Source organism: Elephas maximus, chromosome 7 (assembly GCF_024166365.1).
Source record: "Elephas maximus indicus isolate mEleMax1 chromosome 7, mEleMax1 primary haplotype, whole genome shotgun sequence".
Taxonomy (NCBI): Eukaryota; Metazoa; Chordata; class Mammalia; order Proboscidea; family Elephantidae; genus Elephas; species Elephas maximus.
In genome coordinates, this window is record NC_064825.1 from 118,406,851 (window position 1) to 118,478,939 (window position 72,089).

A 72,089-nucleotide genomic window follows, 5' to 3' on the forward strand; every position below is an offset into this window, starting at 1 on the left:
ATCCCATGGTACCTTTATAAAAGAATAAGTCTCATGTCAAAACAACAAAAGCTGTTATAATGAATTGGCCAGAAAAGCACACTGGTAAGAGCACACCCAGAATTGGGCCAGAGAAAAAGATACATTTTTTCAAATGCAATATCCCACATAAATTCTAAGAAGAGAAAAAATATAATAACTTGAAGTCAATGTAGGATGACCTGAAACTCCCAAGAAAAGACTGCCTTTGTAAGGAAAGAACCACCTATCCCACCCCAGGGCAGGACCAAATATCTTCATGGCCCAGGACCAAGGATCGCTGCTAGAGAGTCATTAGCAAAGTAGACAGAGGATGGTCTGAGGCTCTAGAAGGGAAAATTTGAGATCCAGTTAAGACAAAAGTGATGATGAAGGTGGGAAAGAGAGGAGACAGGAGGGAGGTGTGTGTTGTTACAAAAGAGCAGCATGAGGAATTCTGTGGTTTAGGAATTATTCGGTATCTTGAATGTGGTGATGTTGAGTATCACAGAGATGATGAAATTGTACAGAACTTAACACACACACACACACACACACAAATAAGTACAAGAAAAACTGGTGAATCTAAATAAGATCAGTGGGTTCCATCAAAGTCAATATCCTGGTTGTAATATTATACTATAGTTTTGCAAAGTGTTACCATTGGGAGTGTATTTCTCTTCAATAAAAGGAATTTCTTTTTTGTAAAAGGAACTTGTTGCTGCTGCAACAAATTACCACGAATTTAGTGGCTTAAACAACACAGATTTATCATCTTACAGTTCTGGAGGTCAGAAGTACAAAGTAAGTCTCAGTGTGCTAAAATCAAGTTGTCATCAGGGTGCGTTCCTTCCTAGTGGCTCTAGGAGAGAATCTATTTGCTTGCCTTTTTCAGCCTGTAGAAGTCACCTGCATTCCTGCCTCATAACCCCCTTCTCTATCTTCACAGCTAACATCATAACATCTTTAAATGTCTCTCTGACTTTGGCTCTTCTGCCTCTCTTTCTCCTTACAAGGACCGTTGTAATTGCATTGGGCCCACTTGGGTAATCTAGAATAGTCTATTCCTCTCAAGGTCGGCAGATTAGTAAACTTCATTCCATCTGCAACCTTAATTTCCCTTTGCCGTGGGACCTAGCATACTCACAGTTTCCAGGGATTGGGTGGACATTGTTGGGGGGGATGGGTGGAGAGACATTATTCTGCCTACCACAGAAGGAAACTGGGCAAAGCATAAAAGGAATATTTCCATATTTCTTAAAATTGCATGTGAATGTACAATTATCTCTATGAAAATATCAAAAATACATTTAATAGAGGGGCTTGGGCAGACATGGTTCTAGTACCATGCTTGTCCTTTTTTCCACTCTTTTCTATTCTGTAATATCCCTTGGATTAGGACAGACATGGCTGTGGCAGCACGGTTGTCTGCTTCCCACTTTTGCCTCTTTGAATATATGCCAAATAAAAATTTTCTTTTTGCTTTACTAAATTTGGGATATTTTTATCCTACAATAGTTAATGGCACAGTCATCAAGGATTTCTGAAGCTATGAATCCAGTTGAACTCGAGGATACCTGGACTGCGGAACAGAAGCTGGCAAAGAGCAGTCCTGTCTTCTAGACCTATGTGTTTGTACTCAATGTCTCTTTGACACTGATGGTGTAAGTCCTCTCAGAAAATGAGCCTTTGCTTATTCTTCTTTGTTCCCTTTCTCATGTTTTCTTAAGCTTTGTTTGGCATATTTGTTTGAAAACTGGTTGTTTCATTAAGAAGAGTCTTTCTTAGATTTTTGCTTGATCTTTTGATATCTAGTAACTGTTTTGGGGAACTGAAGTTTAGGTCCAGATTCTGGTGTTTGCAACATCAAAGAGGGAATTCTATTTTCAAACAGCTCTGAGTCACTATAAGTTGCAAAATTTGGGCACTGGTCAACCAGTAAAAGCCATTAGGGCAGTTACCAGAGCTCATCATGAGCATTGAAGACTCCTGGGACAGGACACATTTGTCTAAGCAAAACACTGTCCAAACCTCATGGCTTTCCACATTAGGGTTCTTTTTGTGATTCAGAGAAAACCTGGTAGATAGTGCTCTGTTTTGCCACATTTGCAGGGGCAGGTGGCAGCTTCTGACTGTTTTATGATTTCACAGGGAGAAGTGACAGCTCCTGACCTGTTTTATGAAATTTAAGGCAGAAATGGTAGCTCCGTACCTGTTTTATAATATAGTTTCTCAATCATGAATCACAATGCTAAAATTAAAATCGTCACTAGCTATTTTAAAGTACTTTCCAAATCAGAGAAACTAGTATATTTAGGGCCTAAAAAAGGAGACTAAGTCTCGAGCCAGCAGAATGAATTAAGTTCAAAAGGAAGGAAACCAAAAGCTTGAACCTTAGAGCTTAACATCTTTAATAAATGAGGCTAGATTTTCCCCCCTGCTACCGAGACGCTTGTTTGGGGTTCATATTTAAAAACACTATAAAGTGAATATACTAGAAGTAATTTGGAAGATGAGTGACCACCATGGGAAAATGAGCTTCATTTGTGTTGTCTTTTCCTTTCGGGGGAACTTTTACTTGATGCTCAAGTTTTGTCAAAAGGTTTAATATTCCTCCGTTTGAGGTTCTGACAAGTTAATGAGTTTTATCTAGAACCTGTTTTTTCCATTGAATTGAGTCGATCTTATCAAAAATTGGTATATACACTTTAAGAAACTGGGATCCTTGTTTTGTGTGGTATTGTTCAGTGAGTATGTGGTCTTTCTGTCTCCTTTTGGTAATTGGATGGAAACACAACAGTGATCTCTGCCCTCATTAGCCAAGGTGACATGAGATAACAGAATAGCCTTGCATTTTTTATTAGCCCAAGAAAGTGTAGTCTGTGCTGCAGCAGATACCTCTTGTTGCATTTGGATAAATAACACAGGAGAAGTAGCACAGGATATACACAGAATTAGGCAGGAAGCTATTGCTTACACACTGTAACACCCTTACAAGCACCAGATTCATTTGGTTGGTTACCATCAAGAATAAGCACACAGGCTAGATCACTATTGCAAGGAAAAGTCAAGTTCTTAGTCTCCATCTTGACAGTATTAAGCATAATAAAACTTACCTTCTACTATCTTGTTGTTGTTATAGTTAAGTGCCATTGAGTCGGTTCCAACTCATAGCAACCCTAGGGGGCAGAGTAGAGCTGCCCCCATAGGGTTTCCAAGGATCAGCTGATGGATTTGAACTGCTGACCTTTTGGTTAGCAGCTGAGCTCTTAACCACTACTCCACCAGGGCTCCTATTGTCTCATACACTTAAAAGGCAAAAGAAAACCTCGGGCTAAAATGTTGATATACATTGAGTTTGTGCATTCCTGCAATGTGATTGATGAGAATGTCACTCTTACTTGAGATCCTGGTGAATAACCAGATGGTGTTCAGTGGAAAACCAACATCGTGAGTTTAAAAAGCCTGCTATGGCCACTATCTAGGAGCCCAACTAAGTCCAAGTATCGATCATCCATGTGTTACCTCCAATCTCCAATCAAAAGAAGGGAATGATTTAGGAGGTAATGTTGGAGCCATTATCCCTTGTCCCAGAAGGTGGCCCAGTTGGACCTGGACCCACAAGGACTCACAAGAACGCATCAACTGAGCCCTGAGGTACAAAGAGAATAGCTAGGACAATCTTGGAAAATATCTTTTTAGGGAACCTTTCACAGAGACTAATAAAACAGAGCACACAAGACTTTCCAGTCTTTTCGGCATTAGTGAATAGAAGATTTGTTGGACCAACAAAGACCCTCCTGACTGTCATTCCTGAAAGCTGTACCAATGATTGTTAAGAAAAACAATTGAAAATGTAGAATCACGGAGATTGGTAGTTTCTTGCCAATCTGTGAAAAGGTGAAGCTTTCAGTGGTTTTGCCCATTAGTGATGTTAATATATATTGATGATTCTGTAGCATTCCTTGGTCTCGGGCAGACATGGCTCTAGCAGCATGGTTGAGTGCTTCCTACTTTTTCCTCTTTGGGTATATGCTGAATAAAATTTTTCTTTTTGCTTTAAAAAAAAAATACATTTAACAGGAATGTTTGTTAATCTATGCTGGGGTTAACGTCATTTTCTCTGTATTGGTCATCATTCCCATACACTAAAGCCTCCACCATCCTCAGCTAACCCTCTGCTGTAGGGAAAGAAAAGGCTTTCCTCCCCATCTACTTTCCCCCTGACAGCTGTAAAACCAAAACCCAATCGAATATGCTTTTCCGAACCTGAACTGAAAACAAAAACTTTCTTTTTCTTGCTCTGCTATTTTTGGTTCACCGATATTTTTTAAGTTGTAAGAAAGACCATTGGGCCATTTACATTTGACCTTCATCTGGCGTTGGTCTATGCCAAATCCTTCCATGACACATGGCTGGAAGAGACACAGTTCATTGCTTCGGCAAGCAAGACTGCACAGCCACAGCTATTGGCGATGACTGCTGTTAGGTAAGATCATCCAGAGGCCACTCAGAGTTCACTATTTCCACTCCGTGCTTGACCTCTCTCACAGGAGTGAGGGCTGTGCCTACCAAGGATGTGAGAAACACTCAGCGATTCAGAACACTCAGGTCAGAAATCCGCAAGAGCTGGCTAAACGACATCGTGCTCTGAACAGAGTTTCATGTGAATGGAAATTTGTCAGGTGAGCGTAAATATTTTAAAAGCACATTATTCACATTTTGAAGTGTGATATTTACATTCAAAAAATAGAAAATTGTGTATAATTTTTGATGATCCCATTCTTGTATTCGGTCTCTATTTAAATATGCTGTCATACATTGTCTGTACTTATATGTTTAAATTTGATATTTATCTCGAAAATTGAAATGTTAGCGAACATCAGCAACTAGCCGAAAGGAAATTAATGTTTCAGTTGTGATACACCACTGTTTCACTGAAAACAACTTGATGGCATCACTATGAAGTGAGATTTTTCTTCCAAAAGTACTGAATAAATGTACGAGAATGTTGTGAACTGAGACTTCAACTGAAAGAAATCAGCAAACCGTGCGAATGTAAAATCAAAGTTCTTCCAGTTTTTTTAATATGCTGGTGATAAGTGGCTAGAAGCATTTTACTACATATTAGCTCTAACTGACTTCTAAAATGCATTTATGCATTCTATTCTCTTTATGTTATCAAAGTCGAAGACTTGTTTTTACTGCAAAGTAATATTAAAAAAAAAAAAACATTGCCATCAAGGCCATTCCAACTCATAGTGACCCTATAGGACACAGCAGAACTGCCCCATAAGGTTTCCAAGGAGCAGCTGGTGGATTCAAACTGCCAACCTTTTGGTTAGCAGCCAAACACAACCACTGCACTGCCAGGGCTCTGTAATGTAAAATAATGACTATAAAATATGACCTAATGTTACTATTAATTGTTAATATTATACTTAATATGGAACAAACCAGAGAAAATCCATGTCAAGAATTTTTCAAGTATGAAAAGATTGGAAAAAAAAGCACTTGTAAAATTTGCAACATAGATATTGTTGAATACCATGCAGGAAATTTAGACAGGCACCTGAAGCATCACCATCTGGATGAACACGGTGCAATGCAAAGCAAGAAGACCAAGAGGACTGAAGAAAGTGTCAACAGTGTTCTGAATAAGCAACAAAAAACATTTGGATGAGTTTGCCATTCCAGAATGTCTTAAGGTGAAATTAGATAAACAATTGTCAAGGCATATGCCGAATTATTGTTAATTGTAGTTCTGCGTTAATTGAATGTTCAGGATTTTGTAAAATTTCAAATCCAATTATTACTTGAATTCATCAAAATTTTCAATCAAATCAGAGAATATTAGGCAAATGATACCTCATTTCTCCTTAAAACTTAGAGCCAAAATTAGTAGTAATCTAAAAAAATAAATATTCTCTTTGAAAGTGGATGTTGCCAGTAGATTGACTCAGTCAATTCTAGGAGTTAACACTCAGTTCCCACAACACAGTAAGATACACGTGTTGACACTGGCAATGAAAGAATTAAAAGAAAGACACACAGGTTTGTACATAAAAAACACTGCGTATCGAATTTTAGAGAAAGACGTTGATTTACAGCAGATTTATTCTGTAACCATGAATAATGGCTCTAATATGATTAAATTTGTTGATTTGCTCAGAAATGATAGTGAACTCTAATGGCAAATGCCTAAGCAAAATGATACTTTTGAAGACTGGCTCAGTGCACCCTGACTCACAGACATTAACCGTCACGGAATGTGGTGAAAGCGACAAGGCTTATAAGAAAAAAATTGACTGGTGTAAAGCGTGGTCCGTACACACTTCAATTAGTTATTAAAGGTGCAATAAAAAATGCTGAACTGGAAGAACTTATTAGAGAATGTCATGAACTCATTCTAATACTTCATATTCTGACGTTGTCAACCAAATTTTCTGAAAATAATTTAAGGAAACCTGTCCTGGATTGCCCAACAAGATGGAACAGTATGTATACCATGTCAGAAACTTTACTAAGCTGCAAAATATTCTCTGTGATGTATTAGCTGAGATTAATATGAAATATTACTTTTTTAATAACAAATGGGCATATGTCAAATTAATTTTGGAAACTTTAAAACCTTTTAAAAAAAAAAAGTTACAGCAAGATTGCAAAGTGAACAATTAACCAGGAGTGATGTTTTTGGTATGTGGGTGGAAACTAAGCTAAAATTAAAAACTCTTAATACATTTGGAAACACATTGATTGAGAAATTTAATGTCAGGGAGAGAGTTAACATTGAAAATGACAGCATCTTAGGAGCAGTTTATCTAGGTCTTTGTTATCAATTTTTGGTTAGTTGTCAAGTGAAGGTGAAGACCATATAACATTTAAAAAGCATTTGGGAAATGATAGAAAATCTGAAAAGGAGCAATATTGAAAGGGCGACAAGAAAAAGCCATTCTAGAAATACTCTCATTTCAAATGATGATGTCGATGAGATGGAATTATTTCTCAAAATGAAAGAAAAAAACCTTAATTGAGATCAAACAAATGCAGTGTTAATACTGACTCCATTAACAAGCTTTGATGGTGTACAAAGGGTTGAGAAGAAAAATATCCCCAATTAAATACGAAATTGTAGTTTTGGGTGCACCAGCTACTTAGGTCAGTGTGAGAGAGCTTTCTCAGATTTGAAATTCATCTTGTAAGACAACAGGGATAGCTTAAATTAAAAAATGTTAGAGGACATTGTTTAAGTTAGGTGCAATTACGGTTTATTGCAATGATGTTTCCTGAGTGAACTGTATAATTGTTTCTGAATTAAATCTATGTTTGCAATAAAATGTTTACTTTAAATAATGTTATGGCAATTCTTCAGCTTAGAACTGGGGTGAATATTAAAGTATTTATTCTATTGCATTTTGCCTTTATGTGTTGATGTATTACGTATGATAGAATACTTGGTATTTCTAGTATTTTGTGAATAAATTCTTATCAATTTTACATGACTATTAAGTGTTTTTTTATTAAGTGTTAGCAATGAAATGTAGCCTACATCAAAATTAACTTGGGGTTCAGTGTACCTTATAATATTAAATTGAAAATTTCCTACCAAAATTTCTTATAAAAAAGTATTTCAAATCAATTTGATAATTATACAATATCTTAGACGTGTTTTTATCACAATACTATTTTTAAACCAACTCAACATTGCAGTGAATTCTAGTGTATTTTAAAAAATAGAATTTTTTAGAAAAATAATATATTTACATCATGTTTTTCTTCCTATTGAAATGCTTTGAGACAGTGATTAAAGTTGAACATCACTGTCACTTTAGATTTAATTATTAATGAATGTGTAGAAAGAAATGGTTTAATATAGCGATTTTCAAAACTAATTACAAAATCTTGAACAAAATTTGAGTTAATATAGAAACACAATATTATTTCTAATATAAGAAACAATTTGGTAGCCATATTTCATCAAAGAAATTGCTCCAGATTATCCATTTGCAAAATATAAATTTAAGATCAGAGAGTAAAAAACAGGTTCAAACCAGTTTGGTCATGGTTGAAAAGTGAAACCAGAACAGAACCAAATTTTTGCAACTTTGGTGAACCAGAATAGAAAAAATTATGATTCAAAGTCCTGAAAGAAAATCACACATTTTATGGATTAATCATTTATACTGACGTAATTTTTATGCAGTAACTGACTAATGAGGTTAAGAAAAATGTCATCAGATTACTGCCAAAGATACTCGTGCTAGCGGGCAAAAGCTAATGACTTCCCATCACCATAGTGAAAGGGGATGTGGATTGTTGAGGAATAAACATGATAATATCTCAGAAATATTCCAGGTGGAATAGAAGAGAGTACAAAGACACCACTTTCTAAGACTTAACATTACACCAAGGTTGTATTCCTCATCATATGCTATTATGAAATGCCATCTAGTCGGCTCCAACTCACAGCGACCCCATATACAACAGAACAAAACACTGCTTGGTCCTGGGCCATCCTCACAATCATTGCTATGTTAGAGCCCATTGTTGCAGCCACTGTGTCAATCCATCTCATTGAGAGTCGTTGTCTTTTTCGCTGATCCTCTACATTACCAAGCACGATGTCCTTCGCCAGTGACTGTCCAAAGTATGTGAGACAAAGTCTCACCATCTTCGCTTCCAAGGAGCACTCTTGCTGTACTTCTTCTAAGACAGACTTGTTGATTCTTCCAGCAATCCATGGTATATACAATATTCTTCACAAACACCGTAATTCAAAGGCATCCATTCCTCTTTGGTCTTCCTTATTCGTTGTCCGGCTTTTGCATGCTTTCACCAGTCTAATGGGAATTATACATGATGAACAAAGCTGATGACCACTAAAATGTTCAGTATGGATTCTCCTTCTAGTAGAATCAGCATTTGGTCAATAGAAGTGCAATAATAATGATGCCTTGCACTTGAAAGATATACAGGCAACAAATGCCAATGTATTGAGCATATTGGTAAACACTGATTAAATAAATGAATGAAAGATACAATCCTTAAACCTATGAGACATGAAATACAAAGAAGCTCAATAACTTTCCCTTGTTCAAATAGTTAATAAAATCTGGGCTGAGGATTTGAACCCAGTCAGCCTGACTCCAAGAGTTCATGCTTTATACCCCTATGCCATATATCAACTTGCCCATCCTCCTAGAGAGAAAATCAAGGAAATGGCCATTTAATAATTCATTATAGCCACTGGGACATCACCAAATACAAGAGGAGGAAGCCAAAATGTTGGTTTTAAGACAATGTTTTGGTGCTCAGCAAGACTCCCTACCAGGGCATCTACTGCCTGGGGGAGAAAGGATTTCAATCCTGTAGAATCTCTTAGCAGTTGAGTTCAAGCAGGAACCATAGAGAACTCTCTGAACTGATGGTCCAGAACTCAGGATAAAGCCTGTGGACTTCTCTCTGCTAATGACCACCTTAGAGTTAATAAAGTGAGGCATGGAGTTAACCAAGATAGAAAGGCATGTGAGCGACGTTGGGACAGAGCTTCAGTTGTGAGTCATGGCTGTGTCAGGCCCCAGATAGTATGTGCCAGTGATGACAGCCACAGGAGTGAAACTATAATAATGATAATACCTTTCCTGGCAAACCCTTTTCCAGTTCAAAGGTATCTGCATGTTTTTCCCCCACTTGCTCTTTCAACACCACCGAGGCAGCCATCCATGTCTGCTGCCATTAGCCCGATTTTACATAGAAGGAGACTAAGGTTTAGAGTAAGTGGAAGACCAAGCATTCAAAAGTAAGTTTTCAGAATCCAAGACCTTCCCCATGCAGGGACACACAGTCCCTGAGCTCATGTAAGTCAACAAGATGCCAAGTCCTTAAAGTTCAGAAACTTAAAGAAAAAAAAAAAAGGTCTCAACTGGGAGTCTCAACTCCACATATTTAACTCAAGCCCCCGAGTGTGAGATTCTCAAGAGAACAGGTCCTAATCTCACAGCCCTCAAAATAAACCCCCTTATGTACAAATATAAGAATATCACCTTGGGAGTCATCAGCCTGTAGCAGATGCAGAAAGGGATATTCTAACATAAATACGATTTCAGAGAAGTAACTTCTCTTGTGTTTGTTTCTAAGCAGACAGAAAATGCTGTAGTGTCTGGAAGAAAAACCCAAGTCTTGACATCAGAGAAATACACCAGGCATTTTATCTTTGCCTCTTTGCAGCACTTCACCTCCAGAAAACCCAAGTGAAACCAGAGTAGCAGGATCAGTTTGCTGATGGGGTGAGTTGGGAGTACTTTGGTCACTCAGCGCTTAAAATAATACCTTGAATATTGTTGATGGTCAATAAAAGCCTTTTTAGTCTTGTTTACCAGCCAACATTTTGGGAAAGAGAGAAGTCAGGTCTAGACCCAAAGTTTGCTTTAGTTAAGAATATCTCTGAAAGGGCTGCAGGAAAAGTCAGTAATGCTTGAATTTAGAACCTTTTTTTTTTTCATTTAGAGCAACACTGACCCTCACCCCTACCTTATGGGCCACCGTCACCATGCTTTTGCTCAAGTTACTTCCTCTGCTTGGAGTTGCCTGCCCTGGCAGTACTGATCTCCACCTGGTCCATACAATCCCGAACATATTTCGAATATCAAATGTGAAACCACTTATTTCAGGAAGGGTTTATAAATGCCCTAACCAGGTGAGATCTTTCCCTAAATTAAAATCAAACACCATTTGATATACATTTCCCTTTGGATAGTACCAAATACCACCCTTAGGGTTCTAGGTGAGGCAAACGTACTCAGCTACTTCCTTAAAAGTTGGCCTTGAGCCCACCCAGTGGTGCCTGCAGAAGAAAAGCCTCCATGAAAACCCTGGCAATCAGCTTCCATTAAGATCAAGAAAACCCTATGGATTGCTGTACTACTCTGTAACACATGAAAATAACAACACGTGGGGTTACCATGAGTCGGAATCAACTCAATGGCTATGGGTTTGGTTTTGGGGCGGTTTTGACATATTAACTGACTTTTAGCACAGACAACCAGGCTAAATGTCTTCAGGATGTAATTTACCGTTACAGACCAATTTCAACATTTGCTACGCTCGATTTTTCTTTTGAACTGAGTTGACACTCCTTAATCTCATACTCTATTTTCCTAATGGCTTATAAAACAGATATAGATTTAATTTAATAAAACTGCTTTATTTTGTTGAGGTTTGTTGAATTTTGGGACTATTTTCACCTTTGAAGACACCAGAACTCTTGGATTCAAGTGACTGTAGTCCTTCAATGTAGACTCCTTGAGGTAGGCACATTTGTTTCATTATCGCTGATAAAAACGTTTCAGACTATTTCAGTGAACTGACTGCCTCCTCACCTTTGTGAACAAATCAATCTCATTGACTCTTTTCGTCAGTTGAAATGCTACAGGTCTAAAAACAAGGAAATAAATATGAATCTTGAATTTCAAGATAAAGATTTTTCATGAAACATGACTTCTAAGTGCAAACAACTTAATCTAGGACTCAGCCAAAAAATGGCAATATGTTCCAATGTTAGAATTGACAGTGTCAGCGTTTCCACCTGTAAAGGGATGTTGCTGTTAGTTGCCGCCGAGTGCCCTAACATACCGACTCCCCACATATGTCAATTCCATCCCCAAGGGAATGAAACGCTGCCTGGTCCTATGCCATCCCCATGACTGATTGCAGATCAGACTGCTGAAAGATAGTATGTCTGTAAACTGCTTTAAAGGCTGTTTAAGGGATTAAAATACATTCTATAAATATTTAATAATTACCAAAAGTCATATGGAATGTGCAGTGAACACTAGGAACTGCCAAATCATTGCAGATATAGACTATGAATACTTTTGAAGCCTCAGTATTATATCACACTGTAATTAGTCAATTAGCTCTTTTCCCCACATTATGTTTTTTCAGATTTGGATTGAGAAATGTAACTCTAGTGAGTTTATTTTCACTACTACATATTGTTCTATTATTTTATATGTCATAATCTTTTTAATCATTAATTATTTAATTTCTCTATAAATTTTTTGTATTATATAAAATGGTTTGATTTCTATTTTTTAAACTTCCATTAGACAATCTCTGCATTTTAATGATGAGTTTTGTCCGTTTACATTTATTATCCTTACTAATTTATGTGGATTATTTATGACATCTCATGTGACATCAGAGCCCTGGTGGCACAGCGGTTAAGAGCTCAGTTTTTAACCAAATGGACAACAGTTCAAGTCCACCATCTGTTCATTAGAAACCCTATCAGGCAGTTCTACTCTGTCTTATAGGGTAGCTATGAGTTGGAATCAACTCGACGGCACCTAACAACAACAACAGCAACATGTGATATCTATGAAACTCGCTTTTTTCTATTTTTCTTTTTATACTGTTTTCTGCCTCCATTTGGATTGATTTTAAAATTCTATATTTTCCCTAAACTCAAAAACTACATACACTTCATTTTCATCCTTCTTGTTCCCAAAAACATGCACGTCTATATTAGAGTCTAAAGTAAAGAATTTTAGAGCACTTTAAACCTAATGAACTCCTCAATCTACTATATTAGTGTCATCTTCTATTTTCATTTTCTTTATCATCCCCCCTGGTGGCACAATGGTTAAGACCTCAGCTGTTAACCAAGAGATTGGAAGTTGGAGTCCCCCAGCAGTCTCTGAGGAAGAAAGAACTGGCTGCTTCTGCAAAGATTACAACCAAGAAAACCCTTTGGGCAGTTCTACACTGTCACATGGGGTTGCTATTAGTCAAAAATTGGCTCAAAGGCACCTAAGAACAACAACATGGACAGTATTACTAATATTTTTTACTGGCTTTATTTATTCCAATTTATTCACTCATTTGCCTATTTCTGGAGCCTTGGTGGTACATGGTTAAGAGCTCAGACTATTAACCAAAAGGTTGGCAGTCAAATTCACCAGCCCCTCCTTTGGGCTTCCATGGGGCAGTTCTACTCTGTCCTATAGGGTTTTGGTACCTATTTCTAAGCTACCATTTCTTCTCATTTTTCAGACTTTCTCTAGGGATTGTAATTCCTTTCTGCTGAACAGTAAACTTTAAAAATATCTTGGGTACACACACATTGATGATAAACTCTCTCCATTTATTTTTGCATAGAAATGTTTTATTTTTTTCTCATGTTTTTCATTAACTTCTTATTTAAAACCTGTAAAACTTTTATAAATACTAAAATTATAGTACTGCTGTATATTTCACTTAGATTCACCAATTCTTTTTCATGCCATATCGCTTTATCTCTATATAAACAGATTTATAGAAATATTTACCATACCTCCTATGAGGTGCTCCTTGGAAACCCTACAGAGCAGTTCCACTCTGTCCTACAGGGTTGCTATGAGTCAGAATCAACTCGACGGCAACGGGTTTGCTGTTTTGGTTTTATGAAAAAAGTAAATCTCCTTTATAAAATGTTCACACCAAAGGAATGTATATTGAAAAATTAAAAATCTAATATGCATTCATTTTTCAGGTTCCCTCACATTACCCAACAATCTCCTTTATAGTTGTTTTCATTACTTCAGATTCAGGATCCAACCAAAAATTATGTATTTAATTTAGGTGTAATGATTTCCTAGTCATTTTAATCTTGAACAGTTCCTCTGTTTTTATTTATCCTTTTGTTCGTTTTTTGCTGCTTTGTTATTTTCATGAAATTAACATAGTTGAAGTTATCTAAGTCAGTTGATTTGTAATTTCCCGTCTTGTGGATTTTATAGATTTTTTCCTCATGATTAGATTCAAGATAAATGGTTTTGGCAGGTAAACAACATAGGTGATGTTCCTCTCCCCAGTACAATTGTTTTTGTAGGTACAACTACAGACTGGGGTTGTTTTCTCTAAGCACTCTCAGCACTTTATTTCACTCTCTTCTGGCTTTCCTTACAGCTACTGAGAAGTCTACCTTTCAGATTTCTGTCATTCCTTTCTCTTTGCCTACTCCTATGATCTTTGCTTTGCTTTTGTTGTTTTGCTTTTTTTTCACAATGGCATTTCAAGATGTGGACAATTTTTATTGTTTCTACTTGAGATTCTTCATGGTAATCAATTTTTTTTTTTCTTTTTTTGGTCTCTTGGCAGTTGTTGAAAACAGTCAACCTAAATATGCTTCCTGAAGCATATGCTCTGTTTCTGAAATGCCAATTTAATGCATTCTATTCTAATGTCCATGTTTCTTAATCTCTCTTTCATAATTTCCATCTATTTATCATTCTGTCCTATATTCTGGAGAATTTTTTCATATATGTCTTCCATCTCAACAATTCTGAAGTGCATATTATCTATTATTTAGCCTATTACATTATTTTAAAAATCTTCTTGGTAATCTTTGATAGCATTTTATTTCTTGCTCCTATTTTAAATTGATTAGTTTTTTTAAATAATATTGCTCTAGTTTTTTTATACTCAGTACCTTATAACTTCAATATCTCAGATTCTATGTTGTTCAATTCTGTTATTTGTCACTTCTGCTATCTTTTGCTAAGGGTGACTTCTTTTTTGGTATTTTTTTAAATTTTTTGCATAGTAAGATAATTTTTATTGATTTGATCTGTAGGACTTCTGAAGAACCTGGATTTTGGGTGTCTTCTACCACAGGATTCTGCTTTGTTTCTGCCAGATAGCCTAAAGTGTTCACAAGTCAGAACAATTTTTTGCTAATTTCTCAGCTTCATAATGCAAAGTTAAACTCCAAACCTATGTGAATATTAGGCAGTAAGTACAAATTCTCAGGGGGAACTTTTTTTTTTTTTTTTGCCAAGGAAGAAGTTGTCTTCCATCTTGAACTAAGACATTCCTTACTGAAATTGTAGACTTCAAGTGTCCACACTCTTTGGGTCCACCTACCCTGTGTATATCCATGACATAGTTTCCTGTCACCCACTTGGCATTTTAACCCAAAGGTCAGACTTTCCTGCAATGGCGAAAGTCTTTGGGGCAGCCCAAGAACCATCATGACAACCACTCTGGTTTTCAGGTTCCTTTTCCATCTTCAGCAGATAAGCATTTCCTTTACTTGCTTGAGAACATGGTATGACTATAAAATAATCCTCATTATATTTTAACCAGCATTTCCAGAGGTTTTTTACAATTCAGTTTTACTCACTAAGCTCTACAATATACATCCTAGTACAGACATTTGAAGAGACTTTCAAAAAAATAATTCTGTCCACCTGTATGCATACTTGTTTGTGTTACATATTAGAAAAAATAGTACAAAGATACTCTGAAACCTTGAAACACATGTGAGGCATAAATATATCTTAGGCGAAATTCCTCTCTAATTCATGCTAGTAATTTCAAGAGGTTGGTCCAGAATTAAATGATAAGTCTCTGAGATAAACTATTGGTTGTTGAAAATGCTACACTAATCATATTTGAATATTGCTTTATGCAAACATAGATATCTATTTAATATAGTTGAAAAATGTGTTCATCTGTGTCTCTTAGAACTGCACCTATGAGAACTCAGTTTTATTTTACAAAGAGCGCTAGTGGTACAGTAGTTAAAAGATCAGCTGCTACCCAAAAGGCTGGCAGTATAAATCCACCAGTCGCTCCTCAGAAACCATATGGAGCAGTTCTACCCTGTCCTATATAGTCGCTATGAGTGGTAATCAACTTAATGGCAATGGTTTTTGGTTTCTTCTATGACAGTCTTCTTCATTTTGAACATAAATTGATGGCTCAAGTTTACCTGTTGGTTTCTTATCAAGGAAATAGAATAAATACTTGTAAAGCAATAAACCCTATTGTAGTTTGCATGAAAACCCGTCAAGAAAGTGACATGAAATATAACAGCATTTTTATTTCAAGAAGTCACAAAGACTTCCCTTCTTTTCTTGGTCCTTCTCTTGGTCCTTCCTAGGCTATTGGTAGCCATGACACAACAAAATGCTACTGAAGTAGCTGAATTTTTTCTACTGGGATTTGATGGACAACACAAGTTTCGGTATGTCCTCTTCATTGTATTTCTAGTGATTTATGTGACCTCCATGGTGGGTAATATTGGAATGATCCTACTCATCAAGACAGATTCCAGACTTCAAACACCCATGTACTTTTTCCTACAACATTTGGCCTGTGTTGATATCTGTTATACCTCTGCCATTACTCCCAAGATGTTGCAAAACTTCATAGTAGAAAATAGATCAATATCATTTGTGGGATGTATAACACAATTATTGGTTTATGTTGTATTTGCCACTACTGACTGTTATATCCTGGCTACCATGGCAGTGGACCGGTATGTAGCCATCTATAACCCACTCCGTTATCCCATTGTCATGTCCCGAACAGTCTGCATCCGACTGGTAGTTGGCTCATATGTCATGGGCTCAATAAATGCCTTCGTACAGACAGGATGTACATTTTCACTGTCTTTCTGCAAGTCCAATGTCATCAATCACTTTTTCTGTGATATTCCCCCAATTATCTACCTGTCTTGCTCCAGTATTGACATCAACATCATGCTACTTTTTGTCTTTGTGGGATTTAACTTGACATTCACTGTGATGGTCGTCATCTTCTCCTACACATATATCATCAGGGCCATCCTAAAGATGTCTTCTACAGCTGGGAGGAAAAAAGCCTTCTCCACGTGTGCCTCCCACCTGACAGCAGTCACCATTTTCTATGGGACCCTCTCTTTCATGTACTTACAGCCTCACTCAAATAATTCTGAGAAAAATATGAAAGTGGCTTCCACCTTTTATGGCATTGTAATCCCCATGTTGAACCCCCTGATCTACAGCTTAAGAAATAAGGAGGTAAAAGAAGCTCTAAAAGTGATGGGAAAGAAGTTCTAGACTGGACTCAAATTATTAACATTCAGCAGAGCAAAGCATCCAGCATAGATAATTTACAAAAATTTAATGTTCTGATATTGAAACATTACATTCTTAAATTGATGATACTTCTTTCAGTACATAATATCTTAGTATGTCAGAAATATAGCAATAACATCTCTTGGGCTAATTTTTCCTGTAATACAGTTTGAGAAACATATCTCACTCTATCTAGTAAGAAAAACTTTATCCAGGTTATTTGCAATATTAAGAAGGATGTACAAATTTTACGAAAGATTTAATTACTTGAAGTATATTTCAAATATGTTCTTAAAGATTAGAAAAACGCTTGTTTGTATATAATCAAAGTTGAAATTAAAGTTCATAATTTTCCATTTATTTAAGCAAGTTCCCTAGATTTTCTACAATGAGCCTCTTCATAAATTTTGTTCCAGTTACTGCACAAAACTGAATATAAAATAAATGTATTGCTTTTCAATCTACAGATACAATGCAATCTCTATCCAAATTCCAACAGCATTCTTTAACAAAATGGAGAAAAAAGTCACCAACTTAGTATGGAAAGGAAAGGGGCCCTGGATTAGTAAAGCATTAATGAAGAAGAAGAAGAAATTGGGAGGCCTTACTCTACCTGATTTTAGAACCTATTGTACAACAAAGGTAGTCAAAACAGCCTGGTACTGTTGAAACAACAGGCACATAGATGAATGGAACAACTGAGAACCCAGACATAAGTTCATCCGTCTATGAGCAGTTGATATTTTACAAAGGACTAAATCCATTAAATGGGGAAATGACAGTCTCTAACCAATAAAAAAAAAAAAAATTTTTTTTTTTTTAACAAATGGTACTGGCATAACTGGATGTCCATTTGTAAAAAAATGAAACAAGATTCGTATCTCACACCATACACAAAAACAAACCCAAAATGAATCAAAAACAATAAAGACCTTGGAAGAAAAAATAGAGACAACACTAGAGTCCTTAATGTACAGTATAAATAGCATAGAAGCCATAACTAACAACACACAAACAACAGCATAGAAACTAGAAAACTGACAGCTCCTAAAAATGAAGCACTTGTGATCATCAAAGAATTATTTAATAAAAGTAAAAAGAGAACCTACAGACTGGGGAAAAAAAATGGGTATGGTATATCCAACAAGGATCTAATCTCTAAAATCTACAAAATATTTCAACACCTCAATAACAAAATACAAATAATAAAATTGAGAAATGGGCAAAGGATATGAACAGACACTTCCTCAAAGAAAACATTCAGGCAGCCAACAGACACGTGAGGACATGTCCGTGATCACTAGCCATTAGAGAAATGCAAATCAAAACTAAAATGAGAGACAGTCTCACCCCAACAATTCTGGCACTAATCCAAAAAATGCAAAATAACAAATGTTGGAGAGTTGCAGGGAGATTGGAACTATTATGCATTGCTGATGGGAATATAAAATGGTACAACTATTTCAAAAAATGATATGGCACTTCCTTAAAAAGTTGGAAATAGAAATATCATACAATCCAGCAACCTCACTCTTAGGAATATACCCTAGAGAAATAAGGGCCATCACAGGAGTAGACATATGCACTAACACTTTCACTGAAGAACTATTCACAATAGCAAAAAGATGGAAACAGCCTAAATTCCCTTCAACAGACGAATGGATAAAGAAATTTTGGCACATACACACAATGGGATACAATGCAATAATAAAGAAAAATGATGAATCTGCAAAACATATCACAACATGGATAAATCTGGAGGGCATTACGCTGAGTGAAATAAGTCAGTAACAAAAGGACAAATATTATATGACACCATTATTATAAGAACTCAAGAAAAGATTTGTACACACACAAAAAAAATTATTTCGTGGTTACAAGGGTGGGTAGGGACAAGGAGGGAAATCACTAACTAGAGAGCAAACAACTGTCAATTTTGGTGAAGGGAAAGACAGCGCACAATATAGGGGAAGTCAGCATAGCTGGATCAAAGCAAAAGCGCAGAAGTTTCCTAGACACATCCAAACTCTTTGAAGGACCAAGTCATCAGAGGCTGGCAGCAGGAGACCATAGTCCCCAGGGACATCTAGGTCAATTGGCATAACACAGTTCATAAAGAGAATGTTCTACATCCTGCTTTGGTGACTAGCGTCCGAGGTCTTAAAAGCTTGCTAGAGGCCATCTAAGATGCACCTACTGATCCCATCCCATCCCATCTGGAGCAAAGGAGAATGAAGAAAACCAAAGATACAAGGGAAAAACTAGTCCAAAGGACTAATGGACCACAAATACCACAGCCTTCACCAGACTGAGTCCAGGACAACTAAAGGGTGCCAGGCTACGACCACTGACTGCTCTGACAGAGATCACAGTAGAGGGTCCTGGACACACACAGCTGGAGAAAAACAGAACAAAATTCAAACACAAAAAGAAGACCAGACCTACTGATCTGACAGAGACTAGAGACACCCTGAGATTATGGCTCCCAGACACCCTTTTAACTCAGTAGTGAAGTGACTCCTGCAGTTTACTCTTCAGCCAAAGATTAGGCAGGGCTATAAAACAAACAATAACGTATGTAGTTCAACCATGTATAAGAGACAGTGTGGGCACACCAGCCCAAAAGCAAAGATTAGAAGGCAAAAAGGGACAGGAAAACCAGATGAATGGAAATGGGGAACCCATTGTCAAGAGGAGGAGAGTGTTGACACATCAAGGGGTCTTAAAAGCTTACAAGGGGCCATCAGACACACAACTATTGGTCCCATCCTTTCCAGAGCAAGGGAGAATGAAGAAAACCAGAGACACAAGGAAAACATTAGCCCAAGGACTAAAGGACCACATGAACAAAGGCTCCACCAGCCTGAGCCCAGAAACACTACATGATGCCTGGCTACCACCACCAACCACCCTGACAGAGATTACAACAAAGAGTCCTGAACAGAATGGGAGAAAAATGTAGAACAGAACTCAAATTCATGAAAAAAGACCAGACTCACTGGTCTCACAGAGACTAGAGGAACACCCAAGACTATGGCCCATGGACACTATGCTAACCCAGAACTGAAACCATTCCCGAAGCCTACTTTCCAGGCAAAGATTAGGCAGGCCTATAAAACAAAAAATAACACAGGTGAGGAATGTGCTTCTTAGTTCAATCAAATATACAAGACCAAATATGCAACTCCTGTCCAAAAGTAAGACAAGAAGGCAGGAAGGGACATGAACTGGGAGAATGAACACAGGGAATCCAGGGTAGGAAGGGGGAGTGTGCTGTCACATTGTGGTGATTGCAACCAATGTCACAAAACAACGTGTGTATGAATTTTTGAATGAGAAATTAACTTGAGCTGTAAACTTTCACCTAAATCACAATAAGATCCCAAAAATAATAACAATGTATTTTACATTGTGTTTCTCTTTATATTGAAATTTTTTGAGATAGGAATTGAAATTGAAAATCATTGTCACTTTAGATTTAATTGTTACCGAAATATGTAGAAAGAAATAGTTTAATATTCCTACTTTCAAAACTAATTACAAAATTTGGGGATGAGCAAAATCCAAGTTAATATAAAAACAGAATATCATTCGCAATATAAGGAACGAAATTGACAGCCGTATTTCTTCAGATGAAATTAATCCAGATTATCCATTTGTAGAATACAAATTTAAGATTAGACAGTAAAAAGCAAGTTCAAATCGGTTCAGTCATGATGGACAAAGCTAAACCAGAACAGAAATAAATTTTTATACTTTTGGTGAACCAAAACACAAAAAATTATAGTTTGAAGCCCTGCAGGAGAGTCATACATTTTATTGATTAATCTGTAATGTTGACATGATTTTGACTTAGTAATTAACTAATGAGGTTAAGAAACATGTCATCAGATTACTGCCAAAGGTATTGGTGATAGCGGGCAAAAAGTAATGACATTCCATCACCATAGTGAAAGGAGACGTGAATCACCATAGTGAAAGGAGACGTGAATTAGTGAGGAGTAAATGTGACAGTATCTCAAGAACATTGCAGGTGGAATAGAAGAGAGTGAAAAGGTACAACTTTCTAAGACTTAACGTCACACCAAGATTGTGTTCCTCGTCATATTGTTGTTAGGTACCATCTAGTCAGTTCCTACTCATAGTGACCCCACGTAAAACAGAACAAAACACTGCCAAGACCTGCAGCATCCTCATAATCATTGCTATATTTGAGCCCATTGTTCCAGCCACAATGTCAATCCATCTCATTGAGGTTTTCCTCTTTTTCGCTGATCCTCTACCTTACCAAATATGCTGTCTTTCTCCAGGGACTGGTCTCTCCTGGTAATATGTCCAAAGTACCGTCCTTGCTTCCAATGAACACTCTGGTTATACTTCTCCATCACCATAAAAAATTAAAAAAAAAACATTGCTCTGGAGTAGATTCCGACTCATAGCTATCCTGTAGAACAGAGTAGAACTTCCCCCATAGGGTTTCCAAGGAGCTGGCTGGTAAATTCAGACTGCTGACCTTTTGGTTAGCATCCCAAGCTCTTAACGACTGCACCACCAGGGCTGCTTTTTCCATGGCAGACTTGTACTATCTTCTAGCAGTTCATGGTATATTCAATATTCTTCCCAAACACCACAATTCAAACACATCAATTATTCTCTGGTCTTCCTTATCCATGGTCTGGCTTTCACATGCATTCACAATCTGATGGGAGTGGTACATGGTTGTTTGTTGTTGTTGTTCGGTGCCGTCGAATCGGTTCTGACTCAAAGCGACCCTATACACAACAGAAAGAAACACTACCTGGTCCTGTGCCATCCTTACAATCGTTGTTATGTTTGAGCTCGTTATTGCAGCCACTGTGCCAATCCACCTCACTGAGGGTCTTCCTCTTTTCCGATGACCCTCTACTCTGCCAAGCATGTTGTCCTTCTCCAGGGACTGATCCCTCCTGACAACATGTCCAAAGTATGTAAGATGCAGTCTCGCCATCCTTGCTTCTAAGGAGCATGCTGGCCACACTTCTTCAAAGACAGATTTGTTTGTTCTTTTGGCAGTCCATGGTATATTCAATATTCTCCACCAACACCACAATTCAAAGGCGTCAACTCTTCTTTGGTCTTCTTTATTCATCGTCCAGCTTTCACATGCATATAATATGATTGAAAATACCATGGCTTGGGTCAGGCGCACCTTAGTCTTCAGGGTGACATCTTTGCTCTTCAACACTTTGAAGAGGTCCTTTGCAGCAGATTTGCCCAATGCAATGCGTCTTTTGATTTCTTGACTGCTGCTTCCATGGCTGTTGATTGTGGATCCAAGTAAAATGAAATCCTTGACACCCTCAATCTTTTCTCCATTTATTATGATGTTGCTCATTGATCCAGTTGTGAGGACCTGAAGGCTGTGGCCTTTGATCTTCATTAGTAAGTGCTTCAAGTCCTCTTCACTTGCAGCAAGCAAGGTTGTGTCATCTGCATAACGCGGGTTGTTAATGAGTCTTCCTCCAATCCTGATGCCCCGTTCTTCTTCATATAGTCCAGCTTCTCATATTATTTGTTCAGCATACAGATTAAATAGGCATGGTGAAAGAATATAACCCTGACGCACACCTTTCCTGACTTAAACCTAATCAGTATCCCATTGTTCTGTCCAAACAACTCCCTCTTGATCTATGTAAAGATTCCTCATGAGCACAATTAAGTGTTCTGGAATTCCCATTCTTCACAGTGTTATCCATAGTTTGTTATGATCCACACAGTCGAATGCCTTTGCATAGTCAATAAAACACAGGTAAACATCCTTCTGGTATTCTCTGCTTTCAGCCAAGATCCATCTGACATCAGCAATATCCGTGGTTCCACGTCCTCTTCTGAAACTGGCCTGAATTTCTGGCAGTTCCCTGTTGATATACTGCTGCAGCCGTTTTTGAATGATCTTCAGCAAAATTTTGCTTGTGTGTGATATTAATGATATTGTTCTATAATTTCCACATTCGATTGAATCACTTTTCTTGGGAATAGGCATAAATACGGATCTCTTGCAGTCAGTTGGCCGGGAAGCTGTCTTCCATATTTCTTGGCATAGAAGAGTGAGCACCTCCAGTGCTGCATGTGTTTGTTGAAACATCTCAGTTGATGTCCCATCAATTCATGGTAAGCAATGCCAATCGGCACTAGAATGTTCAATATGGATTCTGCTTCTAGTACAGTCATCTTTGGGTCAAAGTGCAACAAGAGTAGTGCCTTGCACTTGGTAGATATACAGGCAACAAATTCAAGTGTATCAAGCACAACAGTAAACAATCATCAAATAAGTGAATGAAGGAAACAATCCTTAAACCCATGAATCCTGAAGTCTGAGATGTCAAAGAGGCTCAGAAACTTGACCACATTACTCAGTTAATAAATACTGGACTCAGGATTTGCATCCAGTCAGAACGACTCCAAGAGTTCATGCTTTAAACACCTGTGCCATACATCAACTTGCCCATCCTCCTAGAAAGAAAATCAAGGAAATGGCTATTTCATAATTCATGATAACCACTGGGACATCACCAAATACGAAAAGAGGAAGCCAAAAAAAAAATGAATCTAAGACAATGTTTTTGTGTTCAGCAAGACTTCCTACCAGGGCAGCTACTGCCTGGAGGAGAAAGGATTTCAATTCTGTAGAATATCTTGGCAGTTAACTTTAAGCAAGATCCATACAGAGCTCTAGGAACTAATGGTCTGGAACTCCAGGGTAATGCCTGTGGACTTCTTTCTGCTAAAGGCCACCACAGAGTTAATAAAGTGAGGCATGAGGTTAACCAAGATAGAAAGACATGTAAGTGGTGTTGGGATAGAGCTTCAATTGTGAATCCTGACTTTGTCAGGCCCCAGATAGTCCTTGCGCCATGTGCCAATGATGTCAGCCACAGTAATGAAAAGGGGGCACCCAGATTTGGAGAGCCACCCTTTGAAATCTTCTGTCCAGCTCATTTACTTTGTCATTTCTTCCATTTTCTTTTGCTACTCTAGGTTCAACAGCGAGTATCAAAGTCTCTTCTGACATCCATTTTGGTCTTTTCTTCCATATCTTTGTAATGACTTTTGCTTTTCTTCATGTATGATGTCCTTGATGTCATTCCACAGCTCTTCTTGTCTTTGGTCGTTAGTGTTCAATGTCTCCAATCTATTCTTGATATGGTATCTAAATTCAGGTGGGATATACTCAAAGTCATATTTTGACTCTCCTGACTTGCTCTGATTTCCTTCAGCTTCACCTTGAACTTGCATGTGAGCAATGGATGGTTTGTTCCACAGTTGACCACTGGCATTGTTCTGACTGATGATATTACGGTTCTCCTGATATCAGCTCTGGAAACCCTGGTGGAGTAGTATTTAAATGCTAGGGCTGCAAACCAAGAGGTTGGCAGTTTGAATCTGCCAGGTGCTCCTTGGAAACTCTATGGGGCAGTTCTACTCTGTCTTATAGGGTCGCTATGAGTAGGAATCGACTCGATGGCAGTGGGTTTGGTTTGGTTTGGTTTTTCATATCAGTTGACTGATGAGATCATCTCTTTCCACAGATGTGCTCAATTTGGTTCATGTATATTCCATTTGGCATGGTCTATGTTTACAGCTGCCATTTACATTGTTGAAAAAAGGCACTTGCGGTGAAGAAATTGTTGGTTTTGCAAAATTCTGTCCAACTACTTGTCCTTCTTCTTTGGCTTCAACGTTCATATTTCAATCACCAGTAATTATCAATGAATATAGATTGCATACTTGATCAATTTCAGACTGCAGAATTTGGTAAAAATCTCCAATTCTTTCATCTTTAGGCTTAGTGGTTGGTGTGAAAATTTGAATAATAGTCATATGAACTGGTCTTCCTTGTAGGCTTATGGATATTTTCCTATAACTGATACCTTGAGAAGGCAAAATAAAGTATTATAATGAAAGGCTGAAGTTAAAAAACCAAGAGGGAACAATATGCTCAGCATTTTCCAAGCCGAAGAAACTAATGAAAAAAGTCAAGCCTCAAGTTGCAATTTTGAAGGATTCTACAGGGAATTTATTGAATTATGTAGGAAGCATCAAAAGAAGATGGAAGGAATGCACAAAGTCACTGTACCAAAAAGATTTAGTCAATATTCAATCATTTCAGGAGGTAGCATATGATTAAGAACCAACGGGACTGAAGGAAGAAGTCCAAGCTGCATTGAAGGCATTGACGAGAAATAAGCTTCCCAGAATTGATGAAATACCAATTTATGTTGCATTGGCAGCGCTCACTCATCTATGCCAAGAAATTTGAAAGACAGCTACCTGGTCAAGTGATGGGAAGATATCCATATTTTTGCCCAGTCAAAGAAAGATTATCCAACAGAATGCAGAAATTATTGGACAATATCATTAATATCACACTCAAGTAAAATTTTTCTGAAGATAATTCAAAAGCACTTGCAGCAATACATTCACAGGGAACTGTCAGAAATTCAAGCTGGATTCAGAAGAGGACGTGGAACCAGGAATATCATTCCTGATGTCAGATGGATCCTGGCTGAAAGCAGAGACCACCAGAAAGATGTTTACCTGTGTTTTATTGACTATGCAAAGTCACTCAAGTGTATGGACCATAACAAATAATGGATAACATTGTGAAGAATGGGAATTCCAGAACACTGAATTGTGCTCATGAGGGATCCTACATAAACCAAGATGCAGTCATTTGAAAAGAACAAGGGGATGCTGCATGGTTGAAAGTCAGGAATGTGTGCATCAGGGTTGTATCCCTTCACCATGCTTATTCAATCTGTATTCTGAGCAAATAATCCAAGAGGATTCACTATATGAGGAAGAACAGGGCATCAAAATTGGAGGAAGACTCATTAACAACCTGAGTTATGCAGATGATACAACCTTGCTTCCTGAAAGTGAAGAGGACTTGAAGCACTTACTGATGAAGATCAAAGACTACAGCCTTTGGTACGGATTACACCTCAACAGAAAGAAAACAAAAGTCCTCACAACAGGACTAATAAGCAACATCATGATAAATGGAGAAAATATTGAAGTTTTCAAGGATTACATTTTACTTGGATCCGCAATCAACGTCCCTGGAAGCAGCAATGAAGAACTCATAGGACATATTGCATAGGGCAAGTCTTTTGCAAAAGACTTCTTTAAAGGATCGAAAAACAAGGACGTCACTTTGAGGAATTAGGTACGCCTGATCCAAACCATGGGATTTTCAATGTCTTCATATGCATACAAAGCCTGGACAGTGAATAAGAAAGACTGAAGAAATGATGCCTTTGAATTATGGTGTTGCCAAAGAATATTAAATATACCATGTACTTCTAGAAGAATGAGCAAATCTGTCTTAGAATAAGTACAGCCAAAATGCTCCCTAACAGCAAGGGTGGCAAAACTTCATCTAACATACATTGGACATGTTACCAGGAGGGACCAGTCCCTGGAAAAGGGTATCGTGCTTGGTAAAGGAGTGGGTCATCAAAAAAGAAGAAGACTCTCAGGGAGATAGACTGACACTGTGGCTGTGACAATGGGTACAAGCATAAGAACAATTGTGAGGATGGTACACAACAAGGCAGTGTTTCGTTCTATTGTACAGAGGGCTGCTGTGTTTGGAAAATGACTCACAGCACCTAACAACAATAACAGATTTGGAGAAGCCTTCTAAAAATGATAAGATCTTTCCTGGCAAATCCATTCCCAGTTCAAAGTTATGTGCATCTGTTTCCCTCAGCTGCTCTTTCAACACCACCAAGGCAGCTATGTCTGCTGTCATTAGCCCAGTTTTACATAGAAAAAGACTAAGGTTTAGAGTAAATGGAAGATCAAGAATTCAAAACCAAGTTTTCAGAATCCAAGTCCTGCACCAAGATGAGACAGATGATACATAGGCTCATGTAAGTAACAAGACACAAAGTCCCTAAAGGACAGAAACTTAAAAAAGAAAAAAAAAAAAAAAGGTCTCAACTGGGAATCTCAATTATTCACATTCAACTCAACCCCCAGAGTCTGAGATCCTCGTGAGAACAGGTCCTAATCCTACAGTCCTCAAAAATTAATCCTCATTTGTACAAATACAACAATATCACCTTGGGAGCCATCAGCCTGCAGCAGATGTAGAAAGGGATATTCTGATATAAATATGACTTCTGAAAAGTAACTCTGATTGTATTTTTTCTAAGCACAGAAACAATGCTGTAGTGTCTGGAAGAAAAAGCCCAGTCTTGACATCAGAGAAAACACGAGACATTTTATCTTTGCTTATTTGCAGCACTTCACCTCCAAAAACCAAAGTGGAACCCGAGTAGCAGCATCTGCTTAGTGACGGGGTGAGTTGGGAGTACTTTGGCTGTTCAGCACTTAAAACGATGCCTTGAGCATTGTCGATGGTCAATAAAAGTCCTTTTGTTCCTCTTTACCAGCTACCACTTTGGGAAAGAGAGGAGACAGATCTAGACCCAAAGTTTGCTTTAGTTAAGAATATCTCTGAAAGGGTGCAGGAAAGGTCAGTAATGCTTGAATTTTAGAAACTGCTGCTAATTAGAGAAGTATTGACTTAATTTTATGTAAATATGAGTCTCTTTTGCTTCTCACCCTTAGCTCACGGGCCACCCTCACCATGCTTTTACACAAGCTTCTTCCTCTGTTGGAGTTGCCTTCCCTGGCAGTGCACATCTCCACCTGGTACAATTCCAAACATATTTCTAATGCCAAATGTGAAGCCACTTATTTCAGGAAAGTTTTACAGATGCCCTAGATGGTTGAGATCTTTCCCTGAATTAAAATCAAACAGTATTTGATATGCATTTCCCTTTGGACAATACCAAATACTACACTTGGGGTCTTGGGTGACACAAACAGTTTTTGCCTAACTACTACCTTATATTTGACTCCTTGAACCTACGCAGTGGTCCCACAAATGAAGGACCTGCGCTAAAACCCTGGCAATCTGCTCCCATAAAAATTACAGACCAGAAAACCCTATGAAGTGCAGATGTACTCTGTAACCCATGGGGTCACCAAGAGTCAGAATCAACTCAACAGCTGCAGGTTTGTTTTGTTTTGTTTTGTTTTGTTGGTTTGTCACATATGATCAACCTAAATATCTTGAGGACTGTGGATGTAACTTACCATTATAGACCCTAAGTCTCTGCTCAAATTCTCAACATATGAGATGTTCTATTTTTCTTTTGAACTGAATTGACACTTTAGTTCCATACCCTGTTTATCTAAAGTCTTGTAAAACAGTGTGCCTTTGATTAAATAAAGCTGCTTTATTTTGTTCAGCTTCGTTAAATTTCAGGACTATTTTAAACTGTCCAAGTCACCAGAACTCACAGGTTCAAATGAACATAGTCCTTCAAAGTGGACTTCTTGAAGGACGCACATTTGTTTCAATAATACTGATAAAAACATTTCAGGAACTACTTCAGTGGACTGACTGTCTCCTCACCTTAGGAATAAATCAATCTCATTGACTCCTTTTGGTTATTGGAATGCTGCAGCTCTAAACACTAAGAAACGAATACGTATCTCGAATTTATTTTTGCATAAAATGTTTATTTTTTTACATATTTCTCACTAACTTCTTATTTAAAAACTGTAAGACCTTTGAAACACATATTAGAACTCAGTTTTCTGTGATGATCTTTTTCATTTTGAAAATAAATTGATGGCTCGATTATGACTGTTTGTTGGTTTCTTACCAAAGGAATAGAATAAATACTTGTAAAGCAATAAAGCCTATTCTTTGTGTGAACATCCAAGTCAAAAAAAGTGACATTAAATATAAAAGCCTTTTTTATTTCAAAAAGTCACAAAGATGCCTATTCTTTCTTGGTCCTTTCTAGGCTGTTGGTAGCCATGACACAACAAAATGCCACGGAAGTAACTGGATTCTTCCTACTGGGATTTGGTGGCCAACACAGGTTTCAGCATGTCCTCTTCACTGTATTTCTAGTGATCTATGTGACCTCCATGCTGGGTAATATTGGGATGATCCTACTCATCAAGACAGATTCCAGACTTCAGACACCCATGTACTTCTTCCTACAACATTTGGCCTTTGTTGATATCTGTTACACCTCTGCCATTACTCCCAAGACTCTGCAAAACTTCATAGCAGAAAATAAATCAATATCATTCATAGGATGTATAATACAATTATTGGTTTATGCAACATTTGTAACTACTGACTGTTACCTTCTGGCTACTATGGCAGTGGACCGGTATGTAGCCATTTGTAACCCACTTCGCTATCCCATTGTCATGTCTCGAACAGTCTGCATCCAGTTGGTAGTTGGCTCGTATGTCATGGGCTCTATAAATGCCTCAGTGCACACAGGATTTACATTTTCACTATCTTTCTGCAAGTCCAACATCATCAATCACTTTTTCTGTGATGTTCCCCCAATTCTCTCCCTTTCTTGCTCCAGTATCAACATCAACATCATGCTACTTCGTGTCTTTGTGGGATTTAACTTGACATTCACTGTGGTGGTCGTCATCTTCTCCTACATATATATCCTGGGTGCCATCCTAAAGATGTCTTCTACAGCTGGGAGAAAAAAAGCCTTCTCCACGTGTGCCTCCCACCTGACAGCAGTCACCATTTTCTATGGGACCCTCTCCTACATGTACTTACAGCCTCACTCTAATAATTCTGAGGAAAATATGAAACAGGCTTCTACCTTTTATGGCATTGTAATCCCCATGTTGAACCCCTTGATCTACAGCTTGAGAAATAAGGAGGTAAAAGAAGCTCTAAAAATGATGGGAAAGAAGTTCTAGACTGGATTCAAGTAATTAAAACTCGGCATAGCAAACTGTCCAGCATAAACGTTTTGCAAAGATTTAATGTTTTGAGATTGAAACTTGTTACCATCTTAAATTAATACTACTTCTTTCAATACATAAGATCTTAGAATGTGGATAATATAGTAAGAACATCTCCTGGGTCTAATTTTTCCTGTAATACCCATCAAGAAAGACTTTATCAAGATTATTTGTAACATTAAGAAACATTTATATATTTCACAAAGTATTTAATTGTTTGAAGTGTATTTCACATATGTTCTTAAAGACTGGAAATACACTTGTTTGTATATAATCAACATTGAAATTCATTGTTTTCCATTCATTTAAACAAGTTCCCTAAATCATCTAAAATGAGTCTCTTCAGAAACTTTGCTTGAATTACTGCACAAAACTGAATATGAAATCTATTGCTTTAAAAAGCATCTTATGACTCAGGCCATCCTTTTTACTTAGTATTCCCATGTTAGTGACACTTTCTAGAATTTTAAAACATTTATTTCTATTATTAGCTACCCCCTTTACTCTGAATATGCTCTTCCTTACCTAGGGAAAGGGAATATTTTATATTTCTCTCTCTAATAGAGGTACAGATTCTAGAATGCAGGTGGAGTTAGAAACCTAAAGGGTAACCACACATTTATAATATGACATATCAATCAGACAAATGATTTTAAACTATGGAAACTCAATGGGACTTCCAAGGGATGCCAAGGGTCCTTTGAATCGGGAAGAAAACTATCGACAGAAAAGCTTTGGTAGGTTTAAGACAGTTAGACTGAAGAATAGCTGAGGAAACTCCCACTTGAATTCTCAAAATTCCATGCTACCTTGATAAAAGAACAAGTTTCATGTCAAAATAACAAAAGCTGTTATAATGAATTGGCCAGAAAAGTGTACTGTTAAGTAACAGCACACACAGAATTGGTCAAGAGAAAAAGACACATTTTTCAAATTCAATATCCCACATAAATTCTAAGAAGAGAAAAAAAATAACTTGAAGTCAATACAGGATGAACTGAAACTCCCCAGGAAAGACTGCCTTTGTGAGGAAAGAACTTCCCCCACCACCCCAGGGCAGGGCAAAGTATCTTCATGGACCTGGACCAAAGATGACTGCAAAGTAGATAAAGGATGGCTTGAAGCTCTGAAGGGAAAACGAGATGCAATTAACAGAAAAGTCAGGGTGGGAGCAGAGAAGAGAGGAGACAGGAGGTAGTTGTGTGTTATTACAAAAAAGCAACACAAGGAATTCTGGGGTTTAGGAACTGTTCAGTATCTTGAATGTGGTGATGTTCTGTATCACACAGGTGATAAAATTGTATAGAATTTAATACACACATACACAAATAAGTATAAGAAAAACTAGGGAACTATAAATAAGATTAGTGGAGTCCATCAGTGTCAATATCCTGGTTGTAATATTATACTATAGTTTTGTAAAGTGTTGCCATTGAGAGCGTATTTCAAACGAATTACCACAAATTTAGTGGCTTAAAACAACACTGATCTATCATCTTACAGTTCTGGTCAGAAGTCCAAAATAAGACTCAATGGTGTCATCAGGGCTGCGTTCCTTCCTAGTGGCTCTAGGGGAGAATCCATTTCCTTGCATTTTTCAGCTTGTAGAAGTCACCTGCATTCCTGCCTCATAACCCCTTTCTCCATCGTCACAGCCAACATCAAAGCATCTTTAAATCTCTCTCTTATTTTCGCTCTTCTTACACACTTTTCTCCTTATAAGGACCCTTGATTACTTTAGTCCAACTCTGGTCATCTTGGGTAATCTACTCATCTCAAGGTCATCAGATTAGCAAACTTAATTTCATCTGTAACCTCAATTTCACTTTGCTGTGCCACCTAGCATACTCACAGGTTCTGGGGATTACGATGGACATCTTTAGTGAGGCCATTATTCTGCCTACCATAGAAGGACACTGGGACAAGAGAAATTTCTGTATTATTTCTTAAAACTGTATGTGAATGCACAATTAGCTCATGAAAATATCAATTAAAAATATATTTAACAAAAATGTTTGTTAATCTATGCTAGAGTTAGCTTCATTTTTACTGTATTGATTGTCATCTTCTCCTACACATATATCCTCCAACACCTCAGCTAGCTCTACGCTACAGGGAAAGGAAAAGGCTTTCACCTCCTCCCCACCCTACCCCCCAGCTATTTTCCACCTGACAGCTGTCACCATTTTCTTTCCAGCCACCTCTTACATTTCTTCAGCAGAAAATATTTACTGAACGTTGTTCTGTTTTTGTTTTCTAATCCCAGGAACCACAGATTCTCAAGGGAGCAACACTGATCCCTCAGGCTCCAACTATAAACTCCTGATCAGATAGAACCACAAACAAAGACTTTGGTGGGCAATCAGCCCGCACCAGTTGTAGAAAAAGAACCTGGAGGCAACTCAGTGTGAGTAAAATAAAGCAAATCCTATTTTTTACATCAGCTATGTATCATCCTAGTGTGTGCAGGGAGTGGCAGAGGAAAAGGGTCAGTCACCAGGTTGCAACATATTTCTTCCAAAGACCAGAAACAGTCACTTCATTGCTGGTGATGTAATAGAAATGAAGTGAAGGAACAGAGTTGGGCTGAGTGTGGCCTGGGAAAGGATATGAGTGACCAAATAATTGAATTATTGAAAGAATAAATGAATGAATGATATATTCTCTTAATGTATTATTTGCATGTGTTTTTATGACTATTTATTGAGCAACCATTCTATGTCTTGCCCTTTGGATACTTGAAAATCACATCACTGAAAAGCAGACTTTACTTTTTTCTCTCCCTCTTCTTTTTAAAACAATTAAAACCATTGTAAAAAGAAAAAAGGTGCAAAAAGTTAAATGTTACAAATTTCTCTCTTTCCCTAACCTCATGCACAAGGATAACCATTAAGAGTTTGGTATAAATCCTTTCTGACCCTTATCCATAGATATAAAGGGAATGAGAGCAAGAATGAGAGAGAGTTTGATATTATACAAGGGTTCACAATCTACACATTACTCTGCAACTTGCTTTTCTCATGTGACAATAAGACATGGGCACCTTTCCATGGAAGTGCATGTTTATCTCCATTTTTAGACTGTGTGTTGACCCATAATGTGAATCTGCTGTGCAGTGGTTAAAGTACTTGACTGCTAACTAAAATGTTGGTGGTTTGAACCCACCATCCACTCCTTGGGAGAAAGGTGTGGCAGTCTACTTCTGTAAAGACTACAACCTTGAAAACCATACAGGGCAGTTCTACTCTTCCCTGCAGGGTTGCTATGAGTCAGAATTTATCAACTCAATGGCAATGAGTTTATGGCTTTATTTCCAGACTTTAACTATTATAAACAGGGTTGCCGTGAACATCATTACCTTCTAAGCACTTTACAGAACGAGGAACTGAGGCCAAGGGGAGTTGCATCCTTTGTCTCTAAGAGGTAGTAGGACCAGAATTCAAACCCCGGCCTGGCTTTTTCCTTCCAGTGCACAACGCTGAATATAAATGAAGCTACAGTAACACTGAGTATCAGAATAGGTTAAGCATGTTCAAAACACTCAGGTAGTTGTCCAACTTCTTCTACACATTCATTCAATTAGCAAACACCTTCATCAGAGATGAAACAAAGAATCTCATACTGAGCCAACCCACCCTTGATATACAGGTTCTGTGTGTGTCTGTGTCTCTGAGTGTGTACGTGTGTGTGTGTGTGCGTGTGTTCCCTTTTCTAGGTCCCTTAGCTTTTGAGAAGCGTCCCTGCAATATAATAATTATTTTATGTGAATTTAGAATGATTAAAGTCATGTTGATCTGGTAAGTGTCATTACTCTATTAAAATTCTGGTTTAAGTGGACCCTTCCACTTCTCCTGATTAGTGCTTCTACCCACTAGATAGAAGGCTCCTTAAAGGTCTCCAGTTCATCAATATTACAGCAAATTCACCCAAGGAAACAACTTTCACAAACTGAGTGCTCCTCAGTCCTGCAGAGTTAACCCACCATGCTTATTTCTCCATATTTGTAAGAACCAGAGAAACTCACATCAACAGCAGGCTCAGTGTTCTATATTCCCCAGCAGTAGAGATGCATCTTATCTAAAACTGAACATCTCATCTATAGAGGTAAGTCTTGCCTAGCATTACTGACATCAGAGTAAATAAGCCCTTTATGATGTATTTGGGATGCTGTTTTTTCTGCCATGAGCAACTTATCTTCCTACACAATATTTTAGATGTATGAAAATACATGAAGAATAGTGTACCAACCACTCATATAGTCACCATTTAATTTCTGCAACTTGATTTTTTGCACTCAAGTTTCTATTTAAGAGAAATGACCACATAGATATTGTAGCTCCAGTTCACTGATTTTTTCTAGACTAGTTTAATAGTTCTTTTCTGTGGCAAACAATGCTGCTATGAACATTCCTTGTATGTGTATATGTACATATACATGTGTATATCTGTATACTTATATATACATGTGTCTGTATTTCTTGCTGTTGGTAGGTGCAGCTGAGTCATTTCCAACTCATAGCAACCCCAGGTACAACAGAAAGAAACACCGCCCGGTCTTGCACCATCCTCCTGATTGTTGTTGTGTTGAGTCCATTGTTGCAACCACTGTGTCAATTCATCTCGTTGAGCGTCTTCCTCTTTTTCACTGACCCTCTATGATACCAAGCCTGCTGTCCTTCTCCAGGGATTGATCCCTCCTGATAACATGTCCAAAGTGTGTGTGAGATGACGTCTCACCATCCTCCCTTCTAAGGACCATTCTGGCTGAACTTCTTCTAAGATGCATTAGTTCTTTTTTTTAGCCATCCATGGTAGATCCAATATTCTTTGCTAACACCACAATTAAAAGGCATCAATTCTTCAAGTTCAGTTCACACCCCCATGTACTTCTTCCTCCAACACTTGGCTTTTGTTGATCTCTGTTACACCTCTGCTATCACACCCAAGTTGCAAAACTTCATGAGGACAGAAAAATCTATCTCATTCGTAGGATGTTTGGTACAATCACTAGTCTATGGTACTTTTGCAACCAGTGACAGCTATATCCTGGCTGCCATGGCAGTGGACCGCTATGTGGCCATCTGTAATCCACTCCGCTACCCAGTAGTCATGTCCCAGAGAGTCTGCGTTCAAATGTTAGTTGGCTCATATCTCATGGGTTTCATAAGTGCATCAATAAACACAAGTTTTACCTTCTCATTGAACTTTTGCAAACCCAATGCAATTAACCACTTTTTCTGTGATGAACCCCCAATTCTTGCCATTGCATGTTCCGGTATTGATTTCAACACCAAGCTACTAACGATCTTTGTGGGGTTTAACTTGATGCTCACTGTGTTGGTTGTTATCTTTTCCTACATATATATCTTAGCTGCCATCCTGAAGATATCTTCTACAGTTGGAAGGAAAAAAGCTTTCTCTACATGTGTCTCCCACTTGACAGTAGTCACCATATTCTAAGGGACTCTCTCTTATGTGTATCTACACCATGGTACCAATGGGACTCAAGAGCAGGAGAAAGCAGCTTCTGTATTTTATGGTATTATGATTCCCATGATAACCCCCCTGATTTACAGCCTAAGAAACCAAGACGTGAGAGACGCTCTAAAAAGAATCAGAAAGCTGTGCTTCTAGTTTGAACCTCAATTACACCTAAATTAAATACGTAATTCTTGATTGGACTCTGTACCTGAAATAAAGAAAATAGGTATAAAGGATATTGTTGGGAACAGTGAGGGAATCTGAACAGTGAATATGCATTAGATTGTTATTTTACCAATATTAAATTACTTTGGTGTGATTATTTTATAAATCTGTTTGCAATCTTTGATAATATTTTTTTCTTACTATTATTTTAAATTGTTTAATTTATTTAAGTAATATAACTCTAGTTCTTTTTTCTCGGAACCTAGTAATTCCAATATCTCAAATTTTATGTTGTTTAGTTCTGCTATTTATCATTTCTGCTCTCTTTTGCTAAGGATGACTTCTTAGTATTTTTTTAATTTTTTACATGGTAAGATAATATTTATTGATTCGATCTGTTGGGTTTCTGAAGAACCCGGATTATTGGTATATTCTACCACCAGCCTTTGTTTCGTTTCTGCCCGATGACCTAAAAGGCTCACAATCCAGAACAATTTTTTGTTAATTCTCAGGTTGATAATGCAAATTTAAACTCGGAATCAATGTGAATTCCAGGCAGTAGTTACAAAATATCAGGTGGAACTTTTTTTTTTTTTTTTGGCCAAGGCAGAAACTATTTTCCGTCATGGATTAAGCCATTCTTTACTGAAATTGTAACCCTTCAAGGGTCCTCAATATCTTTGGGTCCAGCTACCCTGTGCATATCCGAGACATAATTTCTCATCTTTCACCTTTAAACGAAACGTCAGAGTTTCCTGTGATGGCAAAAGTCATTGGGGAAGCCCAAGCATCATCAAGACAACCACTCTGGTTTGCAGGTTCCTTTTCAATCTTCAGATGACAGGCATTTCCTTTACTTGCTTGAGAGGGTGGTATGACTTTAAAGTGACCTTTTTTGTATTTTATCCAGCACTTCCAGTGTTGTTTTACAGCCCATTTTTATTAATTAACTTCTACTCTATATATCCTGTGCAGACATTTAGAGAGATTTTCAAAAATAATTTAGTCCACCTATGTGCATTCTTGTTTTAGGTTAGATGTTAGACATAATAGTTCAAAGATACGCTGGTGCTTTGAGACACATTTGAACCATGAACATATCTTAGATGAAATTACTCTCTAATTAATGCTACCAATTTCAACAGGTTGGTCCAGAATTAAATGATAAATGATTGTGAAAAGCTATTGATTTTTGAAAATGTTATATAATTATACGATATTATAATATTGCTTTATACAAATGTAGCTATCTATTTAATACAGTTAAAAAGTGAGTAAATCTACGTTTTCTTATATGGCAATCTTCTTCATTTTGAAAATAAATTGATGGCTCATTTATGACTGTCTACATGTCTAAAAGGAAATAGAATACTTGTAAAGCAATAAATCCTATTGTTGTTTGCATGAACTTCCAAGTCAAAAAAGTGACCTGAAATTAGGAGCCTTTTTTATTTCAAGAAGTCACAGAGATGTACTTTCTTTTCTTTGTCCTCCTCTTAGTCCTTTCTAGACTATTGGTAGCCATGACACAACAAAATGTCACTAAAGTTACTCAATTCTTTCTCTTGGGATTTGATGGCCAACACAAGTTTTGGTGTGTCATCTTCAGTGTATTTCCAGTGATCTATGTGACCTCCATGGTGGGTAATATTGGAATGATCCCACTCATCAAAACAGATTCCAGACTTCAAACACCCATGTACTTTTTCCTACAACATTTGGCTTTTGTTGATATCTGTTATACTTCTGCCATTACTCCCAAGATACTGCAAAACTTCTTAGTAGAGAATAAGTCAGTATCATTTGTTGAATGTGTAATACAATTGTTGGTTTATAAAACATTTGGGACCACTGACTATAACCTCCTGGTTACTATGGCAGGGGACCAGAATGTAGCCATGTAACCCAGTCCACTATGCTATTGTTATGTCTCAAACGGTCTGCATCCAACTGGTACTTGTTTCGTATGTTGTGGGGCTCAATAAATGTCTCAGTACAGCCAGGATTTACATTTTCACTATCTTTCTGCAAGTCCAACATCGTCTGTCACTTTTTCTGTGATGTTCTCCCAGTTCTCTTCCTTTCTTGCTCCAGTATCAACATCAACATCATGCTACTTCTTGTCTTTGTGGGATTTAACTTGACATTCACTGTGATGGTCGTCATCTTCTCCTACATATATATCCTGGGTGCCATCCTAAAGATGTCTTCTACTGCTGGGAGAAAAAAAAAGCCTTCTCCACATGTGCCTCCCACCTGGCAACAGTCATCATTTTCTATGGGACTCTCTCTCATATGTACTTACAGCCTCACTCTAATAATTCTGAGGAAAGTATGGAAGTAGCTTCCACCTTTTATAGCATTGTCAACCCCATGTTGAACTGTCTAATCTACAGCTTGAGAAATAAGGAGGTAAAAGAAGCTCTAAAAGTGATGGGAAAGAACCTCTGAACTGGACACATATTATTAACATTCAACACAGCAAAGCATCCAGCATAAATGTTTTGCAAAAATTTAATGTTCTGAGATTGAAACTTGTTACCATCTTAAATTAGTACTACCTCTTTCAATACATAAAATCTCAGAATGTGGAAAACATAGTAAGAACATCTTTTGGGTCTAATCTTTCCTGTATAGTGGTTGAGAAACATATCTCACACTACCCATCAAGAAAACTGTATTAATATTTATAATATTCAGAATCATGTTTATATTTTACAAAGTATTGAAATGTTTGAAGTATATTGCAAATATGTTCTTATAGACTACAAAAACCCTTATTTGTATATAATCAATATTGAAATTAAAATTCATTATTTCCCATTTATTTAAACAAGTTCCCTAAATTGTCTACAATGAGCCTCTTCATAAATTTTGTTCCAATTACTATATAAGACTGAATATAAAATAAATATATTGCTTTAAAAGGCATCTTATGACTCAGGCTATCCTTTTTACTAAATATTCTCATATTAGTGACACTTCCTAGCATTTGAAAACATTTATTTCTGTTATCAGTAGCCCTCTTTATTCTGAATCCACTCTTCCTTACCTAGGGAAAGGGAACATTTTCTATTTCTCTCTCCAATAGAGATACAGAATCTGGAATGTAGGTGGAGCTAGAAGCCTAAGGGGTATCCATACATTTATAATATGGCATATCACTCAGACAATTTAAACTGTGGAAACTCCATGGGATGTCCAGGGGAAGCAAAGAGTCCTCTGAATCAGGAAAACTATTGACAAAAAAGCTTTGGTATGTTGAAGGTAGTTAAATTGAAGAGTAGCTGAGGAAACTTCCGCTTGAATTCTCAAAATCCCATGGTAGGTTGATAAAATTCTTAAATAAATAAATAAAATTAAGAAGAAAATTCTCATGTCAAAACAACAAAAGCTGTTATAATGAATTGGCCGGACGGTGCACTGTTAAGTAGCAACACACACAGAATATGGCAAGAGAAAAAGATACATTTTTCAAATTCAATATTCCTCATAAACTCTAAGACAAGAAAAATATAATAACTTGAAGGCAATATGAGATAACCTGAAACTCCCCAGAAAAGACTGTCTTTATAAGGAAAGAACCTCCCACTCCCCTTAGGGCAGGGCCAAGTATCTTCATGGACTGGAACCAAAGATCACTAGTAGAAAGTCAATAGCAAAGTAGACAGAGGATGCCCTGAAGCTCTGGAAGGGAAAATTTGAGATCCAGTTAAGAGACAGGTGAGGATGAAAGCAGGGAAGAGAGGAGACAGGAGGGAGGTGGGCGTTGTTACAAAAGAGTAACACAAGGAATCCTGGGGTTTAGGAACTCCAGCATCTTCAATGGGGTGATGTTCAGTATCACACAAGTGATAAAATTATATACAGCTGAATACACACACACACACACAAATTAGTATAAGAAAAACTGGAAAACTCTGAATAAGGTTATTGGAGTCCATCAGTGTCAGTATCCTGGTTGTAATATTATACTATAGCTTTGCAAAGTGTTACCACTGAGAGTGTATTTCAAACAAATTACCACAGATTTGGTAGCTTAAACCACCACAGATCTATCATCTTATAGTTCTGGTCAGAAGTCCAAAATAAGTCTCAGTGGGCTAAAATCTAGGTGTCATCCAAGCTATGTCCCTTTCTAGTGGCTGGCTTTAGGGGAGAATCCATTTTCTTGCCTTTTTCAGCTTGTAGAAGTCACCTGCTTTCCTGGCTCATAACCCTTTTTTCTGTCTTCAAAGTCAGCTTCATAGCATCTTTAAATCTCTCTGACTTTTGCTCTTCTGCCTTCCTTCTCTCTTTATAAGGACCCTTATGGTTACATTGAACCCACTTGGGTAATCTAGAATAATCTACTCATCCCAAAATCAGCAGATTAGTAAACTTAACTCCATCTGCAACCCAGCATACTCACAGGTTCCGGAGACTAGGATGGACATTTTTCGGGGGGCCATTTTCTGCCTACCACAGAAGGATGCTGGGCAAAGTGTATAAGGAATATTTCTGTATTATTTCTTAAAGCTGCATGTGAATGTACAATTATCTCAATGAAAATATCAATTAAAATACATTTAACAGAATTGTTTGTTAATCTTTGCGGGCTTAACTTCATTTTCACTGTATCGATCATCACCTTCCCCTACACATATATCCTCCACCATCCTCAGCTAGCTCTCTGCTATGTTGTTGTTGTTAGGTGCCATTGAGTCAGTTCCAAGACGTAGCAACCCTGTGCACAACAGGACAAAACAGTACAGCACCATCCTCACAACGGCTACTATGCTTGAGCTCATTATTGCAGCTACTGTGTCAATCCGTCTTGTTGAGGGTCTCCCTCTTTTTCGCTGACCCTTTGCTTTACCAAGCATGATGTCCTTCTCCAAGGACTGATCCCTCCTGACAGTATGTCCAAAGGATGTGAGACACAGTCTCGCCATCCTTCCTTCCAAGGAGTGTTCTGGTTGCTCTGCTTTCAAGACAGATTTGTTCCTTCTTTTTGCAGGCCATGGTATATTCACCATTCTTCACCAACACCACGATTCAAAAGCATCAGTTCTTCTTCGGTCTTCCGTATTCGTTGTCCAGCTTTTGCATGCATAGGAGGCAATTGAAAACACCGTGGCTTCGGGCAGGTGCACCTTAGTCTTCAAGATGACATCTTTGCTTTTTAACAGCTTTCTCTGCTATAGGGAAAAAAAAAAAAAAACTTTCACCTCCCCTCACCCCCAGCTACTTTCCACCTGACAGCTGTCACCATTTTCTTTCCAGCCACCTCTTACATTTCTTCAGCAGAAAATAGCTAATGAAAAAAATTTTTTTTAATTTCAATTCAGTCTCAGGAGCCACAGATTCTCAAGAGAGCAACTGTGATCCCTTAGGCTCCAGCTATAAACTCCCTGATCAGATAGAACCACAAACAAAGACCTTGGTGGGCAATCAGCCTGCACCAGCTGTAGAAAAAGAATCTGGAGGCAACTCAGTGTGAGTAAAACAAAGCAAATCTGTTTTTTACATCAGCCATGTATCATCCTAGCTTGTGCAGGAAGCGGCAGAGTAAAAGGGCCAGACACCAGGTTGCAACATGTTTCTCCCCAAAACAAGGGAGAGTCACTTCATCGCTGGTGACATAATAGAAGTGAAGTGAGGGAATGGAGTTGGGCCAAGTGCTGCCTGGGAAAGGATATGAATGACCAAATAATTGAGCTATTGAAGGAATAAATGAATGAATGATATATTCCCTTGATGTACTGTTTGCATGTGTTTTTATGACTATTAATTGAGCATCCATTCTATGCCTGGCCCTTTGCATGTTTGAAAGTCCCATCACATCACTGAAAAGCAGGCTTTACCTTTTTCGCTCCCTCTTCTTTTTAAAACAATTGAAATCTTTATAAAAAGAAAAAAGGTTCAGAAATTTAAATGTTACAATTTTCTCTGTCTCCCCAACCCCATCAGTAAGGATAACCATTAAGAATTTGGTGTATATCCTTCCTGGCCTTTATCCATGGATATAAAGAGAATGAGAGCAAGACTGAGAGAGAGAGAGAGTGTGATGTTATAGAAGGGCCCGCAGCCTACGTCTTATTCTGCAACTTGCTTTTCTCATGTGACAATAAGACATGGGCACCTTTCCATGGAAGTGTATGTTTATCTCCATTTTTAGACTGTGTGTTGACCCATAATGTGAATCTGCTGTGCAGTGGTTAAAGTACTTGACTGCTAACTAAAATGATGGTGGTTCGAACCCACCATCCACTCCTTGGGAGAAAGGTGTGGCAGTCTACTTCTGTAAAGACTACAACCTTGAAAACCATACAGGGCAGTTCTACTCCGCCCTATACGGTTACTACACGTTAGAAATCTATCAACTCAGCAGCAATGAGTTTATTTCCAAAATTTTAGCTATTATAAACAGTGTTGCCGTGAACATCGTTACCTTCCAAGTAAGCTCTGTGATCCCCACACTACAGAATGAGGAACCGAGGCCAAGGGGAGTACCATCCTTTGTCTCTAAGAGGTAGTAGGGTCACAATTCAAACCATGGTCTGCCTTTTTCCTTCCCAGTGCACAACACTGAATATAAATGAAGCTACAGTAATGCTGAGTGTCAGAATAGGTTAAGCATGTTCCAAACACTCAGGTAATTGTCCAGCTTCTTCATCGCATTCATTCGATTAACAAATACCTTCATCAGAGATGAAACAAGAATTTCATACTGAGCCAGCCCACCCTTGATATACAGATTCTATGTGTATGTGTGTGTTCCCTTTTCTAGGTCCCTTAGCTTTTAAGAAGTGTCCCTGTAATATAATAATCATTTTATGTGAATTTAGAATGTTTAAAGTCACATTGACCTGGTGTCATTGCTCTATCAAAATTCTGGTTTAAGGGGACCTTTCCACCTATTCTAGCTTCTCCTGATAAGTGCTTTTACCCACTAGGTAGAAGGCTCCTTAAAGGGCTCCAGTTCGTCTATATTACAGCAAATTCACCCGAGGAAACAACTTTCACAAACTGATTGCTCCTCAGTCCTGCAGAGTTAACCCACCATGCTTATTTCTCCATATTTGTAAGAACCAGAGAAACTCACATCAATGACAGGCTCAGTGTGCTACATTCCTCAGCAGTAAAGGTGCATTTTTATCTAAACCTGAACATCTCATCCATGGAGGTACAGTTCTGCCTGCCATTACTGACATCAGAGTAAAGGAGCCCTCTATAATGTATTGGGGATGCTGTTTTTCCTTCCTTGAGCAATTTATCTTACTGCACAATATTTTAGATGTATGAAAATACATGAAGAATAGTGTACCAACCACTCATGTAGTCACCATCTAATTTCTGCTACTTGCTTTTTGCACTCAAGACTCTATTTAAGAGAAATGTCCACGTAGATATTGTAGCTCCAGTTCATCGATTTTTCACAGACTTATTTAGTAGTTCTTTTCTGTGAAAAACAAGGCTGCTGTGAACATTCCTGTATGTGTTATGTATACATACATGTCTGTATACACATATAAACGTATTTGTGTGATTAGGCTTGTTTATCTGGTCTACAATTTCTCTAGAATATACACCTAAAATGGAATTGCTGGACCATAGAAAAACATATCTTTCTTTCTATTGAATATTTCCAAATTTGTCTCCACCATGATTGTGCTAATTCAAATTCCCACCTGGAGCATGTAGTGAAACCTGTGAGAGCCAGAACTCGACAGGACCACCTTGTTTATCCAGATGTCGCAAGTTTCCCACCTTTCCAGTGTGTAGTCCCATCACTTTTCTATCACTCTCTGTTATGGACAATATTTTAGTTTTCCTTCTCTCACGGGTTTCTGCCCGCTTTCAAGGTTTTACTGAATAAGAGTTCCAGTGGCTCCGCATTACCAACAAACCTTGGCATTTCAGACTAATAAGTGCAAAATCGTATTTCAGTGCAGTCTTAGTATACAATTATCTGATCAATAGTCAGTTTTGTGTGTTTGCACATTTCTGTTGACCATTTTAGATTGTCTCTTGTATGAATTTCCTGTTTATGCCTTTTGTGCAGTTTTCCATTAAGCTGAGTTACAGAAATTCTTTTTATATGTTTGCTTACTTTGTTCTGTGCCGTCAGTTCCAACCTCTAGCAACGCCGAGCTGCCCCTTACAGTTTTCTAGGCTGTAATCTTTACTGGAAGGAACCCTGGTGGTACAGTGGTTAAAGCAATTAGCAGCTCAGCAAAAGGTCGGCGGTTGGAAACCCCCAGCGGCCCCATAGGTGGAAGATGTGGCAGTTTGCTTCCATAGAGATTTACAACCTTGGAGACCCTGTGGGGTCACTGTAAGTCTGAATCAGCTTCATGGCAGTGGGTTTTTGGTTTTGGAATCTTTATGGAAGCAGATCGTTGGGTCTTTTCCTCCATGGAGCCCCTAGTGGGTTTGAACTGCTGACGGTTTGGTTAGCAGCCAAGCGCTTAACCATTTCAGCATTAGGGTTCCTTTCTTTTTATATATTGAAAAGTAATGCTAATACCCATACTAACAGATATGTGGATCTGTTAATGATTTCTTTTTCTCAGTTCCATTGACCTATTTGTCTATCCTCACACCAGTTCCTTACTATCTTTATTATTATAGCTTTATAATAAGTTCTGATATCTGGTAGGCCTAGTTCACCCTCAATTTCCTTAAATTTATTTTAGCCATTCTTAGCCCTTTCTTTTCCATATAAATTTTTATAATAAGCTTTCAATAAACACATAAAATCTTCTCACACAGTTGAGTGAATTATACTGAATTTATAGATTAATCTGGAAAGAAACGTAATGTTAACAATACTGCATTTCTTTCCATGAACATAGTCTATCTGGGTTGGTTTTGTTCAAGCCTTTAAATAATGTTTTATTTTCTCAGTAACAGTCATATTAGAATCTTTGTTAGACTTACATCTAGGCATTTTATATTTTTATTGCTATTATAAATAGCAGCTTTTAAAATATGATGTGTCTAACTGTTGCTGATAAACAGAAATGCAATTCACTTTTACATATTAACCTAATATTAAGCAACGTTGATAGACTCACTAAGAATTTATCTGTTAATTCTCTAGAATTTTCTCTAGAGATAATTAAATCAGTAAAATAATAATGGTTATGTTTCCTCCTTTATAATCATTATATTTAATGATTAATCATCATTTAATTTCTTTTCCTTATCTTTTTTACCCTGACTAGGACTTCCAGAACAGCATAGAATAGATTCTGTCATAACAAGCACTCTTGTCTTATTTCTGAATTTACAGGCACTGCTACTCATGATTTATTATTGAACATAATATTTAGTATAGCAATGTGATAGATAACTTTTACAAGGTTAAGATTGTTCTCAGCTATTTTCATTTTGCTGATATTTTATCATAACATTTTATTTTTACCAAATAATTTTCTGTATCTATTGAGAAGATCACATGGCTTATCTCCTGTAATGTGTTAACGTGATCAATTATATATCATTTTCTAATGTTAAAAAAAAAAAATCACTCCATTTCTGGACAAATGCAACTTGGTCTTGGTTTGGATGGGAAATGCCTTTTCCAGCTTCTGATGTTTCGTTCCTTCAAAGGGAGTTCAATTTGTGTAATACAAATCTCCCAATCCTCATTTTATTCACACTGCTCCTACAAAGGTTGAGTGACATATCAGATAGGTAAATCTGAGAAGAGTAACCTGGCACGATCCAGTCTTCCCTTATCCTTCTGGGATCTACCAACCTTCAGGAAGCCCATGTTCCCCTGCATTCCAGAGGCTCCACCCTCAATGTGGAACCTTACCTAATGATGATGTTCATGGGTAGCAAACATTCTTGCCCAATAATCCTAAGAGGAGCCCTGATGGTGCAGTGGTTAAGTGCTCAGCTACTAACTGAAATGTTGGTGGTCCAAACCCACCAGCTGCTCCATGGGAGAAAGAGGTGGCGATCTGCTTCTATAAAGGGTCATTGTGAGTAGGAATTGACTCAATGGCAATGGGTTTGGGTCTTGGTTTTTGGTAATAATCTTCTTGTCCCCCAGGTATCTAGATGTGATACTATGGTCTTTATGATTATACTTTCTTTTCTTTCTCATCTTGTTCAAATCCTGGGATAAGAAAAAAATGGCTATTTTCTGAAGCCTTTTTAAGATCCCAGCAATCATATTCCTTTAACATACAAGCTGATTTGGTTAATGAATGTGTACTTTTTAAGCAGTTTGTATCTCTATTCACAAGTGAGATTGAGTCTAATGTTCTTTTCTCATATTTCATTTGCTTTAGTGTCAAAGTTGTATTAGCCTCATGAAATGAGGTAGAGAATATTGTTTACCATTTTCTGGAAAAGTTTCTATAAATTAAAATTAGTTGTTCCATAATATTTCATAGAAATTCACTAAAACATAATGGGACCTGAAGTTTTTGCGAGGAGTAGATTTTTAAACAATTCTAATTATTTAATGTTTTTATAAGTATTACAAATTTCACCTTTTGTGCATGTTTTGGGAAGTTATGTGTTTCTAGAAAATTATTGAAGTATTCAAAAATTTTGTATTTATGGGCATAAACTTGTCCATAGTAATCATTTAATTGATTAAATAGTTCATCAATAAATGTTTTGGGATCTCTTATGCCCTTTTTTCCTTTTTTAATATTTTTGTGCCTTCCTTTTTTTCCTGCTCATTCTTGCCAGAAGTTAGTCATTTATAATAATTTTTTCAATAAGCCAACCTTTTTACTTTGTTGACATTAGCTAGTCTTATTTTCTATTTTATTAACTTGAACTCTCATGTTTATTTCCCTTTATATTTCTTTTGAACTCAAGTTTAGTTCTAATTATTTTCAGCTTACCATCCTTTCTCTTTGCTCCTGTTTCCATTTTCTTGCATTTTGTTGCACTAATAAATTTTTCAATGCTCCCTTTCTTTCTGTTACTTATTTAGAAGCTATATGCTATACATGTGTTTGACTTTGTTGCTTTTTGATGATGACATTAAGTTTTATTATCCATAGCTGAACTCCCAGGAACCAATGCTGGATTTCAGGTCCTATGCCCAATATCTGTCAGGCTTCAGCCTCACTCATCACTTTACAATTCTATTCAACATCTGGCTCACTGAGATTTTTTCTTTAATTGCATTACTTTCCCCTCTTCCATAGTATCTTCCAGCAAATGCCCTCATGGATATTTGTCCATCCTTTCCTTCTTGTCCGTGCTCAAATATATATTTCAGTCCTTTCATCAACACAAGTTCCAAATTAGTTCATATCCCCACATGTACACATCCACCGACTACCCTTATCTGCTTAGTCTGCTTTCTTCTTTAAAAAAGAAAAAATTAAATATTAGATAAACACAAAATAACATTATAAAATCATATGCATGGTATAAAGTACCATAATATAACAAAGACCTTGTACCAGAAAACTAGTACAAGAAGGAAAATAAATTTTATTACTGCTTTTGACTCTCCTAGGAAAATATATTTATGAGCTAGGAACAGGTATGGATTTCCTTTAGAAAGTTGCTTAAAAGAACAATTCATAATGCAAAAAACTGATCAATTTTTATCTCAAACTTTACAATTAATGATCCATAGAGGATACCATAGACAGAACCGAAAGATGACAGAATGGGAAAAAAAACTTTGTAATGTTAAAAGCTGACAAGCATAAACAACAAGCATCTATAAATCAACTTAATAGCAACATTGGCAACGTATATGAACAGGCAATTTACAGAAAAGTAGAATCCCACAATTTGAATAAAAATATTAGATAATGATCAAATTCATTAGTAATAGATAAAGCAAATAAAAATGAGTTATCACTTTACACCTATTTTCCTGACCAAAATTTAGGGTAATGCCAATGTCCACAAGGAAGTGAGGGTATGGAAAACAACCATGCAATAATTTGTAGTATACACTGAGCATCCATTCTGGAAAACAATAGAGCAATACTTGATCAAGTTAAATGTATGCATACTTGTAAGCTCAACAAGTTTATTTCTGAAAATATATCCCAAAGACAGTTTCCCATAGAATTATTTGTAGTTGATTCAAGTCTTAGGCAATCTGGTATCCAATCACCAGGAAAGCAGATAGAGAAATGGTGGATGGACACCACAGAGCACTGGTACTCAAACAGTGGTACCTGGACCAGCACCAGTCCATGGATGCTCTGTTACTTGTCTATGATGAGACAAGGACAGAAAGTGAGATTGAGCATTTACAAATTGTATACAATTTTGACAATGCTGGCTGAGGCCTTTTATTGTTTTGTACAAAAGTGCTGGTCCAGAAGAGATTGTAAATTTTAAAAAGAATCTTGACCTTTACCATAAATAGTTGGAGAAATATTTTCATAGAGGATTGTTCATGGCCATGAGTTCATGATGCTTGGAGCAGAGTTAGCAAGGAAAGGAAAGGTATAACATGGAGATAAGGATATAAGTTGGAGCAAGATCAAGAGTCAATATTTTCAGAAATAATCATTCGTATTTAGAACATTTTAATTAAAATATATATTGCATAAAAGGAAGCAAAATTATAGTGTGTTTTGTATGTTCTTTAGTTGCTACATAAGGAGATGTCCATCTTATTGTGTCCAGGAAATTTCCACAAACTGTAGATCATCTTAGCTTTCTCTGTTCTTCTCTCTTTTTGACTTTTCAGCTGATATTTAAACTTTGCTAACCATGGAACTAGAAAATGGCACTGAAGTGACTGAATTCGTTCTCCTGGGATTTACTGCTCAGTACAAGTTTTGGCATGTCCTCTTCATAGTATTTCTAGTGATCTATGTGACCACCCTAGTGAGTAATATTGGGCTGTTTCTACTAATCGAGATTGAGTCCAGCCTTCACACCCCCATGTACTTCTTCCTCCAACACTTGGCTTTTGTTGATCTCTGTTACACCTCTTCTATCACACCCAAGATGTTGCAAAACTTCCTAAGAACAGAAAAATCTATCTCGTTCATAGGATGTTTGGTACAATTATTAGTCTATGGTACTTTTGCAACCAGTGACTGCTACATCCTGGCTGCCATGGCAGTGGACCGCTATGTGGCCATCTGTAACCCACTCCACTACCCAGTAGTCATGTCTCAGAGAGTCTGCATTCAACTATTAATTGGGTCATACTTTATGGGTTTCATAAATGCCTCTATAAACACAAGTTTTACCTTCTCATTGAGCTTTTGCAAATCCAATGCAATTAACCACTTCTTCTGTGATGAACCCCCAATTCTTGCCCTTGCATGCTCCAATATTGATTTGAACATCATGCTACTGACAGTCTTCGTGGGGTTTAATTTGGTGTTCACTGTGTTGGTTGTTATCTTTTCCTACATATATATCTTTGCTGCCATCCTGAAGATATCTTCTACAGCTGGGAGACAAAAAGCCTTCTCCACATGTGTCTCTCACCTGACAGCAGTCACCATATTCTACGGGACTCTCTCTTATATGTATCTACACCATGGTACTAATGAGACTCAAGAGCAGGAGAAAGCAGCTTCTGTATTTTATGGCATTATAATCCCCATGATAAACCCCCTGATCTACAGCCTAAGAAACCAAGATGTGAGAGAAGCTCTAAAAAGAATCAGAAAGAAGTGTTTCTAGTTAGAGCCTTGATTTCTAACTCTCAACACAATCAGACCAACGGTACTCTCTTATTTTCCAATCTCAGAAGATGTAGCAAATGTTTGTGAGGCACAAAAGTGTTCTTAATTATACCAATAATATTTGAAATATTTTGAAAGGCATCTCAAGTGATTAAATAAGTTCATAATTCATGTGTTTTTTGAAGTCAAAACATCTGAAAAAATCATCGGTATTGCTTGTGTACTTTTTGATGTTCCTTTTCTCAAATGCCTGCCATCTAAAAAGAAAAGAGTAAGGTACAATCAATCTTTCATAAGTACCCACATTAACTACGTTATAAAGACTCACCAAAACAAAAATCTTTTTTGGTCTTGTTTTGATAGGTACTGTTACTCTTTCTACTTCTCTGTAGCTAAGCTCTTTAATTACCATAAAGAGAAAATTGAACAAGCCATGTCTTTGGAGAAAATGTGCAGAAAAGAAGAGGCGAGAAAGGGACAGCTAAGTGAATTCTCATAGATATTGGGGTATTAGGGATTAATATCTTTCTTTTTCCTATATGTCCCTAACCAATTAGCAAATTGCATTGGTAAATATAACTTAAATTTACAGCTATACTTCATCACAACTGTACACCTTAGAAAACAATACCCAATGCAGAATGTGGTGCCACAGAGAACTACTTTTCTCAACCTTTCCAGAAGTTCCAAACCTATGGGCTTAGGCAAGAACACTAGCATTGGAAGCCAATCATAACACAAACAATAGCAAGAGAAATCACATGGACACTACAGGAGAGGAATCCCTAAATTAGGAAACTTTTTGCCCATGCAGGGTTCCTGGTGACTTTCCCATCCTGCCCTCTGGAGATAGAAGCCTTAACTTCTGACTGGAGTGTAGAAAATCTTCTCCAGAAAGAGGAAAAAGAGGTCTTTATCTTTACAACCTTGGACCATCTCTAGAGAGGGAGGTGTCTCTCAGCTTTATTATCCTGGTATGTCTGTTTATACAAACAGTCTTAAATTGGTTTTACATACCTTTTTTCAGAGAAACTAGACTGTGCAAAAATGTGAGATATTCATCGAGATTCCATGTGCTAAATAATATGGCTTTAACATTCATACAGAAAAAAAAAGAAATAGATGGACAAAATAAACACAAGAGTAATACTAAATATTAATTCACCTCGTCCAGTCCATGACAAATCAGGTTGTCAAAAAAATTTAAGTTATAGGCTATCTACTCAATATAATTAATAAGATTAATCAAATTCTTAAATAGGAAGTCTGTATAGTTAAAGCCCATCAATTAAACATACCTGGAGTCAAAAAGGAAACCCTCGTTGTGTGGTGGTTAAGTGCTATGGCTGCTAACCAAAAGGTTGGTGGTTCAAATCCACTAGGCACTTCTTGGAAACCCTATGGGACAGTTCTGCTCTTTCCTGTACTGACACCATGAGTAGGAATCAACTTGATGGCAAGGGGTTTCTGGTTTGGAGTCAAAAATGCAATGCCATTCCTCTCCAAGTTGTCATTCCCAGCATAGAAGACCTTGTAATTGTCCAATTCAAAATGGCCAATACCAATCCATTTCAGCTCACTAATGCCTAGGATATAGATGTTTATGCATTCCATTTCATTTTTGATGATTTCCAATTTTCCTAGATTCATACTTCATACATGTCACATTCAAATTATTAATGGATGTTTACAGCTGTTTCTTCTCATTTTGAGTCTTGCCAGACAAGGTCTGGAATGACATCAAGGACATCATACATGAAGAAAGCAAAAAATCAATAAAAAGACAGGAAAGGAAGAAAAGACCAAAATGGATGCCAGAAGGGACTCTGAAACTTGCTCTTGAATGTCAAGCAGCTAAAGCAAAAGGAAGAAATGCTGAAGTAAAAAGAACTGAACAGAAGATGTCAAAGGGCAGCTGGAGAAGACAAAATAAAGTATTATAATGATATGTGCAAAGAGCTGGAGATCGAAAACCAAAAGGGAAGAACACGCTCAGTATTTCTCAAGGTGAAAGAACTGAAGAAAAAGATTCAGGGCTCGAGTTGCAATAGTGAAGGACTCTATGGGAAAAAAATATTAAGCAACGTAATAAACTTCAAAAGAAGATGGAAGAAATACACAGAATCATTATACCAAAAAGAATTGGTCAACATTCAAACATTCCAAGAGGTAGCACATGATCAGGAACTGATGGTACTGAAGGAAGAAGTTCAAACCTCCCTGAAGGCATAGGCGAAAAACAAGGCTCCAGGAATTGAAGAAATATCAGTTGAGATATTTCAACAACGGATGTAGCACCGCGCTCACTCGTCTATGCCAAGAAATTTGGAAGACAGATACCTGGCCTATAGACTGAAAGAGGTCTATATTATGCCCATTCCCAAGAAAGGTGATCCAACAAAAAGTAGGAATTATCGAACAATATCATTAATATCACACACAAGCAAAGTTTTGCTGAAGATCATTCAAAAGCAGCTGCAGCAGTATATTGACAGGGAAGTGCCAGAAATTCAGGCTGGATTCAGAAGAGGACATGGAACCAGGGATATCATTGCTGATGCCAAGTCGTTCTTGGCCGAAAGCAGAGAATACCAGAAGGATGTTTATCTGTGTTTTACTGACTATGCAAAGGCAAGTGCAGATCATAAAAAATTATGGATAACATGGCAAAGAATGGGAATTCCAGAACACTTAATTGTGTTGATCGAGAGGCAGTTGTTCTGACAGAACAAGGGTATACTTCATGGTTTAAAGTCGGGAAAGGTGTGTATCAGGGTTGTATCCTTTCACCATACCTATTCAATCTATATGCTGAGCAAATAATCCAAGAAGCTGGACTATATGAAGAAGAACGGGGCATGAGGATTGGAGGAAGACTCATTAACAACCTTCATTATGCAGATGACATAAAGTTGCTTGCTGAAAGTGAAGAGGACTTGGAGTACTTAGTGATGAAGATCAAAGGCCACAGCCTTCAGTATGGATTATACCAACATAAGGAAGACAAAAATCCTCACAACTGTACCAATAACCAACATTATGATAAATGCAGAAAAGGTTGAAGTTGTCACGGATTTCATTTTACTTGGATCCGCAATCAGAACCCAAGCAAGCCACAGTCAAGAAATCAAAAGATGCATTGCACTGGGCAAATCTGCTGCAAAGGACCTCTTTAAAGTGTTGAAAAGCAAAGATGTCACCTTGAAGACTAAGGCACACTTGACCCAAGCCATGGTGTTTTCAATCACATCATATGCATGTGAAAGCTGGACAATGAATAAGGAAGACAGAAGAAGAATTGACACTTTTGATTTGCGGTGTTGGTGAAGAATATTGAGTATACCATGGACTGCCAAAAGAATGAGCAAATCTGTCTTGGAGGAAGTACAACCAGAATGCTCCTTAGAAGCAAAGATGGCAAGGCTTCGTCTTACCTACTTTGGACATGTTGTCAGGAGGGATCAGTTCCTGGAGAAGGACATAATGGTCAATAAAGTCGAGGGTCATCGGAAAAGAGGAAGATTCTCAACGATATGAGTTGACAAACTGGCTGCAACAGTGGGCTTGAGCATAACAATTGTGACCATGGCGCGGGACCTGGCAATGTTTTCCCTCTGCGGTACATAGGGTCACTATGAATCGGAACCAACTCAAAGGCATCTAACCACAATAAACAGAAAAGTCCTGATACATGCTACACCTTGAAAGTATTATACCTGGGTGAAATAAGTCAGTCCCAAAAGAACAAATATATAATCCCACTTATCTGAAATATCTAGAATAGGCAAATGTATGGAGACCAAAGTTTATCGGTGGTAATCAGAGGTAGAAGGGAACGGGATAAGAAGGAATCATTGCTTACAGGGCACTGAGATTTTGTTAAGGGTTGTAGGAAACTTTGAAAATGGATAGTGATGATGGTTGCGCAACGTGATGAATGTAATTAATGTCACTGAATTGTACAACCAGAAAATGTTGTAGCAGCAAACGTTTTGTTGTAAATACACTTACCACAGTAAAAAATATATGTAAATTAAAAAACACATAAAATATTTTTAAGAGGGGAACAGATATAAATAGTTCACAGAAAACATAACTCTAGTGGTTCTTAGACATATGAAAACATGTTCAACCTTGTTCATAGGAGAAAAAAGCTAATAAAACTCTGATATACTATTTTTCTCTAATATTAAGATATTGACAAAGTTTAATAAATGTTTCTTAACATCGTGTTGGAGAAATATGCACTCTAGATTTGCTAGAAATGATGTAAATTGATACAGCCTCTCTCCGGAGAGCAGTTGGATAATATCTATCAAAATATACATTGCTCCATGCTCTTTGAATCAGAGATGCCTCTCCCAATTATCTTTTAAACCTAGAGATATATTCATACTTATGTACATTAATATTTATCATTTATCATAGCACTGTTTATATTAGCAAAATATTGGGAGCAATCTAAAAGCCTACCAATTGAGGGAAATCTGAATGTAGCTATTCAATAAAATATAATACACCATGAAAAATAATAAGGCTTCTCTTTCCACTCTGATGCAGACAGATCACCCAGATACACTAAGTGAAAATGCAAGCTTCAGGGGGAGGGGGGAAGAATATAAATATTAACATGTCTGCAAATGCCAGGCTTAACTCTAGAAGAATTACAAAAGCTCTTAACTGTGGGTGACCTCCAGGTAGGGGAACTGGGGACTAGGAATCAAGAGAAAGGGGGGAAACTTAGTTTCTACTGTATTATGCTCGTACTTTTGAATTTTTTACTGTGTGAATGTGTTGTGTTTATGGGAATAAGGAAGACAGAACAGCAGAAAGGAAGAAAGGAAGGGTAAAAAGCTGTTGGTAGATAGAAAGGCAAATCTCAAAAAAGAAAGCAAGAAGTCCATAAGGCAGCAACATAAAAATAAAATTTGTTACCTCTGGAGAGCTTAACTTTCTTCAGCAAAAAATAATTAATGGATATTGTTTTTCCCCAATTCCATCTCAGTCCCAGGAACCTCAAAATCTCGAGGGACCAACACTGATCCCTTAGGCCTCAGCTATAAAACCCCTAATCGGGTGGAACCACAGAGATAGACATTGGTGGGCAATCAGCCTTCGCTAGGTGTAGGAAGAAAATCTAGTGTAAGTAAAGAAAATTCCATTTTTCAAAATTAGCTGAATATCATTGCAGTTTGTACAGGAAGTGGCAGAACAAAAGGGTCAGAGATCAAGTTCCAGTATGTTTCACACCAAAACCTAGCAGAATATTTCATTGCCAATGCTGTAAAGGCAATGGAGTAAGGGAACTGAGTTGGGTTGAGTGTTGGCTGGGAAAGGATATGAATGAACAAATCATTGAAAAATTGAGCGAATGAATGATTCAATCAATATTATATGACCTTAATGTATTGTTTGCCTGCGCTATTATTGTCATTTGTGGAGAGCCCATTCAGTACGTGGCTCTGTGCTGGGAAGTTTACATAAATCTGCTCACTTGAACCTCGCATCTTTGAAAAGCAGGATTTACTTATTCCTCCCCTTCTTTTTTTTTAAACTTTTTATTTTCAGATACCTATAAATTCACAGGAAGTTGCAAAGACAGCAGTGAGAGACCCCATGTACCCTTCACTCAGTTTTCCCCCAATGGTTACCTCTTACACAATTACACTAGGACATCACTGATGTTGGTATAAGGCATGTTTGTAGTTCTGTGTCTTTTTATCACATGTAGATTTGTGTACCCACCGTTAAAACCAAGATCCAGAACTATCCTACCACCACAAAGATCTCCCTGGTACTACCACTTAGACCCACACTCACACTTCTCCCTAATCCCTGGCAGGTACCAATCTGTTCTCCATCTCTATAATTTTGTCATTTGTGTGAATATTATGCAAATGGAATCATACAGTATATGAGCTTTTGAGATTGGCTTTTTTTCTCTCGGCATAATGTACTCAAGAGCCACTCAAGTTGTGTTTATCAATAGCTTTTCCTCTTTATTGCTGAGTACAGTTCCATGGTATAAATGTACTACAGGTTGTTTCATCACCCACCTATTGTAGGACATTTTGGTTGTGTATACTTTTTGGCTATTACAAATTTAAAAAAAAAAAAGTTGCTATTAAAAATTATGTACAGGTTTTTGTGCAGATATAAGTTTTGTGTGAACATAATTGCCCAGGAGTGGAATTTCTGGGTTGTATGATAAGTGTGTGTTTAGTTTTTTAAAGAAACTGTCAAGCTCTTTTCCAGAGTGACTGTACCATTTTACATTCCCACCAGCAATGTATGAGAGATGGTTTCTTGGCATCCTCACCAACACTTCGTATTGTCACTGTTTTTGTTTTTTGTGGTTTTTTGTTTTGTTTTGTTAATTTTAGCCATTCTGATAGGTATGTAGTAATATCTCATCGTGTTCTTCATTTGTATTTCTCTGATGATGTTCAACACCTTTTCATGTGCTTAGTTACCATCATATATGCCTCTTTGGTGAAATATCTATTCAAGACTTTTGCCTGTTTTCTAATTGGATTGATTGATTTTAATGTTGAGTTTTGAGAGTTCTTCATATACTCTAAATATGAGTCCTTTGTCAAATACGTGGTTTGCAAACATTTCCTCCCAGTCTGTAACACTTCTTCCCATCCTCTTAACAGGGTCTTTTGCAGAGCAAAAGATTTTACTTTTGATGAAGATCAATATACTGATTTTTTTTTTTTTTTATGAATTGTGCTTTTGATATCATCTCTAAGAATTCTTTACCAAGCCCTAGGTCCCTGTGGAATAGTCTAAAAGATATGATATCATCTGAAAGGTTTATAGTTTTATATTTTACATATAAAGCTATAACCCATTTTGAGCTAATTTTGGAAGAGGTGTGAGGTTTAGCTCATGGTTGATTTTTTGTCTATGGATAGCCAATTTCTCCAGCACCTTTCGTTGAAAATATTTTCCTTCTTCTATTGAATTGTTTTTGCACTTTTGTAAAAAAAATCAGTTAGTTGTATATGCATGGATATATTTCTGAGTTTTCTCTCCTGTTCCATCTTTATTTCTACCCTTCCACCAATAACACGGTCCTTATTACTTTTTTTTTTTACTTTAGCTACATAATAAATCTCAAGGCCAGGTGGGCTAATGTACTCAGTTTTTTCCCTCTTTTCAGAATTGTATTAGCTACTCTAGTTCTGTTCTTTCTATATCAATTTTATAATAACATTACCTATAACTAAAAATTATTACAGAGATTTTGATACAAATTGGCTTAAACCTGTATATCAATTTGGAGAGAACTGACATTTTACTACACTGAGTCTACCAGTCCATGACAGGAGCCCTGGCAGTCAGTGGTTAAGAGAATTGTCTGCTAGCCAAGAGGTTGGCAGTTTGAATCTGTTAGCCATTCCTTGGGAACCCAATGGAGGCTGTTCTACTCTGTCCTATAGGGGTCTTTAGGAGTTGAAATCAACTCACGGATGGAAACAGGTTAATCCATGAACAAGTATATCTATTTATTTAGATATTCTTTCATCGGCATTTCATAATTTTCCATATACAAGTTCTGTACAGGTTTTTGTTAGATTGACACCAAAGTTTTTTTTGTTTTGTTTTTTGGGTTTTTTTGGGGGGGGAGTTTTTAAATAGTGTTGAGTCAGGGCCAACTTGACCGCAGCTAAAAAACAAAAATAAAAGTTGTTCAGAGTAGTTCCTTATCATCGTTTTTACATCTGCAGGGCTTGTGGTGAAATCCTGTTTTATTCCTGTTTCATTCATCAGCCATTTTCACTCAGGCTAGTGCACTGTTAGAAAGGAGGCGAGAGATGCAAGATGAGGAAAGGCAGCTAAGTAGGAGCAAGATAATAAAGAACTCCATGGGTGACTCAAGATTTTCAGATAAAATAATTTGTATTCAGGTATATGGGTATATTTTAATTAAAAATGTAGTGCATAAAAAAGAATGCAAAACTAAATAAAAGTATATTTCTTAATGTTTCTTAGTTGATGTATTGATGAGATGTTAGTTTGCACGCTGAGAACACAGCTACTGGCCCATGGCAATGTCCTCGAATTGTACAATAAAGTTGTCAAAGTTGGTGGCAGGTTTCAGCCACCTGCAACATTGTCTATAATGTGCAAATCAGTTATGTCACAGAAAATATCCTCTGGCCCCTCTATGAAACCAAATATTAAACCATTTCCAATTCTGAAATTAGTTAAAGGACCACAATGATATTACCTTTCTCCACTTTTTTTTGTTTGGAACTTTTCAGCTGATATTTTAACTTTGCTACACATGGAACAAGAAAATGGTACTGAAGTCACTGAATTCATTCTGCTGGGATTTGCTGGTCAACACAAATTTTGGCATATCCTCTTCATATTGTTTCTAGTGATCTATGTGGTCATCCTACTGGGTAATATTGGGATGATCTTACTCATCAAGATTGATTCTGGCCTTCATACCCCTATGTACTTCTTCCTCCAACACTTGGCTTTTGTTGATCTCTGTTATGCCTCTGCTATCACTCCCAAGATGTTGCAAAACTTCGTAGGGGCAGAAAAATCTATCTCATTTATGGCATGCATGGCACAATTGCTAGTCTATGGTATTTTTTCAACCAGTGACCTCTACATCCCAGCTTCCATGGCGGTGGACCGCTATGTGGCCATCTGTAATCCACTCCTCTATCCAGTAGTCATGTCCCAGAGAGTCTGCATTCAAATGTTAGTTGGCTCATACCTCATGGGTTTCATAAACGCCTCTGTAAACACAAGTTTTACCTTCTCTTTGAACTTTTGTAAATCCAATGCAATTAACCACTTTTTCTGTGATGAACCTCCAATTCTTGCCCTTGCATGCTCCAGTACTGATTTCAACATCACGCTACTAGCAGTCTTTGTGGGGTTTAACTTGATGTTCACTGTGTTGGTTGTAGTCTTCTCCTATACATATATCCTGGCCACCATCTTGAAGATATCTTCTACAGCTGGGAGGAAAAAAGCCTTCTCCACCTGTGCCTCTCACCTGACAGCAGTCTCCATTTTCTATGGGGCTCTTTCTTACATGTATCTACACCATAGTACCACTGAGACTCAAGAGCAGGAAAAAGCAGCTTCTGTGTTTTATGGCATTATGGTCCCCATGGTAAATCCCATGATCTACAGCCTGAGAAACCACGAGGTGAAAGAAGCCCTAAATGGGATCAGAAAAAAAGTGCTTCTAATTTAAGCCTCAATTTCTAGTTTTCTGTACATGCAAACAACCAGGCTGGCTAACTGACAGTGCCTCTTTTTAAGAAATCAAAACCAAAAGCCAACCGACATAGACAAGTTGCTCAATCTTACTAATAGTGAAATGTAAATTAAAATAAGGATAACCACTTTACACCATCCAGCTGCCAAAAATTGAGAAAAAATGATAATGCCTATTACTTGCTGTGACAGAAGGAAAAGGATATTATTATTAATAGAAGATTGAAGTGTTATTTTACTTTATTAATGGAAGATTGAAGTGTTATTTCACTTTACACGGAATCTGGCAAATATACTTTTAGAAGAAAAAAAATCCTGCCAACCAGAATTTCACTCCTGCAAACCAAGCTAGAGAAATCAAAGTTCAAATTCATAAGGCTGTCTCTTCAAAGATGTTTATTGTAGTACTGTTTATGAAGCCAAAACCAGAAAGTGAGTATTGCTTAACAAGGAACTAAATCTGTGGTGTAATTCCAAAATCTGTGTTAGTTATCTCTTGCTGCATAACAAATTTCCACCAACTTAGTGACTTAAAGAACACACGATTATTATTTCACAGTTTTGTGGGTGAGAAATCCCAACCTGGCTTAGCTTCATCCTTTGCAAGGCTGCAATCAAGGTGTACCAGGACTGGGTTCTCAACCGAGGCTCAACTGGGGATGGATCTGCTTTCAAGCTCCCTCAGACTGTTGGAAGAATTCATCTTCTTGTGGCTGTAGTACTGAGATTCCTGCCTTCTTGCTGGCTGCTGGCAGAGGGCTGCTCTCAGCTCTTGGGAACTGCCTACAGTTTCTTGCCACACGGTACTTTCCGAAAGTCCTATCACCACATGGCAGCTCTCTTCAAAGCCAGAAAGCCACATACAGTGGCTTTCTGTAAAACAATACATCTTCATATGCCCAAATCCTACTTCAAGAGTCAATTTTTACCTGAAGTCTTCCCAGCTTGACCCTTTTTTGCTGCCAACCCTCTACCCCTGAAAGTAATTTCTTCTTACAATCAATATCCATAGCACTCCATTTGTATCAATAAATATTATTTATCACTTCCTGTCTTTGGAGTGACTCACATATAACTTACATATATGTAACACGTATACATATGCTGTATACTTAAATATCACCTTCCCTACTATCTGTAAGGCAGTTGAGATACTTTTTCTTTCTCTGACTTGGTCACATCTGGAATAGAGCTTCACACATATAAATTCTATAAATGTTGAATAAATGAATGCTTGATGATAAAAAGCAATATTATGGACAGATTCCTAGCTAAAAACTATGTTGGTGTGCAGCCTACATTTGTTGTTGTCGTTAGGTACCATCAAGTCAATTCTGACTCCTAGTGGGCCCATGTGATACAGTAGAACTGGCCCATAAGATGTTCTTGGCTGTAATCTTTACAGAAATAGATCACCTGGCATTTCTCCCATGTAACTTCTGGGCGAATTCCAATGGGCAGCAGCATTAGAATGACCAGGGAAATGTTTTTTAAAGACTGAATAACTGTAGTCCAGTCCTGGAGATTTTGATTCCGTACTATTGGATGGAGCCCACTATCTATAAGTGTCTATATATACAAAATGTTCCTTTAAAATTGCATGCTTTACCAGAGGGTAGTATTTAAAAACACAACATTTGGAATCTCATAGAATGGGTCTATGACTCGGAATCAACTTGATGGCAACAGGTTTGGGTTTTTTTGGTTTTAGAATGTGATTCATGTCCCAGTCCTGCCTCTCACCAGCAGTGTCCCTCTGCAAGTTAATTCAGCTTTCAAGATCTCATTTCTCACAATAGAACTTTTCTCATGACAGTATTTAGTTAGTTAGTTAGCTATAGATAATATAATACATGGGAATCAAATTGTCTAACACTAATGTTGCTGTTGTCATTAGGTGCCGTCGAGTTGGTTCCAACTCATAACGACCCTATGCACAACAGAACGAAACATTGCCTGGTCCTGTGCCATCCGTACAATCGTTGTTATGCTTGAGCTCATTGTTGCAGCCACTGTGTCAACCCACCTCGTTGAGGGTCTTCCTCTTTTCCACTGACCCTGTACTCTGCCAAGCATGATGTCCTTCTCCAGAGACTGATCCCTCCTGACAACATGTCCAAAGTATGTAAGACACAGTCTCGCCATCCTTGCTTCTAAGGAGCATTCTGGCTGTACTTCTAAGACAGATTTGTTCCTTCTTTGGTAGTCCATGGTGTATTCAATATTCTTCGCCAACACCACAATTCAAAGGCATCAACTCTTCCTTGGTCTTCCTTATTCATTGTCCAGCTTTCACATGCATATGACGGGATTGGAAATACCATGGCTTGGGTCAGGTGCTAACACTAATAAACCTCAATAAATATTAATGGTAATGAGTACTCAAAGGATTATTTCAGCATGAGCATAACAGACATAGAAACATTCTCATATCTCTCTCTCATGCACACACACACACACAGAGAGATTTAATAAGATATATACTAAGGTTTGCAACATGAGAAATGTCTCCCTCTGGGAAGCTCCTCTCTTCTTCAGCTTAAAAATAACTAAAGAGGGCTATATTCTTTGATCCTGCATCAGTATCTGGAGTACAGATGTTCAGGAGAACAGGTACTAATCCCACAGGCCTCAGCTATGAGCACTCTTTGTGATGATCTATGGGAAACTCATTTGTTAGGCAATCAGTATGCACCAACCACAGAAGAAAATTTAACAGCAAATTCCCAAATAAAGCAAATCGCATATTATCAATTAACCCATGCATTATTCCAGCATATGAGGACAATGGAAGAATCTATGGGATTAGACCCACTATGTCAATATGATTAACACCAAGGTCTGGGGTTTTTTAATTGTACTTTAGATGAAGGTTTACAAAACAAACTATTTTCTCATTAAACAGGTAGTACGCATATTGTTTTATGACATTGGTTAACAACCCCATGACATGTCAACACTTTCCCTTCTCAACCCTGGGTTCCCTGTTACCAGCTTTCTTGTCCCTTCCTGCCTTCTAGTCCTTGCCACTGGGCTGGTGTGCCCCTTTAGTCTCATTTTGTTTTATTGGCCTGTCCAATCTTTGGCTGAAGAGCGAACCTCAAGAGTGACTTCGTTACTGATCTGAAAGTATGTCCAGGGGCCATACTCTTAGGGTTTCTCCAGCTTCTGTCAGGCTAGCAAGTCTGGTCTTTCTTTTTGAGTTAGAATTTTGTTCTACATTTTTCTCCAGCTCTGTCTGGGACCCTCTACTGTGATCCCTGTCAGAGCAGTCAGTGGTGGTAGCTGGGCACCATCTAGGTGTACTACACTTAGTCTGGAGGAGGCCATGGTAGATGTGGTCCATTAGTCCTTTGTACTAATCTTTCCCTTGTGTGTTTAGTTTTCTTCATTCTTCCTTGCTCCCAAAGGGGTAAGACCAGTAGAGTATCCTAGATACTGGGCTTTAAGACCCCAGATGCTAGTCACCAAAGTGGAGTGTAGAACATTTTCTTTAAAAACTATGTTATGCCAATTAAGCTAGATGTTCTCTGAGACCATGGTCCCCACAGCTCTCGGCCCAGCAATTCGGTCCCTCAGAGAGTTTGGATGTGTCTATGGAGCTTCCATGACTTTGCCTTGTACAAGTGGTGCTGACTTCCCCAGTAGTGTGTACTGTCTTTGGGTAGAATCATCTTATCTTCAGCAAAGTATAAAGATAAATGGAGAGAGAAAACTATCAGTGGCATTAAGAACCTGGAAATGGCAGTTAACTTGTTAGCCATAATGTTCCCAACTGAACATAAACAACCCTTGTAAGCTAAAAACAATAATTAGAAAGGTCACTCCTTGACTAAGACGGAACAAGCCAGGGAAAAAAAAAACATTTCTGTGTTTATGTCTGTAGCAAAATAAGGACAAACCCAAACCCACTGCTGTCAAGTCAATTCTGACTCATACCGACCATATAGGACAGAGTAGAACTGCCCTGTAGAGTTTCCAAGAAAAGCCTGGCAGATTCGAACTGCTGACTTCTTGGTTAACAGCCATAGCACTTAACCACTATGCCACCAGGGTTTCCACAAGATGAGGACAAGATGTCAAAAATAGCTAAGCAGTCCCCTCTTCTGATAACCTGAATCAATATGCTTTCTTTAACCCTTTGGTGCTCACAGGTACCTCTAGGGACCAAGTACTTTTCCTGCCTCTGAAGGTTTATTGGGAAGCTGCTGCACGTGTTGCCTCAAGGCAGGGGCCTTTATGACAGTTTGAAAATGAAGAAACAGGTATGTACCACAAATTACTGTTTTACAGGGTATCGTACAAGGCATCTGAATTTTTTGTAGGAAAAATAGAAATTTTGACAATTTTTATTTGTTACACATGTGTACCATTAGATCTCACTCTGAGGTATAATTAGTGGTATTTCATATGTACCACTAAACACTTAGGGTAGGCTTGTGGGAAGGGACAAGAAAAAAAAAAACATACTACCTACTAAAAATTCAGACACAATGATTCAGCATGCTTCCACTAATGAAAACACGCGGTATCAACAAAAAATTCAAAGTAGAAAACAATTGGTTCACAAAATTAACTCACTTGAATCTTCCTACTTCTTAGGTAGAAATTACCAAGGTATCTAATGACTGAGTTGACCCTGCTTCTTGTTAACACTCAAGCCAGACCTAGCTTCCACTTCCTAAACTCTCCTTAGAATTACTCAGTGTGGTCACTTTTAGAAGTTTATTGGTTTCTGTATTAGCACGTGCGCACAGTGATCTCAGAGGACATGCATATGTCCTGGCTGTCATCCAAAGGGTATCCACAAAACTGAGAAAAGGCTTCCCTATTTGTGACTTCCACCTAACAGCTGGTACCATTTTTTTACAGGGCCCTCTCTTATGTGTACCTACAGCCTGGTTCTAACAAGCCCCAAAAGAATATGAAAATGACTGGCATGTTTTATAGCATTGTGATTCTCATGTTGTACCCCCAATCTACAGCCCAAGTAACAAGGAAGTGATAGACGTGCTAATCATGAATTAAAAAAAAAAAAAAAACCAAACCCACTGCCATCGATTCGATTCTGACTCATAGCGACCCTATAGGACAGAGTAGAACTGCCCCATAGAGTTTCCAAGGATCACCTGGCGGATTCAAACTGCTGACCTTTTGGTTAGCAGCTGTAGCACTTAACCACTATGCCACCAGGGCTTCTGCTAATCATGATAACAAAGAAATATTTATAAATTGGGAATCAATTTCTAATGCTAGGTACACAGAAGCATCCAAGTAAAAGTGTTTGGGTTTTGTTTTTTTTTTAAGATGCTGTTTGTCTGAAGCAATTTTTCCAATTGCCTCAAAAACTTGTTGATGAGCTTCCTACATTATATGAAAGATTCTCAAATTTTCACAGAGGTGGATTTTTCTGAAGAGGCAATATAGCCCTTCTGCTTGATGAACTACTCCATTTTGCTAATGACTTCTCTTTTTTTTAAGTATGAAAAATCAGCAAACTACAGCAACATCATTCAAAGAGTACTTAAAAACCAACTAGTGCAATATAAATCTGATAGAAGCAACAAAACTCCCAAGAAAAGTTAAGAGTATAAAGGGAAACTTCCAGCTCACTGGAAAAGCATGCAAGCGTTCAGAAGGGCAGGTGGGGAAGATTGGGGGGCAAAACAAAATGAAAATATTAGGCAAATTCCCATGAAGATCCAGCATTGGGCAACATCTCTAGGAGTAGTCAGCAACAAGAAACTCTCCCCAGATCCTGTAAGTACAGAGCTCTCATAGCATTCCATCACTCAACAGTGCCCAGAAGCCCTCTGTCAAAATATGAAACAAATGGAGAGCCCAGAGGCAGAGGAGAATGCAGGCTGACCGATATTCTTAGAACCATGGCCAGCGGCAAGGTGCCATATACAATTCAGTCATTAGATATTTTGGCATTTCTCTTCTAATGTCAAGTTTACACACATCCAGCCCAGTCAGTTGCAAGGGCTGGCAAAACAAAGGAAAGTTTTTCTCACTCCAGCATCATAAAATTTGACAGTTATATCTATCCACCCCCATGTGTCTCTCGGTTCATCATACTGTGGGGGCTTGCATGTTGCTGTGATGCTGGAAGCTATGCCACTGGTATTCAAATGCCAGCAGGGTCACTCATGGTGGACAGGTTTCAGCTGAGATTCCAGACTAAGACAGACTAGGAAAAAGGACCTGGCATTCTACTTCTGAAAAGAATTAGCCAGTGAAAACCTTATGAATAGCAGTGGAACATTGTCTGATATAGTGCCAGAAGGTGAGCCCCTCAGGCTGGAAGGCACTCAAAATGCAACTGGGGTAGAGCTGCCTCCTCAAAGTAAACCAAAAAAAAGTAGATTACACCTTAATGAAGTGGATGGAGTCAAGCTTTTGGGACCTTCATTTGCTGATGTGGCAGCACTCAAAATGAAAAGAAACAACTGCAAACATTCATTAATAATTGAAACCTGGAATGTACGAAGTATGAATCCAGAAAATTGAAAATCATCAAAAATGAAATGGAACGCATAAACATCAATATCCTAGGCATGAGTGAGCTGAAATGGACGGTATTGGCCATTTTGCATCAGACAATCATATGGTCTACTATGACAGGAATGACAACTTCAAAAGGAATGGTATTGCATTCATTGTTATAAAGGACATTTCAAGATATATCCTGAAGTACAACACTGCCAATGATAGGATAATATTCACAACACAATATTCTACAACCAGACAAGTTGTGGAATGACATCAAGGGCAGCATACATAAAGGAAGCAAGAAGTCATTAAAAAGACAGGAAAAAAAGAAAAGACCAAAATGGATGTTAGAAGAGGCTGTTCTTGAACTTTGAGTTGAGTAGCTAAAGCAAAAGGAAGAAATGAAGAAGAGAAGATTTCAAAGGGCAGCTCGAGAACACAAAGTAAAATATTATAATGACATTTACAAGGAGCTGGAGATAGGAAACCAAAAGGGAAGAACACACTCAGCATTTCTCAAGCTGAAAGAACTGAAGAAAAAAAATTCAAGCCCCAAGTTGCAATACTGAAGGATTCTACAGGGGAAACACTAAATGATGCAGGAAACATCAAAAAAAAAGATGGAAGGAATACACAGAGTCACTACACCAAAAAGAATTGGTTGACAGTTCAACCATTTCAGGAGGTACCATATGGACAGAAATCCATGGTACAGAAGGAAGAAGTTCAAGCTGCACTGAAGGCATTGGCAAAAAAACAAGACTCTGGGAATTCACAATACCAAACAAGATGTTTCAACAAACAGATGCAGTGCTGGAAGTGCTCACTCATCTATGCCAAGAAATTTGGAATACAGCTACCTGGCTAATCAACTGGAAGAGATCCATACTTATGCCTGTTTCCAAGAAAGGTGATCCAATTGAATGCGGAAATTATCAAGTGATATCATTAATATCACACACAAGCAAAATTTTGCTGAAGATCCTTCAAAAGTGGCTGCAGCAGTATACTGACAGGGAACTGCCAGAAATTCAGGCCGGATTCAGAAGAGGACACGAAACCAGGAATATCATTGCTTATGTCACATGGTTCCTGACTGAAAGCAGAGAATACTAGAAGGATGTTTACCTGTGTTTTATTGACTATGCAAAGGCATTCGACTGTGTGGATCATAACAAATTACAGATGACACTGTAAAGAATGGGAATTCTAAAGCACTTAATTGTGCTCATGAGGAACCTGTACATAGATCAAGAGGCTGTCATTTGAAAAGAACAAGGGGATACTGTGTGGTTTAAAGTCAGGAAAGGTGTGCATCAGGGTGGTATTCTTTCACCATACCTATTTAATCTGTATGCTGAACAAATAATTCGAGAAGCTGGACTGTATGAAGAATGGGGCACCAGGATTGAAAGAAAACTCATTAACAACCTGGGTTATACAGATGACACAGCCTTGCTTGCTGAAAGTGAAAAGGACTTGAAGCACTTACTGATGAAGAACAAAGACCACCGTCTTCAGTATGGATTACACCTCAACATAAAGAAAGCAAAATCCTCACAACTGGACCAATAAGCAACATCATGGTAAACAGAGAAAAGATTGATGTTGTCAAAGATTTCATTTTACTTGAACCCACAATCAACACCCATGGAAGCAGCAGATCGAAAGAGGCATTGCCTTGGGCAAATCTGCTGCAAAAGACCTCTTTAAAGTGTTGAAAAGCAAATATGTCACTTTAAGGACTAAGGTGTGCCTGACCCAAGCCATGGTGTTTTCAATTGCCTCATACACTTGTGAAGCCTGGACGAGGAATAAGGAAGACCGAAGAGGAATTGATGCCTTTGAATTGTGATGATGGCAAAGAATATTGAATATACCATGGACTGCATAAAGAACGAACAAATCTGTCTTGGGAGAAGCACAACTCGAATGCTTCTTAGAAGTGAGGATGACAAGACTACGTCTTATATACTTTGGACGTGTTATCAGAAGGGATCAGTCCCTAGAGAAGGACATCATGCTTGGTAAAGTAGACGGTCAGCAAAAAACAGGAACACCCTCAACGAGATGGGTTGACACAGTGGCTGCAACAATGGGCTCAAACGTAACAACTATTGTGAGGATGCCACAGGACCAGGCAGTATACCATTCTGTTATACATAGGGTCACTATGAGTTGGAACTGGCTAGACAGCACCTAACAACAACGACATGTCAAACCAGAAAAGCATCAACAAAATTTGCATCAAACCATCATTTCCCAAAATGGGTTCCAGAAAGCTCATTCTCATAAGATGTTCAACATGATCATAAAGAAGTCCAAGACCAAGTAGTGATGAAAGTTTTGAGTTAGCGAATATCAAACTTCTTTACTACCAGACCTTCCAGAAGTATTTTATTGTTGTTAGGCGCCATCGAGTTGGTTCCAACTCATAGCAACCCTGTGAACAACAAAATGAAACACTGTCTGGTCCTGTGCCACCCTCACAGCTGTTGCTATGTTTGAGTCCATTGTTGTTAATGGACTCAAACTGAGTCAAATGCCATGGGGTCAACTGATCTTATCAAGGGTCTTCCTCTTTTTCACTGACCCTCTACCTTACCAAGAATGATGTCCTTCTCCAGGGACGAGTCCCTCCTGAAAACATGTCTAAAGTACATGAGACGAAGTCTCGCCATTCTCACTTTCAAGGAGCACTCTGGTTGTACTTCTTCCAAGACAGACTTGTTTGTTCATCTGGCGGTCCATGGTATATTTACTATTCTTTGCCAACACAATAATTCAAAGGCATCAATTCTTCTTCAGTCTTCCTTATTCGTAGTCCGGCTTTCGAATGCAGAATTATATTACATACTAATGTGCCTTGTGAATCTCCAAGAGAAAGAGTGCATAGCATTTCCCAAACTTATCTGACCACACAAATTTTTTTTTAATTTTTATTGTGCTTTAAGTGAAAGTTTACAGATCAAGTCAGTCTCTCACACAAAAATTTTTATATACACCTTGCTATATACTCCTAGTTGCTCTCCTCCTAATGAGAGAGCACACTCCTTCTCTCCACCCTGTATTACCTTGTCCATTCAGCCAGCTTCTGTTCGCCTTCTGCCTTCTCATCTCCCCTCCAGACAGGAGCTACCCACAAGGTCTCATGTTGTCTACTTGAGCCAAGAAGTTCACTCCTCACCAGCATTGTTTTTTGTCTTATAGTTCCAGTTCAATCCCTGTCTGAAGAGTTGGCTTTGGGAATGGTTCCTGTCTTAGGCTAACAGAAGGTCTGGGGACGATGACCTCCAGGGTTCTTCTAGTCTCAGTCAGACCATTAAGTCTGGTCTTTTGACGAAAATTTGAGGTTTGCCTCCCACTGCTGTCCTGCTCCATCAGGGATTCTCTGTTGTGTTCCCTGTCAGGGCAGTCATTGGTTGTAGCCAGGCACCATCTAGTTCTTCTGATCTCAGGCTGATGTAGTCCCTGGTTTATGTGGCCCTTTCTGTCTCTTGGGCTCATAATTACCTTGTATCATAGGTGTTCTTCATTCTCCTTTGCTCCAGGTGGCTTGAGACCAATTGATGCATCTTAGATGGCCGCTTGCTAGTATTTAAGACCCCAGACACCACTCTCCAAAGTGGGATGCAGATGTTTTCTTGACAGATTTTATTATGCCAGTTGACCTAGATGTCCCTGAAACCATGGTCCCCTAACCCTTGCCCCTGCTATACTGGCCTTCAAAGTGTTCGGTTTATTCAGGAAACTTCTTTGCTTTTGGTTTAGTCCAGTTGTGCTGATCTCTCCTGTACTGTATGTTGTCTGTACACCAACTAATCAGTGAATACCCCTCTCCCTCCCTCCTTCCGCACTCTCATAACCATCAAAGAATATTTTCTTCTCTGTTTAAACTATTTCTTGAGTTCCTGACCACACAGCTATTTTTAATCTATGGATTATCTGCTCTATTGTCTCAATTCTAAAATGCACATTTCAGTCATGTTTTAATATTTCTAAAGTTGGGATGATCTTAATATTCACCTGTATATTTAATAGGACAATAAAAATTGTCATAAACTGATGGTGAATCTTTTAATCTTTCAATCTATCTATCTAATATAATGAAAGAAATGCATTATTAACCACTTAGAACCAATGTTCCCTAGAATATACTTTTAAAAAACTTTGTTTTTTTTTACAGAACTGTCCAAATGCTTTTATAAAGGTAACTAGAGTGAGTAGACTACTGAAAGTACTTACAAAACAACACCATTAGAGAATATCCTCACATTATACTCATTGCCGTCGAGTCAATTCCAGCTCATAGCGACCCTATAAGACAGAGTAGAACTTCCCTGTAGGGTTTCCTAGGCAGTAATCTTTACAGAAACCAAACCAACCTGTTGCCATCGAGTCGATTCCAACTCATAGCAACCCTATAGGACAGAGCAGAACTGCCCCATAGAGTTTCCAAGGAGCGCCTGATGGATTTGAACTACCAACTTTTGGTTAGCAGCTGTTGCACTTTAAGCCACAAATTATGGATAACGTTGCAAAGAATGGGAATTCCAGAACACTTAATTGTGCTCATGAGGAAACTTTACATGATCAAGAGGCAGTTGTTCGGACAGAACAAGGGGATACTGATTGGTTTAAAGTCAGGAAAGGGGTGCATCAGGATTGTATTCTTTCACCATGCCTATTCAATCTGTATGCTGAGAAAATAATACGAGAAGCTGGACTATATGAAGAAGAATAGAGCATCAGGATTGGAGGAAGACTCATTAACAACCTGCGTTATGCAGATGACACAACCTTGCTTGCTGAAAGTGAAGAGGACTTGAAGCACTTACTAATGAAGATCAAAGACCACAGCCTTCAGTATGGATTGCACCTCAGCATAAAGAAAACAAAAATCCTCACAACCGGACCAATGAGCAACATCATGATCAACGGAGAAAAGATTGATATTGTCAAGGATTTCATTTCACTTGGATCCACAATCTACACCCATGGGAGCAGCAGTTGAGGAATCAAAAGATGCATTGCATTGGGTAAATCTGCTGCAAAGGACCTCTTTAAAAGTGTCGGAGAGCAAAGATGTCACCTTAAAGACAAAGGTGCGCCTGACCCAAGCCATGGTATTTTCAATCGCATCATATGCATGTGAAAGCTGGACAATGCATAAGGAAGACCGAAGAACTGATGCCTTTGAATTGTGGTGTTGGCGAAGAATATTGAATATACCACGGACTGCCAAAAGAACAAACAAATTTGTCTTAGAAGAAGTACAGGCAGAATGCTTCTTAGAAGCAAGGATGGCAAGACTGCATCTAACATACTTTGGACATGTTGTCAGGAAGGATTCGTCCCTGGAGAAGGACATCACGCTTGGCAAAGTACAGGGTCAGCGGAAAAGAGGAAGACCCTCAGTGAGGTGGGTTGACACAGTGGCTGCAACAACGAGCTCAAACATAACAACGATTGTAAGGATGGCACAGGACAAGGCAGTGTTTCATTCTGTTGTTCGTAGGGTTGCTATGAGTCGGAACCGACTGGATGGCACCTAGCAACAACAACAATCTTTACAGGAGGCAATCACCAGGTCTTTTCTCCTGCAGAACAACTGGTGGGTTCGAACCATCGAACTTTTGGTTATCGGCCAAGCACTTAACTACAGGCCGCCAGGGCTCCTCAGCTACTGAACAGAACTTCACATTTATATATGTTGTTGTTGTGTGCTGTCAAATTGCTTTTGACTCATGGTGGCCCTATGTGACAGAGTAGAACTGCTCCATTGAGTTTTCCAGGCTGCAATCTTTACGGGAGCAGATCGTCAGGTCTTTTTTCCCACGGAGAAACTGGGAGGTTCCAACTTCCAACCTTTTGGTGCTTAACCATTGTGCCACCAGGTCTCCTTACATTTGTATCTAACTAATCAATATTCTATCCAGTCGTTAAAATAAGTGCCTTAGAAGCTTCTACTAGCAAGCACATTATTTTAAAACCAAAAAAAAAAAAAAAAGCACATTATTTACACATTTTTATTTCTTTATAAGTGGGTTTTTTTGTATCTGATGACTCAGGCTGGCCATTTTTTTCCAATCTACCGATTTTGGTAGTTTCCTAGCCCTTGAAAATACTAATTACTGTCATTATTCACTAACTTTAATGTGAGTCAGCTTTCTCCTCTGCTGAAGGGAAGTGAGCTCCTGCAAACACTTTCTGGAATCTCAGCTTCTGTTTACCCAAAGAGTGAATTCCAGATGCAGTCTACTTCCATTCTAGGAATGGATGGTCATTCCCACCCAGCACCCCTCTCTGACCATAACGCCCCTGTCAGAATACCGCCTATGGCCTGAAAATAAGCAAAATGTTACCATCTGTAGTAAAGGTTGCTCAACTTTTCAGACCTCGGGGAAACCCAGATCAAGCCTCTGCCCCCTCTCCCTCTCTTGGTGGATGGGTCTTTGGGTGGTGGTTTGGGCCCTTCATGGCATTCCAGAGCTCTCGGATGTACTTTCTCCTGGCCAGAAAACTTCTCACACCTTTCAGAAAGAAGTGTATTCTGCTCAGTTAGTCACGCCTGGAAAATAAGAGCAAAATGAGTACCTATGAATTCTCAGGGGGGTGACACGAACATGAGAAAGATTATGAGACAGGCAAGAAAACTGTTGTTATAAAAACCTGTTTCATGTACCATAGCCTTCAACGGCACCAAACCTGAAATCTAAAATTCCGTAGTAATAGCCAATAATAGTGATAATTATAGTAACCATTTGTTGTACATTTTCTATGTGCCTGGAACAGGTAGCTTACTCATATTATATTATTTAATCCTCACAACTACTGTATGAAGTTGATACTTTTAATTAAATATGACATACAAGTAATGACAGTAATGAGTATTTCCAAGGGCTAGGAAACTTTTCCAAAATAGGTAGATGGGATAAAATGACCAGTCTGGGTCATCAGATACTTCTTAAAGAAATAGAAATTTGTTACATACACAATAACTAAAACAGGATAAGTAGTGTTCTTGCTAGTTGAAACTTTTAAGGCACTTGTTTTAATGACTGAATAGAATATTGAGTAGTTATATTCAAATTTAAGCCCTGGTGGTGCAATGGTTAACAGTTCGGCTGCTAACCAAAAGGTCAGCAGTTCAAATCTACCGGCTACTCCTTGGAAACTCTATGGGGCAGTTCCATTCTGTCCTGTAGGGTCACTATGAGTCAGAATTGACTGGATGGAAATGGGTTTTTTTGTACAAGTAATAAGGTGAACGTAGACCCTGGATAATATTCACCCCCATTTTACAGATGAGAAAACTGAG

General features: G+C 38.0%; 4 protein-coding genes and 2 pseudogenes across 4 annotated transcripts; all 6 read left to right on the top strand.

Moving 5' to 3' along the window:
• Positions 1-15,935: 15,935 nt before the first annotated feature.
• Positions 15,936-16,862, top strand: LOC126080806 (olfactory receptor 5AK2-like). Its single transcript, XM_049891972.1, has one exon. It carries the CDS (start codon positions 15,936-15,938, stop codon positions 16,860-16,862), a length of 927 nt encoding a protein of 308 aa, XP_049747929.1.
• Positions 16,863-28,763: 11,901 nt separating this feature from the next.
• Positions 28,764-29,690, top strand: LOC126080804 (putative olfactory receptor 5AK3). The gene has a single exon (XM_049891970.1). It carries the CDS (start codon positions 28,764-28,766, stop codon positions 29,688-29,690), a length of 927 nt encoding a protein of 308 aa, XP_049747927.1.
• Positions 29,691-34,592: 4,902 nt separating this feature from the next.
• Positions 34,593-35,369, top strand: LOC126080570 (olfactory receptor 5AK2-like; annotated as a pseudogene).
• Positions 35,370-36,904: 1,535 nt separating this feature from the next.
• LOC126080571 (olfactory receptor 5AK2-like) lies at positions 36,905-37,832 on the top strand (annotated as a pseudogene).
• A 10,254-nt stretch (positions 37,833-48,086) lies between these two features.
• Positions 48,087-49,016, top strand: LOC126080802 (olfactory receptor 5AK2-like). The gene has a single exon (XM_049891969.1). The coding sequence runs from the start codon at positions 48,087-48,089 to the stop codon at positions 49,014-49,016; it is 930 nt and encodes a 309-aa protein (XP_049747926.1).
• Positions 49,017-57,314: 8,298 nt separating this feature from the next.
• On the top strand, positions 57,315-58,250 carry LOC126080572 (putative olfactory receptor 5AK3). The gene has a single exon (XM_049891764.1). The coding sequence runs from the start codon at positions 57,315-57,317 to the stop codon at positions 58,248-58,250; it is 936 nt and encodes a 311-aa protein (XP_049747721.1).
• The last annotated feature ends 13,839 nt before the right edge of the window (positions 58,251-72,089 follow it).

Excerpts from the sequence above, each read along its gene's own strand:
- LOC126080806 (XM_049891972.1), top strand. The coding sequence starts at position 15,936 with ATGACACAACAAAATGCTACTGAAGTAGCTGAATTTTTTCTACTGGGA.
- LOC126080804 (XM_049891970.1), top strand. The coding sequence starts at position 28,764 with ATGACACAACAAAATGCCACGGAAGTAACTGGATTCTTCCTACTGGGA.
- LOC126080802 (XM_049891969.1), top strand. The coding sequence starts at position 48,087 with ATGGAACTAGAAAATGGCACTGAAGTGACTGAATTCGTTCTCCTGGGA.
- LOC126080572 (XM_049891764.1), top strand. The coding sequence starts at position 57,315 with ATGGAACAAGAAAATGGTACTGAAGTCACTGAATTCATTCTGCTGGGA.